The 72,089-nt window shown below is 38.3% G+C and overlaps 1 long non-coding RNA gene across 4 annotated transcripts; it reads left to right on the top strand.

Moving 5' to 3' along the window:
* The first annotated feature begins 23,520 nt into the window (after positions 1 to 23,520).
* LOC105481026 (uncharacterized) lies at positions 23,521 to 65,288 on the top strand. Of its 4 annotated transcripts, none has more exons than XR_011613084.1 (5): positions 23,521 to 23,538; positions 23,857 to 23,892; positions 24,204 to 24,324; positions 27,276 to 27,437; positions 62,746 to 62,879. It is a non-coding gene; the product is annotated as an uncharacterized lncRNA (long non-coding RNA). The 4 variants fall into 4 exon arrangements; XR_011613083.1 differs by lacking the exon at positions 62,746 to 62,879 and adding exons at positions 62,997 to 63,105; positions 64,907 to 65,288 and having other exon boundaries at positions 23,526 to 23,892; XR_011613085.1 differs by lacking the exon at positions 62,746 to 62,879 and adding an exon at positions 64,907 to 65,288 and having other exon boundaries at positions 23,527 to 23,892.
* Positions 65,289 to 72,089: the final 6,801 nt, after the last annotated feature.

The following is a 72,089-nucleotide window of genomic DNA, read 5'->3' as shown; positions in this document are numbered from 1 at the left end:
CATTTGAGTGGGTGTTGAACATACATAAAAAAATGAATAGATTATAAAAGCTTCTATGAAATAAGAGTAATCAGAGTACATGAACAAATGTTGGGAAATTAAAAATATGGTTACTGAACTTTAAAAAATTCAATGTATGGAATAGATCATCACAACAAATAAGGTTGAAGACTGGATAAAGAAAATTTCTCAGGAAAAAGAGCAAAAATGAAAAGAGATAGAAAATATGAGCTTGTGGAAGATAGAGCTAGGAAGGCAACATACATCTGAGTCCTGGAAGCAGAAAATTGCAACAATAGAGGGGGAAAAATAATCAAAGAAATAAAGGTGAGTGGGAATCCTAGGGGTAAAGAAAGATAATTCCTAAGAATGAAAAGACCAGCTTGATGCAGTGGCTCACCCCTGCAATTCCAATACTTTCAGAGTCTGTAGCAGGAGGATTGCTTGAGGCCAGGAGTTTGAGACCAGCCTGAGCAACACAGCAAGACCTTGTCTCTAAATTTTTTTTAAAACTTAGCCTGACATGATGGCCTATACCTGTAGTCCCAGCTGCTGGACAGACTGAGGCGTGAGCCCAGGAATTCAAGGTTACAGTGAGTTATGATCACATCACTGCACTCCAGCCTGGGCAATAGAACAAGACCTTGTCTCTAAAACAAATACATAATAATAATGAAAAGACCTACCAAGTTAATGTGTGAACAGAAACAATACACATCTGAACAAATCTTGGTGAAATTTCAAAAATCCTAAAAATTATCATAAAGAAGGGAGGTTCTTACAGAGTAACAAGATCAGAGTGATAGCATACTTCTCAACAGCAATAAGGGAGCAATTCCTTCAAAGTTCTGAGGAAGATGTTTGAAATTAGAAATATATACTTAGCCAAAGTGAAGTAAAAATAAAGACAGTTTTAGATATTCAAAGATTTTTAAATGTTGCTCCCTTATATTTCATATTTTTTAAAGTTCTGATGAAGGACTCCAGTAAAACAAAATTGGAATATGACAAGAAAAATGAGAGGAGATAAATATTTGAGAAAAAAGATAACATCTGAAAATGACCCAGAAGAAAGCAAGCTCCAAAGAAATGAAGAGAGAAAACTCTGGCTTCTGTGTCTTAGGGATCTGTTGAGTGATTTGGGACTACATTCCTTTCTCTTTGGATCCAATCTCTTCGCAGGGATAAGTTTTATAAATACTATTTTTCTTTGGTTAATAATTGCAATTAACCCATGGATAAAGCATTACCAAAAACAATTGTAGTGACAACAGAATGTAAATATTTTAAAACTTGACAACACAAAAATAAGTGCAACAAAAATCTAGAACAAAGGGGAAATGCAGAAATAAATGTAAATGTGCTACATAGTGGGAATTCCATAGATAATGTCTAAATACAAGTCATCAAACAGAGAATGGAGAATTTTAAAGGTATAAAGCTAACCATTAGAATATCAATAAAACCTCAAGAGATAAAGAAGGGGAGGGAAAGTGTACAATACTAAAAATAACCAAATACCTCAAATTTCCATAGCAGGATGTCAAAATATACTCTAAAATGTTGATATATAAAAAACATAAAATTCTACGACTTACAATTTTAATTGTTGCCATCAAAAATCCAAAAGCAGAAACTTGAATTTCTTAGGGATAAAATTGGGGTATGGGGGGAAATAGACAAGATAAATGTTTACTTTCCATTTTAGACTCATGAGTAGTTTAATTTTTTCTGTTTACATAGGCAGGTTGTTTAAATTAATTCAAAAAATCATAAAGAAAAAATAAGTTATATTTTCTCAGCTTATCAGTGAGTGGTGCCCCCAAAATGAGCTGGGTCCTTTTAGGTATTAGGAATTTAATATGGCAGCTGAAGCCAAGAACTGGTATGTGAGATTTGAAGGTCAAAAATTTTAGACATGTAAAATCCACAACAAGGCCAGATCAAGACTAAAAAGACGTGTAATTGATTAATAAGCATAGAAAAATCATTCATTTATACATGCATTCATTCACTCATTCACTCATTTATTCCCTCTGACTCATTTTCTAGCTTATAAATCATTAATTCTTTCATTGATTCACTTATTCAATGGTTTATCAGAAAACATAAGGCAGGCTCTCTGCCTTCAAAGAGTTTAAAAATCAAGCTGGAGGGAAGGCAATAACCTAATACACTACCCTCAGAAAGCAATGAATCATGCTAAAAGATGGGCATGGGCGAAAGTCTCATGAATGGGATAATAAGTGTACTGGGCTTTGAAGAATGAACAACCTCTGACTCGGAGGAAGAAATTTGTTTCATTTTACATCTTCATACTTTTATTTTTAAGTTTTATGCTACCCTTTGAGATATTGAAGATAACGGTAGTGAGTAAGCTTTCTATAAACTAGAGGTAAGAATCCATAGATCTACCATCTCACACTAGTCAGAATGGCAATTATTAAAAAGTCAAAAATAACAGATGCTGGCAAGGAGAAAAAGGATGCTTTTACATTGTGGGAGTGTAAATTAGTTCAACCATTGTGGAAGACAGTTTAGCAATTCCTCAAAGACCTAGAGGCAAAAATATCATTTGATCCAGCAATCTCAATACTGGGTACATACCCAAAGGAATAAAAATCATTTTATTATGAAGATACATGCATGCATATGTTCACTGCAGCACTATTCACAATAGCAAAGGCACGGAATCAACCTAAATGCCCATCAATAATAGACTAGATTAAAACTTGTGATACTTATACACCATGGAATACTGTGCAGCCATAAAGAGGAATGAGATCCTGTGCTTTGCAGGGACATGAATAAAGTCAGAAGTTATTATTGTCAGCAAACTAATGCAGGAACAGAAAACTAAATACCACACGTTCTTACTTACAAGTGCAAGCTGAATGATGACAACACATGGACACTTGACAGGGAACAACACACTGGGGTCTGTCAGAGGGCTGGGGGCAGGAGGAGGTAGGGCATCAGGAAGAATAGCTAATGGATGCTGGTCTTAATACCTAGGTGATGGGATGATCTGTGCAGCAAACCACCATAGCACCATAGTACATGTTTACCTATGTAACAAATGTGCACATCCTGCACAGGTACCCCTGAACTTAAAATAAAAGTTGGAAATCAAAAAGAAAAAGAATCCATACATAAATCCACAATAGAGCAGGCAACTAGTCCACAGAAGAAAACAAGACCTTCTTCAACCACAGAGAAAGTTCCATGACCCCTTGGGGTACTTGTTTAAGCTGTGTCTGGGTCCTCCAAAGCGGATAAGTTGCCCGGAGTAAGATGACTGACCACCCCAATTTTCCCAGGACACTTAAAGTCTTGTGTTTCTAGCAGCCTGTCACTCTCAAGCAAACTAGGACAGTTGGTCACTCTAGAGTCAGCATTCAGTTTCTAACACTTCAAGACTTACTTCATTTGATTCACACCATGAGTTTACTGTGAGTTGAGATACTCGTATCCCTACTTTTCTGATGACAAAATTGAGGCACGAAGGGGTCCACTGATTGCTAAAGAACACATACACAAAGAAAGTGGTAGAGCCAGGACTGAATCCCAGGTCTGTCTGCTTTTATCTAAAACTCTCTCTCCAACAACCTCACTCCATGCCCTGTGTTTCTTCACATAGACAGGCGTAAGAACAGAGGTAGTACATACTAAGGAATTTCAATTCTCTGTGTGCAGAAGTGACAGAGGAGCAGGAGACCTTGAGTTCACTGGCACCTTGCTCCAACCCAGTGAGCTAGGCAGCACAGTTATGAGGATAAGGCAATATCTACATTTAGCATTCAAGATCCACAGAACTGCTTGCAGGGTCTGATGAAATGCCATTTAATTAGACAGGTACTCAATAATTTTTCTGTAAATTGAGACAACATGGCTCCTTATTTTCTACAGTATACATAGTGTATCATTCCTGGATAGTCATAATAGTAATAATAATAATAATAATGCACCACTTAGGCACGGTACGATTTTTTTAACAAAACCTTTGCAATACCTTGTCAAGGATGCTGAAGATTACATATCTATCCAGTACAAAGAGGAAACTTCTGAGGCCTCTTCCAACCCTAAAAGATGACAGTTATCAGACTCAGAGACAATGTACCCATATTCCTGAATAAAATCTTTGCCTATGTGTACCCTACTAGGGATTTTTTAAAAGAAAAGATTATATAAAAGAGAAAGAGAAGAGATCTGGGAGAAAATGAGATAAGAGGGAAAGGAGAGGGTGACAGAAATAATGAAAGAGGTAGATAAAGGAAAGAATGAAAGAAAAAGAAGAGCTAGACCTGCATGATGAGAAACTAGAACAGATAAATGAAAAACGACAGTACAGAAAGTCATGGAGTGTTCAATTAATTAGTTATTGTCCATTTCCTTGAGAGACCTCTAACAAATCTGTCCTTGTCAGTGACAGGAAATCTTTTTGAATTCTTTGCAAAAGGATATTAATGGCCACTGCAAGCTTCGGCAGCCCTCCACTGTGATGCTGTGATGCAGGGAGGTTGCTGGAGTTCCTCTAGGTCATACCAGGAGCCAGCCTTGGTGCAGGAGCGACTCCTCTCATGTGGACACAAAGAGTACTCCTCCAGCCCACAGACTGTCAACCCTCTCTCCTTGACTGGTACATGGGAGGCTGACATTTAATACCCTGAGGATATAGATGTTTGAAAGCTGGTTATTGTAACAAAGGAAGCCATCCAAACTCTGCAAGACCAAATGGATCAGATAAAGCTGACACAGAGATAAATCTGTTTTACATCCATTCTTGCACAAGTTTTGCTAATCTATGTAGTTATAGCTTTCCCACTGAAGGGGAAAAAAATAGCCCACCACATGTCGGCAAGTCCACATCACATTCCTATTTTTAATCTCCAAGGTATAATGTTCTGGGCAAAGACCATTTTTATGCTGACTTTTGCATGAACTCCATTCATGTAGAATGACACAGGAAGAAAATAAAAAAGGAGGATGAGAGAGTATAGGGAGGAGAAAAAAGAGAGAGAGAAGGGGAGAGAATTTCTTCTTGAATGACTGTGTAAATGCAGATTTTGTTTTAAATGAATGAATTCTGCTCCATCAATGACACAGGATCGCTTCTCTCCCAGGCAGTCAGACATCTACTCTTCATTAGCCAGTATTTATGCTGCCAGATTGGACTTTCATATGGGAGCCTGAAGCAGGAATGGTGCAGATGGCAGGAAAGCTCTCATGAGATTGATAACGATGAAGAAAGATGCCACATTAAGTCAGAAGGTGCCACTGTTAACATCCCAGCTCGGAGGAGAATATTTCTAGCTAGCACTCCCCTCCAAGGTCTGTTTCTCTTCCAGCTTCAACTAAAATTCATCCCCCTCCCCAAAAGCTCTCTGCCCTACTCACTCTCTTTCTGGCAAGTAAGGGATACTTTGGATTTCCTGTCCTTTGTGTTTCAACACTTTTTGCCTCGGGTACTTAACCTTTGCTTTCCAAAGGTGGCTGAGATCCTAGCTGTGGAGAGGAGCTGAAGTGAGCAGGGAGGAAGGGAGAAGGCATTTTAGTCCATGTTTGCTCTAACAAAGGAACCACTATATAAGAAGTTCCGAGCAGGAAACCTGAATGGTATTTATTGTTTCGATTCAGGCCCTCATTGCATCTGCTGCCTTTCAAAGATAGACGCTGTGTTCATAAAACCAGAGCCCTGCCTCAAAACCTTTGAGAAAGGGCAATCTCCAGGGTGTAGGACTGACAGAAAGTCAACACCACTGGAGGATCTGCAGTGCTAGGCAATTGCTGCTAGGATGGAGGAGCAGAGCCTCCTAACTTCCGACTTGCAAAGGAGGGATGGAGATTCATTTATGACTTCAGTTGCTGGCTAAACTAGTTGGTTCCTCATTCAAGGAAAACACAGGTCCTCATCTGTGAAGTCTGAGTCTTTCCACTGCAGAATAAAAGAATCCACTATGTTTCAACAAAAAAATAGGGCAACATCTTCTTCTGATTTTTAATCTCCATGGTCCTCCTTACTGATTTTATCTGGTCAGTGACAAAGGCTCTCTTTTGTGACCAAACTTGACTCAGACTCCTCTGAATCCTTTCTGACTAGGGCAACAGTGGACTTCCCTCTCTCTCCTTTAGAATCTAGTTTGAGAAGGAATCCTGCTAAGTCAGTCACTGAAAATCCCTACCCTTTGTTTCTGACTACCCCCTACATCTCATCACCCTGGTCTGCCTTCAGCAAGAATTCTATTGAGCCAGTCTAGCAAGAATCCCCTTAATCCCTCATGTTTTCCTTTTAGCAATTTTCCATCTACCAACCCCCCACCCTGCTCCTTGGTTATAAATCCCCACTCCTCTTTGTTGGAGTCGGAGTCCAGCCCAATCTCTCTCCCCTACTGCAAGACCCTGTTCCAGTGGACCCTATATCCATCACCATAGCCCCACCTGAATAATGTCTGCCTTACCATCTTGAACAAGTGCCACGAAGAATGTTTTCTTTCACACCACAAAAACATCTTTGGCATTAAAGCAGGGAATGAGTTTTCTGGTTTCTTCTGACATCCCAGCCTACCTGGATGGCAATCTGACACCAGGCCAGGAAGGAGAGTAGATGAAAAGTGCTTTAGCCCTCAGTGCAATCAGATAGGGAGAGCATTTCCCTTGTTCAGAAACAGTCACCCAGAAACCAAACCAACAGACAAAATGTGATATAATGAGACTTGCGAACTTAGCAAGTTTGGAAAATTTGGCTGCTTTCACGCAACCTGAGTTATATACTATCAGAGTCCATCCTAGAAAATGTAGGCTGGAAAACAAAGGGAGGCCACATCAAGGGCCCCTGTGCAGCAATCACAAATTCATGTTGGTGTGTAAGCATTTAATTAGCTTCCCAGGTTTACAGGAGCTCCAGTCAATTTAAGACACTCTAGGTAGCTCCTCCTAGACCACGCCGGTCCTCTTGGAAGCCTGGACGTAGAATGCCTACCACCAGGGAAGGGTATTAGGAGAATCTTAATTGAAGGAAATTCCTATTTTTATGTCTATATGATGTACCATCAGCATTTCCTCCCCCACAAAAATACACAGAGGGGCAACTAGTCCAAATAACTGGTTTAAATCTGTAAATTACAGCACTGCTTCAAGGAACTTTTAAGGTCGTTTTGTGTCTATGGAAAAGTTAGATGGCATCATAAAATTTTTAGAGCTAATGTAATCTTTATACAGTGGATTCATCTCCACTGATGAGATGTGTTTGAGGCACTACCCCTCTCTCCCTTTCTTTTGACCGTCCTTGAGTCCTGAGAAAGAATTACTGCTCCAGTGATACTCATGCCATGACCACACAAAAACATCTTCCACCCTTTGGGATGCAAGATCTCAGATCCCAGGCCTTCATTTTACTTTTCTCTACCAAGGGAAGGGTTGGCTAAACATGGTTAATTTTCTGAGTTGGTTGCATTTCAGCTGTAGAGTCTAATCCTCTCTTACATCTCCTGTGTGTATTTCTTCTCGGCACTTCGGTCTTTAGTGACCTTCTCATACCATTTCATTAAATGCCCTCCGCCTCAGTAAATTACAGTACTTTGAAGCCTTGGAGTTTAGCATATAAAAAAGCAAGCGCCTCTATATACTGCCCTGGGATAAGGTGTGATGAAAATCCCATGCAAGCTGAACTGTACTTCCTAATCAAATGGGTGTAACAGATGGCTGTTGGAGCGAACCATCACAATGGAAATATCTGCAGTTCTCATGGTAACGGAATCTGCCAGGTCTGAGGGATTTGCTGTTTTTCAGGACATCTGAGCTGCAATCTCTTTCGAGCTGTCTAGCAGTCTCCGTCTCGCTCTCTCTCACTCTCTCAGCATGATGGAGATAGAGTTGAAAGGTGGAGCTCGATTTTGCATTCCAGCTGTGATTAAAGACACAGGCACACATCCTGGGAGATAATACGCTGCATATTCATTATGCTATCTAGAACCTCTTTAGCTACTGGGACACGACTGTCATACAATTACAATATGCCTTCTTCAGGAGTAAAGGGGGGTTGGGATGAAGAAGATCAGAGAATGACAGTGAGGGAAAATACGAGGAATTAAGATGCATGAGACGTACCTTGTAATAAAGATATGGAGCAATATTAAAACGAGCAGTTGTTTCCATTTCATGGCAACATGTCAAGATGACTTAACACAGCAGGATAAAACATCTGGCCTGGGGAAAAAAAAATACATGATGTCAAATTTCCAAATCACAATGTAGACTATGTGGAAGAAAAACAACAGATAAGCAACTGTGTACCTTCCCAATAAGTGAAAGCATGTGGAAGATTTCTTTATACTCCGCCATCAGAAAAGAGATCCATCTCATAAGGTGGAGGTTAGCATATAGACACTGAGCTTTTATTATAAAACTAAGGTTTGGGCTTAAACCCACAGGACTGCCTTAGAAAAGGGTTTTTTTATTATTTTTTTTCCTCATGCTATTCATAACCTTCTGATTTCACAGCAGTGCTCAGAAAGGGGAAAATAATCAGTCACAATTCTATTTTATTAAAGTCTTTTCCTCCAAATCCCTATCGATTTAAAGAAATAAGGAAAAGTATACTGTCTTCTTTGCTATAGTACCTCCTAGAAAACACACACACACACACACACACACACACACACACACACACACACACACACATGCACAGGGTTGATTCACAGCTGCCTGGTCCCTTGGGTATTTCAGCTTGAAGATCAGACAACATATAAGAATTCAGCCATGACTCAAAATGGAAACAAAGAAGACCATTCTTAGCAAACCCAGCAACGTGAAATGAAAAACTACAGGCTGTAGGCTGGAGCCCCTAGCATGCTTACTACCCCCCACCCATTGTCCTTGAGGGCACTACTGTTAAATACATATGACAGCCAAAGAGATGAGGAGAATAGTTTCCAGAAAGCAATGATTGGATCTCCCTTTTCATGAGGTAGAATAGGCAGGACTATGTAAGCCTGTAAAGTAGCTCTTGAGAACAGGCCCTGGGAGGCAGCATTGTCTCCCTCTCATACGGCGCCTGAAGAACATATTATATTATATAACCTTTCTCCAAAGCCTGCCTTGCTTTGACTGGGACCCTCTTCCTTTAGAAGCCTGCTAATAACAACTCATGGATGACAATCTCTGTCTTAACAAGCCGGATTAGTTAGTTTAAAGCAATGAACTGAGGCCATTTGTGCAGATGCTAATCAAAAAAAGAAAAAGGAAAAAATTAGAAAAGACCCATGAGCCTCCATCTCTTGTAAGTACAATATAGATAAAGAGGAGTGCGTCCCAGGGCCACATCTGTGAGTTGACCTCTAAGGCACACAAAGGTCTCCGGGGCTGTGGGGTTATAAAAGGAGGGAAGAGGGTTTGTATGGGGCCAGTAGCAGACAACAGTGGCTCTGAAAGGGCAGTTATCGGAGGACTGTCTGAAGCTTTTTTCCCCCTTGGAAATTGTTCTTTATTTGTCTCTTATGAGGACTTTGCTTTTGCTTCACAGACACTTCCCAGCTCCTAGCACAGAGCCTGGCACATAGTAGAGGCGCAGATTAAATATTTGACATATAAAAGATTAAATGGATAAGGAAAGATTCAAAAATGTTCAAATGTCAAGAACAAACATACAAATCCCACAAATATATGACTGACCTCTCCTTCCTCTCTTCACCAAGAACAAAAATAAAATTGTATTAAACACAACAGTCAGCACATTTAGAAAGACATTCTGTATCTTTGAAGATCAATGGCCAGATTGATTATTAACATTCAACCATGACTGGCACTTTAAAATATATACACAAAAGGGAAAGCTACTCAGCGGGCGGTTCAGATTTAGAATATTGCAGAAAATGTAAGTCCATTTTCAAAAAGTAATCTGTCATTTCATCGGCTTCTCTGAGAGGTCACTTTTTTTTTACACCACAACTAGGAAAACTGACTCATGAAGGAAGGAATGTTTGGTTTCCTTTCAAATATTCTGAGAATAACATAATATGCACTCTATTACATTTCAAATCTGAGTATGTAATCAGTGTGAGAGAGAAAAACAAATTACTAGAGAGAATACTAGCTGTCACATTCCAGAGGCTGAAATACACACACACACACACATACACACACACACACACACACACACAGTTTCTATTGGCTCCTTAAATTTTAACTGCCTTCAGAGTACATTTTTTTTAGGAATTCTCTAAGCCAAATGTTTGCTGGAATGCTAACCTCCTTAGAAGCTCAGGATGTCCTGCTGAGATCATTCAGTTAGAAGACATTCAACTGCCCTACAAGTTAGAGAAGGGTAAGTTTGAGAATTGGAAAGACTCTTAAAGAGCAAAACATAAAAGCTGCCTCTCTGGGTAACACTCATCTCTAACTCTCATAACAAATAATATTTTTGTACAAGAAGGTTGTAGTCAAACTCAAGAAGATACAGATATAACTTCAAAGTTCCTTCTATAATTTATAGATAGAAAATAAGCTCTTCGTATATATTCAGCTCATACTTTCAGCCACAGAGATTCTTTTGTTTTATTGTCAATAATTATCTCATTTTCTCATGCCCCTGTCACCTTGAGCTGAGGAATAGGATCTAACCATGGTGTTGCTGCTTACAATAAGTTTTAGGATCCAGTTTGTTTTAGACCTCACCTAATTCTCTGGAGTATTCAAAGCCCAGGTAGGACAATCAGATCTGTCCTTTCAAAGGAGCTCTTTTATTACCAACCTTCTCTAGAATAGATCCTCAAGAATTGAACTAGAATATTTTGTTGTAGTTGAGTTCATCAAACCTGAGTAGGAAACCCACTACACACACACACACACACACACACACACATTCAAGGTTCTGGGGGAATATAAAATAAGTTAATACCTTCTTGTCCTAAGAGTTTACAATCAAGCTGGGACAGTTAAGACAAGATTACTAATGGTTATATACAATATCAGGTAGGACAAAAGAAGTATAATTCAAGTACTCTGCAGAGGCAAAGGAGGGTTGATAAAGGGCTCTATGAAAAATTGAAAATTTGATGATATTTGAAGGACTATGTGTAAGAGTTCAACAGACTAAAACAAAGACACGAACAAAGACATCCCAAATGGAGGAAACGACATGAACACAGAGGCAGAAAAGTGTTAAGAATAGTTTGGGCACGCTGAAGAGGCATGTTTCACTAAGCAGCGGAAAGTAGAAGAAAACAAAGCTGTGGTCATATGAGAGGAAATAATATTTAATCCCAGGAGCATTTGGGAGTTGTTGACCATTATTGAGCAAAGAAACATTTTAATTGGGAACTCCAGCTTCACTAGATTCATAAAATACAATGCTTTTTGAGGTTTCCAAGGATGCCCCAGGCAAGCAACAGTCCCAAGGGTGCATTACCAGCAGAAAATCCAGGGGGGGGGTCCCAATTTACGTGGAGCACCTTTTTGTCCACTGCAAGCATGATCTTTTAAGAGTCAAAACAGCAAGATGTAAAACCTGTCCTGTTTTGCATGTCTTTGGAAATAAATAAACCTTTTCTATTTCAATACTTGGCATCGTGACAAGACCTAAGAGGAACTAGAGAGATAATTAATAAGGGCATGAGGGGAAAGTGCAATTAAAAATGGCAAAGACCACTTCGTAAATAAGTGCTTCGTACTGCGAAAGATTATTACTGCGATCTCCAGCTTCAAACTGAAATCAAATCACTCCGAATGGATAATTTGAACATTATTAGGGGGGAAAAAGCCATCATGGTTCCTAGCCTCTAAATTACAGGAGAAACAAGATTTTATTCTGACTTCACCTTTCTGTCAGTTTAAATCAACAAAATAATCACAGCTTAGTCCCAGTTGGCATAACTCTCCATAACCTCAAGTTTTAATGTTCTTTAGTTTCCTAACCAGAAGAGGAAGTTAGATTGAGAATGCCTCAAGAAGAATCTTTTCCAGGGAACTATGAAAAAAAAAAAAAAAAAAAAAAGTCTCCTAGGAAACAAGAAAGGCAAACTCCCTTTATCTGAATAAGAGCCTTTGTTGGAAATAAAATCTAGCTGGAGCGAATCTGAAAGCACAAACCCCACCAGGCTTGGAGATGTTTGAACCTCTGGCCCAGTTTACAGAGCCCACTTAAAGTACCGATGTTTCCCATCTAAAAAGCAGTCCATGTGTTTGTCACTCACAGGAGAAACTTTTGGCTTCTGCCTTTTGAATGGAATGATTCAAAACCGTATCATTTCCTGCAATTTAATTTCATAGCTAAATGCAAAGTATAGGAAGATAAGGTCACAGGGACATGGATCTATCTACAGAAAGTGATCACACTCCCTAGACTGCCGTAAGTGGAGATTTAATTGGATACAGTAGGTTTTGCTATCATTGCAACACGGAGATAAATTATTTTTAAAATGGCCAATGACCATTGGCAGCTCAGCAGGAATAGGGGTCAGAGAAGAGTATGGCTTCCAATTATGGCTTGAGATAGAAAGAATTGCTTACATCAATTTCAGATGGTTGTGAATAGCATCATTATTTTATAATCACCATCATTATTGTCGTCATTGTCATCATCCTGACTTAAATTTTTTAGTAATCTTAGAAAGGAACAATGACCAGAGGGGAATACTGTGTACTGTTCATTCTCTCTTTACCTTAGGTTGAGGAAGTCCACTAAAATAAAAGTGGAATGAATAACTCCTATCATTCCTGCTCAAAATAATTGGCCCAAATTCCTTTAAGTCAGAAGTCAACAAATTATACCTGCAGTCCAAATATAGCATTCTTCCTGTGTTTGTAAATAAGGCTTTATTGGAACACAGCCATACTTATTCATTTATGTATTGTCTATAGCTGCTTTTACAATACAATGACAAAATACAATGACAAAGTTCAGTAGTTAATGACAGAGACCATGTGGCCTGCAAATGTTGAAATATCTATTCTCTAGCTCCTCACTTTGCTAACCCCTTCTCTATGATCATCATCATTATCATAATCATCCCTTCCATTGTAGAAGTCATGGAGTATCTGAAGGTTTTAACACATCTTGTCTGATAACACCTTTCTGATAGATAAAGATGGAGAGAACTGCAGTGCCCAGAGACATCTCAGACTAGTGTCACTTCTCTATGAGAAATTCAGACTTAACATCCCCTTCATCATGGGACACTCAGGATAAGGACATCACTATGTTTATAGAGTGAGGCCTAGTGCTCCTGGTTGTCAGTAAGACTGAGAGGCATTAAGCTTGATCTATGAACTAGGGCGATTCATCAGGAAATGACAGTGAGGGCTGTTAAACTTGGAAACTGCTTATTAAACCACCTTGTGTGTAATACATTTGTAACTGCACATATTCTCATCCATCTGGAGTGGAAATATATAAATGAAGAAATATCAAAGTTGAGTATTAACCTGTTGGACTCTTATAAACTGTAGTAGCAGAATAAAATATTGGAAATAATTTAGAGCCTAGACTCACCTTAGCTAAAATCCAGATGCCCATTAGCTATGAACATTTGGACAAATTTCTTACCCTCTTGAAACTTCGATTTCTTCGTCTGCAAAATAGAAATGTTAATAGATAACATTTATTTTGCAAGGTTGTTGTAGGAATTAAATGAGGTGATTCCTGAATAATGCCCAGCACAGGGCAGTAGATGCTCAAAATGGCAATGGCAATGATTACTGTATTTGGCTTTAACTAAGAAGGCAGTAGAATTCTTTCCTAAGAAACACTGATTTTAATGCTCTTAGTAAATTGGGCTGATACGCTTAACAGTTATTTAATTTTGTATTCAACTTGTTTTTAATATTATACTTAAAATATTATAGCTTGCATTTTTACATCACTTCTACTCCCAAAGCTTTCTCAAATGAACCCAACATTTCTGTGTCTAAAGTAGGGCATAAGGGTCAGGTATTTGTCCATTTAACAGATAAAGAAAGTAAAGTTATACCTAGATTCCTACAGTAAGTGAACTAAGTTAAGGCTCTGGCTGTAGTGCCTCATGGCTCAAGCACTTAGTACTACCCTGGATGTTATGTAATAGTCTTTTAAAAGTCAACCCTAACATCCTGGGGAAGGCAGGGATCCCAGTTAGAAAGCTACACTATATGGAACGAAAGCCAGGGCAGAAGATGCTGAGAAAGAAGGCAAGACATTCAAGAAAGCAAGAATCTAACAGAAAGATGATGCTTCAGAATTCAGACAAATACAGCAGTGTGCCTTTAAAAAGGACCACGTCTATACTTCTATATTGCTTACTATCTGAAGCTAAGCCAGAGGGATGTACATAGTGAGATCTTTGTCTCATTTCAGGAAGGATACAAGATAAAGATTCTGTGCCAGTAATCTTCCTTGGATTAATGGTTTCTCTTTTATCTGCTGTATTTCTGCTCAGATGTCTTTTCTCTGAATGAGTCAGAGGAATGCAAATGCTGGGTGCAGTCCGCCTGAAATATTTAAATCTAGTTTTGCAATGTTTTGCAGGTTTGGAGGGAAAAATTACACACACACACTTACATATGATGAAGGAATGGCAGATGAGAATTACAGAGACATCAGCCAGCAATACAAAAATGTGGTATTTCAATTTGACAACAAATTCATTTTTCTTTTTCCATGTCTTTGTTTCTCCAGATCAACATTTAGATGCTTGATGTGAGTGGAAAGAATCTGCAAATTCTTTTGTGAGACTCGGAATCTCATCAAGAATGTATCTGACTACATGGGAAACTGATTTTATTTTGGCTCCTAAATGACAAGCCTTCATTAAGCAATGAGCATCTCTCTTCCTCTAAACAGCATTCTCTACATCCTTATAAAAGGTGAGACATGTTGGATTGTTGGACATGATTTGTGTTCATTTTCCTGATTCTTCCTTTTACTGATATACTCTGAACTCTTTATTCTTGCGTTCAGTCATAGACTTGCAGGCAGGGTCTCACTATTGTGACTAAGAGGGCTTCCTCTAAAAGGAAACCTGAAAGGCATTAATATTCAAATCCTCTGACTTGGTCTGCAGTGGCCTGATGGAGCTTGCACAGAGCTCCTATGCTGCAAGGGAACAAATCTTGGGAAATACAGCTGAGTAAATTGGAATTTAGCTTCTGTCCCCATGTGCAGTACTTAACATGAAACCCTTATAATGAAAGGTCTCTTCCAAAGGCTTTTATTGCTGCAAGAAAGAGTTCCTACAATGTGAACCCAAGGACAGAAGGAGGCTTTCTTATTTTCCTTTCCACCTCATGTGAAAGAATAATCTCATGCCTTTAGGACAAAGCCTTCTTTAGACAACAAAGTGAAATGCTTTCAACATCCATGTGCATCTCCCAACATCAATGAGACTTCTATTCACAGATGAAAAAGGAAGAAGAAAAGTGTTGGGCATGAACAATTGGTCAACACGGCATTACCCTCAAAAACCAGAAAGCCAGAATCTGAAATGTGAAACATCTCTCACTCCTATTAAATTAGGATTGATGAGTTCTCAGGGTTTTTCAACATCCTTTGACTTTACTTAAATGATTTATAACTCTTCTCTATGCCATGGTTTCTAAATTTTCTCCAAGCATGCACCTGAACTAAGACTGGGGAAGGCATGACACAAGTATACAAAATCATACTTCTTTTTTTCAAGGAGTTTTTGTAAATTGGTCTGTGAAATTTTATTCAGTATTAACTAAGCACCTAAAACGTGCCAGGCACTGTGCTAGATACTGGGGCACAGATATGAGTAAGACACAGTCCTGGCCCTCAGAGAGCACACACCTGGTAGAGAGAGAGACGAACCAATGTCTGCAATGTCATACAAGTGCCAGAGCAGAGATGAGTGTAAAAGAAGACCAACCAGGAGGGCAGATACACACACACACACACACACACACACACATATATATACACATATAACCTTCTGTATATATGTATTATGTATATTATGTATATATATACACATAACATATAACATATACATATATATACATATAACATGTAACCTTCTGAAATAGACCCCTGGGTCACACACACACACACACACACACACACATTTCAGAAGGTTACATGTTATAAGAAAATCAGACTTCAGTCTCTCCAAGTGAGATTTCAGTGGCATCAGCCTCTGCCTGGCAGTCATCTCTCCAACTCATTCCCCTTCTAAAAAACCATTCAAACAATAAAATACTCTGAGGTCTCCGGCAGCTGCAGACATGAATACAGGTCTTCTTTGGACCCCATTTAGTCTGTCAGCAGACTATCCGTTGTAGGCATCAAAACGAGAAGCAGCAGAACAGGGTACCCAAGTCATAGGCAGGGACAGTCTGTCTCAAAGAGGCTCAACCAAATTTCTGTCTAGCATGAAAATACATCCTGCCAGTACAGAAATGCAAAACACACTGTGAAACAACTAGCCATTTGTATTTGCATTCCCTTGGAAGGGTTCCAAGTGCTTCTGCCATCCTTTGTGTATTCTCCAGAACTGAAGAATGATCAAGGTATATGTTAGAGTCCCAATCTGAGTGGCTACAGCTTACCCACTGAGTCCTCTTAGGAAATCCAAATGTGATACACCAAAATGCCTTTGATCTCTTGACACCATAATTTAATGCATCATTTATGCTACAAAGAGAAAGATTTTACATCTCTACAAACATCCCAGCCAAAATTCATAGAGATTTTATATCTATACAAATACACCTTCCTTGGCTAGAATAGCATGTTGCTGAGAAGGATTTTTAGGATGCTGGTTTAAATGAGATGGAGGCTAATTTATTCTCTGAAATGATATTGAAGCTCTGCATCACACAATGTAAAAAATGACTAAGTCCACTCATGCATCAGCCAGAATAATTCTGGCAAAGTTGATGCTGACAGTATTTAAAAAAAAACAATGACGGAGGAGTCTGGCCTTGTTGTTGTCATTTTAATTGTCACTATGAGTGACGAAAAATGCATTTCCTTCTCCAGCATACATATCTCTCAGCTCTGCAATACCTTAACTGGGTCTGTGTCACTCAAGGGTGTGATTAAAAAATAAAAAGGAAAGGAAGTGTATATGTAAGATGTAAGAGGAAGAGGGAGTGTGGAGAGGAAGAGGGAGTGTGGAGAGGAAGAGGGAGTGTGGAGAGGAAGAGGGAGTGTGGAGAGGAAGAGGGAGTGTGGAGAGGAAGAGGGAGTGTGGAGAGGAAGAGGAAGAAAGAAGGGGAGAAGAAGGAGAGAGACAAAGAAAGAAAGAGCCAAGTGAGCAATAGAATCTGAGTGAGAGAATGCGACAAAGTTAGAGAAAAAATGATATACAAACAAGGATTGTTTTGGATGGCTCTTCCTGAATATCAAACAAAGGGTGCTGTTAGTAATCTCATGAAAAAGGCTAGTTTTTTTGCATCAAATCAAGAAACCTGCAATGTTTCCAAGATCTACTCAGAGTTTTCAGGCAAGACAGCCCAGAATTTCTTGTTAAAAGCTTAAGGGCTCAATTTATGCTAAGCATTCAAGGAAATGTCTCATCCAAACAGAATATCATTTTTCATATTAAAGAAGCAAACCAATCTCAGAGCATAAATGTTATTATTCACAGTCGCAAAGGAAAATGGCATTTACATTCTCTTCTTTCATAGGGAAGGAAGAAGGAGATGCTCCCTTCTTTGGGGCCAGAAGAGAGCTCAGAAATCCTATTTCTCCTCCTGAAAGAAATACATTTTTTTCCTCAACCCCAATAGGTGAGTCCACAAGCCTCCCCCAAGGCATTGATTGCTTTGATGGGTCAGTGTACAGTATGCGCATGTTGCTTTTAAACATATGTTTGGGGGGAAGAATCAAAGCTAATTTCAGTGTGTGAAAAGCTAGCAGATTCCATTAGTGATTGTGACTTTACTTCAAAGTGATAAGGCTGCTGGATGCAGGTTCTCAGAACTGAATGTCCAAATGGAAATTTATGATGTAGAACTTCAGTTTTATCAACTATTGGAGTCAACACACATACAAAAGAAGAAATACTCCATTTTTCCCCTAGCAGAAATTTTAAGGTTAATGCAGTGAACCTGTTGTGCTTTTTTTTTCATTTTCTCCCTAGTTTTTTCTTCTTGAAAACTTGTTACAGTGGGGATTAGGGTCACTGGAATCACCATTTCTGGTTTTCTTATTGATGGATCTGAAAGAACGCACATTACATGACACCCCTCCCATAGCCTCTTCTACAGATGACCATGGAAAACTGCCAGAAATAATTCAAATGGGATTAGACTACAGCCCTGAACTCTCCTTACAACATTGATATCTGGTAGTACTCTTAATGATCTTGGTGTCAAATCCCAGCAAGTCATCTCCCACCTTTATGGATAACAACCCCAAGTAGAAATTTGAAGAGAACATGGTCATTGATACTCAATGGATATTATTACACTCAAAACACAACAAATCCATAAATGTACATAAATAGACAACTAATATGTCCAAAAGAAAAAAAAAATATATGTACTGCTAAATCCTCAAAATAGAGCACACTTTTTAAAGAAACTTTGTTATAAAACAATATTTGCTGTTTCCCCTATAAAACTAGGTGGTCTCCATTTAATGAGATATGAATTTTTTTTTTTTACAACATTTACCTTACTCAGGATATGAAGAGTTAAAAACCGGATCCACCAGTTTCATAAGAAAAGAAGTCAGGACTCACGCCAGTTTAACATCATTTCAGGCAGCGTAATAATACCCTTCCCTGTTCTATGTCCAGGAAAGGGAAAACAGAGTCATTGAGAGTGATACTGGAGTCCTTCCTTGTTTTATTTGGACACAGTTCCTCAGCAGCTATTGTTTGCTGTGTGTTCAAGCACAAGTTGCTATAATCAGTGGAAGAAAATGTAAAGACAAAGAGTGGCATGAGATAACTAAATTCTACTGAGTGTCTACCATGTGCCAGGCACAGTTGATTATCTGTTTCAGTTCTCATAGATATCTTGTGAAGTACATTCTCATTCAAATACCCATTTTACAGATGATGAAACTGAAACTCTAACACTTGCCCAGGATGGTATAGCTGGTAGTCGGTGTAACAGCAAATAAACTCAGACCCATCCCATCTGATTCTAAATCCCATGTTCCAGAAGACAATAGAGCAATGGTATTCAAACTGTGTGCCAGTGTGTTAGGGGTTCTGTCAATGTTTCATTTACACTGTTTTCCTCAAAATACATTTTAAAATATCTTAAAACTATAATTTTTAAAAGGTAATTCAGTCAGGCACAGTGGCTCACACCTGTAATCCCAGCACTTTGGGAGGCTAAGGTGGGTGGATGACCTAAAGTCAGGAGTTCTAGACCAGCCTGGCCAACATGGAGAAACCCTGTCTTTACTAAAAAATACAAAAAATTAGCTGAGCATGATGGTGGGCGCCTGTAATTCCAGCTACTCGGAAGGTTGAGTCAGGAGAATCACTTGAACTCGAGAGGCAGAGGTTGCGGTGAGCCAAGATCGTGCCATTGCACTCCAACCTGGTCAAGAAGAGCAGGACTCCGTCTCAAAAAAAAAAAAAAGAAAGAAAGAAAGAAAAAGAAAAAAGGTATATTCGAGTGTCCTATATTCAATGTCCCTTTTGGAGACTACCAGGATATTAACTTGTTTCCTCATTGGCTGTGTAAAATACTGCTTTTACAACATTCAACATTTCATATGTTGAATTTTGCATAGAATTTGCATCAACTAGGCCGGGCGCGGTGGCTCAAGCCTGTAATCCCAGCACTTTGGGAGGCCGAGGCGGGTGGATCACGAGGTCAGGAGATCGAGACTATCCTGGCTGGCATGGTGAAACCCCGTCTCTACTAAAAATACAAAAAAAAAAAACTAGCCGGGCGTGGTGGCGGGCGCCTGTAGTCTCAGCTACTTGGGAGGCTGAGGCGGGAGAATGGCGTGAACCCGGGAGGCGGAGCTTGCAGTGAGCCGAGATCACGCCACTGCACTCCAGCCTGGGAGACACAGCGAGACTCCGTCTCAAAAAAAAAAAAAAAAAAGAATTTGCATCAACTAAAAGACAAGTTTGAAAATCATTGCTCTAGGGCATGCATTCTCAGTAGGGGCCAGTATAACTACCAAGGGGATGAAATTTGGTTCTTGAAGGCCAAAAACCTTAGATATTACCATGGTTTGCTCCCTGCTTCCCAAAGGTCATCGTACATAAAGAGGTATCCAGTATTTCTGTGGGATTAAAATTTCACAGGGCCCTCCCTGTGAAATTTAAGGTATTAAGCAAAAATATTTAAGACATTAGCAAAAAAAAGTCTTAAAAGGCTGTTTATGAGGGAGATAATGAAAAAAACGTTGAGAAACACTGCTCTAGAGTATTAAGAATTTCAGGGAATTTGAAACAGAGAAGAAGGACAGCTTGGTCCTCACTTGGCCTGGGCAGCCCACCTACTTGAATTGTAATCCTTTGGGGAGTTCTCCTTGGATGCTGTCCATTGTTAACAAGCCTGGCTTGTTTGGAACCTTAGAATTTTCTATCTGTAAAATGGTTTTACAAGTTCCAATCCCTCTGTGTCTGGGATGAGATTTAGCAACTTGAGCCAGCCCCCCTCATCATATAGAAGGAAAAAGTGAGGTCTGGAAAAGGAAAGGATTTGCCCAAGGACATAGAACTATTTGTGCCAATCAAAACTTAAACCTAGAACAGTACCTTACACAGGGAAGGTGCTCAAAAAGTCTTTTGTCAAATGAGTGAGTAAAGGGACAAATGACTTCAATTTAACCAGGAGATTTAATTGGGAAGATCGGATATAAGAATATTTTAAACCAACTGTATGCCACCAACTGACAGGGAGAAAGAAGGGAAAAGGAAAACCCCTGACTAAATAAATTTCCCCAGTGGGTAGGCCTCTAAGAGTCATGTCACACGTCATAGCCCCAGCTGAAGCAGAACAGTGTTGGGAGTCAATGCAAGTGAGTTCTTCCTCTGGCTGACCCAACCAAAGATCTTTCCTTTGTTTGTTTGTTTTCCTTTCTTTAATGCTCTTACAATACTCCTAGCGTAGTACCATCTGCTGAAGCGGGATGAACAGGTAGCTTTAAAATGATGATAGCTCTGGGAAATGATAATCACTAGGTCATAGAAAGCTGCACTGCAGTGTATAAATAAGATAAGTAAAAGTGCTGAGGACTGCATGTTTGCTTTAATAAAATGTGTTTTCCTTTTTTGTGGAGAATGCCTTTCTCAAACGCCTGGGGAGAGAAGCTGAACTATAGACCAGAAACATGCAGACGGTTCCAGAATCTGGCAATGAGGGTGGGATCAGAGGGGAGAAGGATGAAATATTACCTACTGAGACACAAAAGGAAAAGGGTTGGACCAGAGCCTTTGTGTTGAATTGCTGAAGCAATGGAATGAGATAAGAACTTCCAGGTCTAATTCCAAAGCTCCCTTTGGTAGAGGCAATATGCTGCAGTGAAAAGAGCAAGGGTTTGGGTTACAGCACAGCTCTCAACTAACTATGTGACCTTAGGAAACTCAATCTCTCTGAACCTTGATTTTCTCATACATAAAAAGGAGATAATTATCTTAAAGGGATATCGCAAGGTTTAAGTTAGAGAATATATGTAAAGCACCAACCATAATGCCTGATATACCTTGTGTTTAATAAATGGTGCTGGTGATGATGCAGTGATGAGGATGCAGATACGCAGATGATGATGACAATGAAGATGATCCACAGGCCTTCTCTAGAGAGTAGTAGCTGCATGTACATACTGAGTCCTGAAAATCATCAGTGGTTTAGAAGTTACCATGCCCTGTGAGATATGCTATTGGAAAGTGTAATTCAGAGAGCGAGAATTCCCTTTGCGAAGGGTTTCAGTGAGTAAGAACCAAACCTAAAAAGATGTGCAGCTTCTGAATTTTTGCATACTGTCTTACTTGGGCTTTCTGCAAATCCAAAATATTTTCACTGACATTTTCACATTTTATTCCCACACCAGCAATGTAAGGTTGCCAGCGTACATACTAGATGCCCATTTGACAGATGAGAAAACCTGAGGCCTCAGGAAGTTTAAACCATTTAGTTACTAGCACGGCGTCGTACAGTGAGAAATGGTACCTGGACTGAAAGCCTGGTTGTCTGCTTTCTACTCTAATGGTACAACATGCCAATTATTTAAAAATTTCTACCTGGAAAGAAATGTGGAACACACGCAGGTCTGGTGCAGGTGCAGGTGCGCCCTCTCTGCATCCCTAATGCATAGCCATCTATCCCCCCTACCTGATCATTTCCACCTGAGTCAACATAGCATTCTCATTATTGATCCACCCACTCTGTCCTCCATTCCTGACTCAAAGTAGAAAATCTAGGGGAGACTAATGAAAGAATCCTTCCTCTCGAAAACTAATAAAGTGAGATGTCTATCAAACCAGATACATAAATGGCATCATCCAACCATTGTGCAATTGCCGGGGAAGCAAGACTGAGCTCTGGAGGGCTTTGCTGTATCTCAACGGACAAAGTAGAGCTGAGTTCTGTCTGCAAAATTTCAACCCTGTTGGGGATACTGTCTCTACCCTCAAACACATTTCTGAAGGTATAAATGATGTATCTTCCTTCTCACAACAGTCCTATGAGGAAGATGGGGCTGTCCTTTTTCTTCAAGTGGGGAAACAGGAATCATAAATCAGCCACCATATGCAGGAACACAATACTAGCTCATTGGAAAGCCAGGTCCTAAACACAGATTTCCTCACTCTAGTCCTATCTTCTTTGTGCTATACTAGATTGCTGCCTCTATCAATTAGAAATCTAGCAGCAACAGAAAATCCAAAACCCAAATCCGCTTGAACAACAACAACAACAACAAAATTTGTAAATAAATAGTTCAAGGAATAAGTCTGGTTTCAGGCCCCAGGTAAAAATCTGGGGTAGCTCCAACTTCAAGCCTTACATAGCAGCTCCCTAGTGACCACAAGTTCTCCTCTCACAGAGAAGACAGTTCCATGCTACAAATCCTCTTATTACCACCTTCCATGGGGAAGAGAGCATTTATGTCCCTGCATTTCCATGACAGGTGGTGAGCTTTACTCTAGTTAGATCAGCTTAAATCATGTTCCCATCGCTACACAATCATGATAGAAAGAAGGACAGGACACTTTGATGGGCTAATCAGGACCCACCACTGGAGTTAGGGTGAGGTCAACCCCACTCAGTCTACATGAATGACTATGGTGGAGAGGTGCTCTCTCAGTGGAAATTCAAGGTGCTAATAGCAGGAAGGAAAGCTAATAGAAACTGGGCAGGGACTCCATAATGACAATCTTTTAATTCCTACCATGTGTCAATTGCACTGCCAGTCTGGAAGTCAACTTTTAAAAAGAAAACACCAATGTCTGCCTAGGCAGAGTTCAGTCTGGCATACCTTGACCCAATGGTAGAAAATAGATGTTGTCTTAGTAAGTTCAGGCTGACAGAATACATAGAATGGCATGAACAATGGACATTCACTTCTCACAGTTCTGGAGGTTGCGAATTCCAAGGTCAAGGTGCCAGCAGCAGATCTGGTGTCTGGTGAGGGGTTTATTCCTGGTTCGCAGACAGTCATCTTCTTGTTATATCTTCACATGATTAAGACAGAGAAAGCAAACTTCCTCATGTCTTTTTATAAGGGCACTAATAATAATGAGCACTCCATCCTTATTACCTGATTGCCTCCCCAAGGTCCTATTTCCAAGCACCATCCCATTAAGGGTTAGGATTTCAATATATGAATTTGAGAGGGGACGCAAACATTCAGACCACGGCAGACAGTTTCACTGCTGATGGTACTTTCAGTCACTTCCCTAATGTAGCCTCTAGCTCACCTAAATTGCTCTCCTGTCCAGACAGAGTCTGAGCCAGGCTGGTGAGAGAAACAATGGAGTGGTAAGTTCAAGTTGTTTTCTACCTACAAGGCAACTAGATTTATGTCTTATATAGTAAAAGGGGCAGTATGGTACAATGGTGAAGAGGGCAGGCTATAGAGTAAGACTGCTTAAGTTTGAATCTTGAGTCAACCACTTCCTAACTGTATGTGCTTGGGTGAGTTATTTAACCTATCTGTTCTCCAGATAGGTTAAATAGTAAAGTAGTAGCAAATACTTCATTCTGCCATTATAATGTGAAGCCAGGCATAGATGATACCTGAACAAATGAATGTGACTCTGTTCCAGTAAAACTTTCTCCTTTTGACACAGGGTCTTGTTCTGTTGCCCAGCCTGGAGTGCAGTGGCACAATCACAGCTCACTACAGCCTCGACCTCCTGGGCTCAAATGTTCTTCTTTACCACCTTGGCCTCCTAATAGCTGGGACCACAGGTATGCATACCCAACTAAGTTTTTTTGAAATTTTTTGTAAAGATGGACTCTCACTATGTTACTCAGGTAGTCTCAAATTTCTGAACTCAAGTGATCCTACTGCCTCAGCTTCCCAAAGTGTTGGGATTACAGTCATGAACCACGTGCCCAGCCCCAATAAAACTTTATTTATACAAATAGGCAGCAGGATAGATTTTCCTGACATCAAGTAACAACTTCATATGACAGCTAATGTTAAAAAGCCATAGCAAATAGCATATAACTTTATTTATTATTCTCTTCCACACAAAATTCCTCTCTCTCAATAGATTCTACTTCCACCCCTTTTTGACTATGCTGATCATAGATTTATTATTTCAGATATGTACACATGAACTGTTTGTCTTAATTTCTTAACTTGATGACATAAAAGATCAAGAAAACTCCCCACTTCTCTAATTGGATTATCTTTCACATGTTTAAATTGTCTTGTCCATATGACTTAAAGAGGAAACATTCAGCAAAAATCTTGGCATGTTGTATACAACCCGATGCTGGGGTGATGCATAGCAAGTAAAGAATAATAACGGTGGTTATTTGCTATAAATAAACTCTCAACCTCATTAGCGAATGTTCACTTGCAGACATTTACTCCCATCAAAATGATTTCCTTATGTTACAAGCCACCCCTCAAGTTTCCTTCTCTACAACTACACTCCAGGTCCAGAAATCACAACTCAAATTTTATGGTGCTCAGTCATGCTGAGATGTCTCAAGAGACACAAAAACAACGCTGGAGTTACAAGTTAATTCTTCCTGCTGGGTTAATAATTAGGTAAAACCAGTTTGAAGCAAAGGGAAATCAGTGTGTCTGGAGTTCAGAATGAATTAGTGGGGAAAGAGGCAAAATAAGGAATTACAGAGTAGGAATATAACTGCCTCTCCTCTTCTGGAGTGGTGCACTGGGCGGGAAAGGGGAGAGGACAAGGAGAGCCATTCAGGAGCCTGAACTTATAATCGGCAAAGAATCCCTGAACTCAGAATCAGATCCTTGTCTGTGAGGAGACCTTTTAGCTAATCAACATGAATAACACTTCTGTTTATTGGTGAGACAAAGACTTAAAACTTGATAAATTATAAAATGTCTCTCCCCTTAGCACTTCTGCTGGCAGCCTGGCTCATGTTAACTTTTATTTTATACCAAAGCATCCTCCCATTAACTCAGCATTTTCCCTCAAATTTGTATAGTAAAGAGAAACTTCACATCTCATGTATTCATTTTGTTAGGATGTCTGCAACACCCAGTCAATATGCACCAATCAATATGCACATTACCCAAAATGCCAAGTGACAACCCTGGGAAACACATGAATAAGGAAAAGAGAAGCTGACAATTTCTCTGCTCATTGGCACTGAAATGCACTGCCATATTTTATGTCTTTCAATAGAGAGGTACGTGGGTGAGGCCATAAATGGTCCATGACTTTGTTACTAGGAAAGAAACCAGTGGAGGTGGGAATATTCCATGTATTTGGACAAAACTGTATCAACGTTACTAGAAATAAAAATGCTCTCATCCATTGTACTCCCCTGTAGAGACCCGGACATATATCCAAAAGCACTTAGCGTAGTTAAGTCTCAAATATACCAAAGCCAAGATTAAGTTTTAAATGACTGAAATGCCACAGCTTTGTTGATCATGCTACTGGTGCCACCTACAGCCTATTAACTTGTGAGGTCAGCACTCAAGTGTTCACACAACTCTGAGCTTTTTACTCTGCTTTCTAAAAGGAGAGCTCCTGATCTCATCCAAATGCCAGCCTTTTCCATCCATCCCTTTCCCTAGGACTTGAAAATCTTAGCACAGGCTGGGCACAGTGGCTCATGCCTGTAATCCCAGCTCTTTGGGAGGCCGAGGTGAGTGGATCACTTAAGGTTAGGAGTTCAAGATCAGCCTGGCCAATATGGTGAAACCCCATCTCTACTAAAAATACAAAAATGTGCTGGGCATGGTGGTGCACACCTGTAATCCCAGCTGCTTGAGAGGCTGAGGCAGGAGAATCACTTGAACCTGGGAGGCAGAGGTTGCAGTGAGTCAAGACTGTGCCATTGCACTCCAACCTGGGCAACAAGAGCTAAACTCCTTCTCAAGAAAAAAAGAAGAAAACTAAAAAAAAGAAAATCTTAGTGCAAGGAATTAAGGAATCACAAAAATCCCAATTGCAGAGAGAAAATTAAATGGGCTTGAAGTCAGATGAACTGGTTTTGAATTTCAAAACTGCCCTTACTAACTGTGTGCTATAGTTTGGATAATGTTTGTCCCTCATACCTCACGATGAAATCTGATCCCCAGTACTGGAATGGGGCTTAATGGGAGGTGTTTGGGTCAGATACCTCATGAATGGCTTGGTGCTGTTCTCATGGTAATGAGTGAGTTCTCACTCTGTTAGTTCCCACAGAAGCTGGTTGTTAAAATGAGCCTGTCACCTCCCCTTCTCCTGCTTCCTCTCTCACCAGGTGATGTCTATACACACTGACTCCCCTTTGCCTTAGGCCATGAGAGGAAGCAGCCTGAAACCCTCACCAGAAGCAGATGCCAGTGCTATGCTTCTTGTACGGTCTGCAGAACCATAAGCCAAATAAACCTCTTTTCTTTGAATTACCCAGCCATGGATATTCCTTAATAAGAAAAAAAAAAGAAAAGAAAAAAGAGAAAGGACTGACACTGTGGGAACTTGGGCAAGTTACCAAAGTAACGAGTAAAGTTACTCTATTTTCACTTACAAAATAGGAATAATGATATCTGCTTTCTAGGGTTGCTGTAAGGATTAGAGAAATACATGTTAAGTGTCTAACATATAATAAGGCTCAATAAGTAAGTTATATTTTTCTGGAAAGACAAGTCATATGAACTTGACATATAATTTCTCCAGCCTTGCTCTCTGCTCTTCCCTATGTTTTGATCATCTCAGGACCATAGGAAAGGCCAGGATCCAGAGTGCTTAAGAAGAATAAGAGAAAGACAAGTAAAAGAAGAGGAAGAGAAGCAGCAACACCTTACTAAATAACACTAAGTACCAGGGATTGTTCTAAGGTGTTCATAAATATTGACTCAGTCTTCATAGCAACCTAAGGTTGGTACCATAATTATCCCCACTTTACAGATTAGAAAAGCACAGAGGGGGGATATATGACTTGCCCAAGATTGTACTGCTAGTAAGTGCCAAAGCAAAGATGCAAACCCAGGCAGAATGGCTCCAGAGTGTGCATTAGTGACTACTGCTATAGGACCCCAAAAAACAAATATGGAATCTACTCAAGTAAAGACATCAGAGAACTTTAGGGGATGAGTACTTTTTTGTTTGCCAAAGGTACTAGGTCATAATTTTTAATATAAAAGAGGTAACTAATGAGCTTAAGGACACTCTCTTGCATAAATAATACAGAAAAGGCTATGTTTGTACACATACTAGTGAAGAAAGGTGACAAAGTAAGTTGTGTCCATCACAATCTATGTCTCTTCAGATGAACTGACTCTAAATCACTGGAGAAACTGAGTATGCATAGAAGCACATTGGTTCCTGCCCTTCCTCCCACATCCTCTTTGCTCTTTAGCAGCCATTGGCCATATCACTGAGTGTTTTTGTTGCTTGAGTAGTACCTTCGGAAATTGAAAGATATGTATGGAAGGGAAAGGTCCAGGTATCTTCATTGCCTAGTCTTGAGGATGGAAATATAGGCAGACATCCTGGTCAAAAACAAAGAGGGAGACTTGGTTCAGATGTCAGGAAAATAGCTTAGCTAGACTGAGTGCCAAATGGAAAAGGAAACTCAAAGATACCTTAATCAGAAAACCATGGCTACACACTCCAATAGCAGGGGAAAAAAATCAGGTTACATGGGCAACGTTATGATTCTCTTTCATTTACTTTACACAAATGTGAGTGTTCCAAAGGCACTCTCACAAAGGTTTCCTTCACTTCATACTCTGGCAAAATGAGGTCTATTAGAGCCATGTTAACTATTCAAAATACCAAAAGATACCTATTTTTGGAACCATTTTCACATATAATGGGGTAATGCAATGTATAGATTCAAGGAGTTCTCTAGGTTCCCTCACAGTGACAATTTTGTTGTTGCCACTGTTGCTATTGTTACAAGTGCTGGAAGTTAAAAAGCAAGCATATTTCTGCATGTTCAACAACCTCCCAATCTGGAGAGCCCATGTAATTTAGATACACTTTAAGGTTCACAGCTACAACCAAAATGTTAGTTTCTATACTAAGTATACAGTACAAATAATATGGATCCAAAAAGTACAAAGAGATAGAGAATAGGAAACTCCAGAGGTAGAACAGAAGCAATACACTCCTGCTGGGGACAGCCAGGGAGGAGAACCTCACAAGAGCTATTAAAGTCCAACTCTTCCTCCTTGAGAATAAGAACGGAAAAAAATGGAAATGGGCTGGCTACAATGTAGGGAAAGGCCAGGATCCAAGCCTCTCCACTGTAGCACAGTGGGAATTACTCATGGAAAGGACAGAGGGAAGAGAGGGGATTCTGTTGATTGTAAGAAGTACCAGAATCAACCCAGCTATTCTCTTCTTAAACTTTCATGCAGCTATGCCCTCTGGTGTCTTCCAAAAAGTCCAAAATGAATTATTAGGATATCAGTGAGTCAAAGCATGATGTTCAGGATTCTTCCATATTGCTAGGATTTTCATAAATTCTAAGATTTTTATCTTAGAATTACAAAACTACCTCAGATTAAAGCTATAGGGAATGGTGTTGAAAGAATGCAACAGCTTTAATGTGACCATGAGCTTTGAAAGCTACAGTAAGTAAACCAGCTACCTAGTAGTTTAGATTCTAAGCAACTCAAAGGCAATTGCTAAGGATAGCATAAGAAACGAGGCTCATTTATGTGAATTAATTGCTAACATCCCCCGCCTCTCTCTCTTGCATACACACACACACACACACACACACACACACATTACTTGCTCTCTGTAAGAAGCCACGTTATAAGCCGCCCTATAGAGAGGCCCATGCGGCAAGGACACATGGCTGCTTGCCAACAGACTCCTGACAACAGTGTGTAAGCTTAGAAATAGATTTTCCAGCCTTGGTCAAGTCTTTAGCACCGCAACCTTGTCTGACAACTTGACTGCAACTTCATGAGAGGCTCTGAGACAGAATCATCCATCTAGATAGCTCCAAAATTCCTGACCCTCAAAATCCATGTGAGATAATAAATGTTTTTCATCTTAAGTGACTACATTTTCAAGTAATTTTTTATATAACAATAGATAATTAACATTAACTCTTGCTTAAGTCATATAGCTTAAATAGAGTGGTATATCCATTTCCCAAACCTATGCCATTGCCACTGCAACATTCTGCCAAGCCTATAGTAATCCTGGATTCATAATTAATGGCTTCTGTTATGGTTCTGCAAGAAACAAAAACCCAGTCAAGCTAACTCAAGTAAGCTCAAGCTAATTCAAGGCTGGGTGTCTAATAATGTATCTTTCCATAAATAATATCTATAAATGCTAGAAGAAAAAATATAAATACTTGATGGCTCCAAGAACTAAAAAAAAGCAGGCATATTTTGAAAGGCAGTCAAACTTATAGGAAGAAGTCAGCACAGAGTGATTTGTAGTTTTTGCAGGTATGCCCGAAAGGCAACCAGAATCATGACCAAAGTAGCACTGGTGAAATTCCAAGAAAAAGTCTCCTACTTTTCTGGCTGGAGGAACTAGCAAAATTCCAGGCAAAGTAGACAATCAGAAGTTGTGGGAGAAGAAAGCCAGGAAAGAATACCACCAAATTCTGTTTGTACTCAGCTCACATTTCTGGATGACCCCTGAATTATGTATGAAGGGGTCAAATAGAAAGCAGCTAGCAGTTAAGGATTATAGAATTAAACTCAGTTCTGAACTTCCACTCAGCAAAGGTATTACAGACTTCATTTTAAACCAAAGGAAATAAGATGCCTGCTAAAATGAAACATCAACACTCTTTAGAGCAATACAACAAAATTCAGAGTCTCTATAATAATGCCTCTACAGCATCCAGGATAAAATACGAAATTACTCAACATACAAAGTGCCAGAAAAATGTGACCCAGTCTCAAGAGAAAATGCAAACAATAGAAGCCCATGTCAAGATGACCTATATGTTGGAATTATCAGGAAAGAATTTTAAAATAGCTATTGTGAGTATACTCAGTGATGTCAAGGAAATATAACAAATATGAAGATTAAAAACCTCAGCAAGAAAAAAATAACATATAAAAAAGAAATGAATGGAAATTTTAGTACTGAATACTAAAACATCTCAAATGAAAAATTCAGTGGATGGTCCTAATAGCAAAATGGAGATGAAAGGAAGCAGTGAATTTGAAGACAGATCAATAAACATCATCTAATTTGAATAAGAGAGGTAAGGGAAAATTTTTTTAAAAATAAGCAGAACCTCAGGGACCTATGAAATAATTTCAATATATCTTACCAAGAAAGACACATGGGGCAGGAAAATATTTTAAAGATAAACACCAGAAAACATCTCCAAATTTTTTAAGATGTAAATGTACAGATCTAGGAAGCTCAAAAATCCTCAAAGAGAATTAATGCAAAGAAATCCACATCTAAGTACATTATAGCCAAACTGATGTTCAGGGAAGACAAAGAGAAAAATTTGAAAGCAGACAGAAAAGAACATCACATTATATATAGCAGAATAATGATAGAAATTATCACAAACTTTTCTCACAAACCTTTCCCAGAAACTAGAGAGGCTAGAAGACAGTGGAACATCTTTAACATGTTACAAGAAAATAACTGTCATCCTAGAATTCTAAATTCAGTGAAACTTGCTGCAAAAAGGAAAGTGAAATAAAGACATTTTTAGGTAATGAAAAATTAAGGGAATTGGTCTCCACCAGAACTGTACAAAAAGGTCTTCAACTTGAAGGAAATGATATCAAGGGAAATCTTGGATTTTCAGGAATGAATGAAGAGTAGAAAATATAAGTGGTAAATATATGGGTAAATAAAAACACTTTCTTCTTTTAAATTATTTAGAATACAAATGATTATTCACAGCAAAAAGTATGACATTTTCTTGTAGGATTTGCCATGTACTTAGATGTAATATATGTGACAATGATAACTTAAAGAGTGGTAAGATAGAAACCAAATAGACCTATCTATGTATTACAATAATTCTACTTTTTATCATATTAGCACTGCATAAACTGTGAAAAGAATGTATAGAGCAAACATGTTTTTGAAATGTACAGAAGTATAATTTCAAATGAATAAGTATCCTAAAATGGAAATTAAGATATTGAAATAACCCAAAAGAAGGTAAGATGAGGGTGGGGAAAATGAGAGGGATTCAAAATATATAAAAAATAAAATGGCTACCTAAATTCAACCATATCAGTAATTATATTAAATGTTAATTGAGCCGAACACTGCAATTAAAGGGCACAGGTTATCAGAACGGATTTTTTTAAATGAAGACCTTACCAAATTCTATCTAAAAGAGATATATCTTAAACATAAATTTAAAAGTTGAAAGTAAATGGACAGAAAAAGACATGCCATGTGAAGAGTAACTATAGTAAGGCTACAGTGGTTGTGATAATAGCAGATAAAATAGATCTCAAGAGTTTTAGAAAAAATAATGAAGAGTATTTTATAATAAAAGGATTAATCCATCAGAAAGGCATAGAAATTATAAATGTGTGTGTACCTAATAACAGAATTTTAAAATAAGCGAATCAAAAATTGATAAGATTAAAGGGAGAAATAGATGATTCTACAATCATAGCAGGAGAATTTAATACCCCCCTTTCAGCAAATTACTTAAAATCTAGAAAAAAGAACAAGTAAATACCTAGAATAACTGAACATGTCATTCATTTTTGCCTAATTTGTATTTATAGAGCTTTACACTCAACAACTACACAATACATGCTATTTTCAAATATACTTAATACATTCACCAATATAGAACATATGTTAGGTCATAATGCAAGTTTCAATAAATTTCAAAGGACTGAAGTTATACAAAGTATGTTCTTTGACCACTAAAAGACTAAATTATAAATCAATAACAATAATATAACATTACAATTACAAAGAATATTACAAATGTTTGGAAATTGGACAACAGATATCTCAATAATCCATGGGTCAAATAAAAATCAAAAAATTAGAAAATATTTGAAACCAAATGATAATAAAAATACAACATAGAAATAAATTTGTGGGATGCAGTTAAGGCAGTAGAGGGAAATTTATGACTTTAAATGCTCATGTTGGGAAAAAGAAAAAGGAATAATTTGTAATTAATGTCCTTAAGAAGCTAGTGAAAAAAAAGAACAAAGTAAATCCAAAGCAGATAGAAGTAAATAAAAAGCAAAAATCAATGAAATAGGAAATAAACAATAAATAAAATAAAGCCAAAAGATGACTCTTTAAAAAAATTCCTACATCTCTAGCTGAACTGAGTTGAAAATGGTGGTAGAAAGGGGAAGACACAAATTACCAATATCAGGAATAAAAAGGGGTTATAACTCTAAATAGTACAAATATTAAAAAGTTAAGAAAAATTGACAAGTTAAATGTAATAAACACACTTTTTGAAAACTAGTACAGCACAATCAAGAAGAAACAGATAACCTAATATCTACTAAAGAAATGAAATTACTTGTTTCAAAAGAAAAAAAAAAGCCTATCTATAAAAATTTTATTTAAAAGTCTTCAGGGCAAGATATCCCTGCTGGTGAATTCTACCAAATATATGAGGAAGCCAAAATAACAATTCTACAGAAACTCCTCCAGAAAACAGTAAAAAAAAGAGTGTCATTATCCTGATACTAAAATTACATAAGATATTACAATTTTTAAAACTACAGATTCATATCCTTCATAAACACAAGTACAAAAAACTTTTAACATGTTAAACCTAGCAATATATCAAAGGACTAGTTAATATATCATGACTAAGTGGTATTTATTCCAGTAGTGCAAGGTTGGTTTAACATTTAAAAACAAAACCAATGCAATTCACCATATTAACAAAATAAAGAAGAAAAAAATTCAAAGGGGGGCTGGCCAACATAGTCCACAGAAGCAGCTAGTGTGCACTGCTCTCATGGAGAGAAATAGAAGGGACAAGTAAACACAGCACCTTCAACTGAAGTACTCAGTTACACACATTGAGATTAATTTAAAAAAAAACAAAAAAAACACCTTGACCGACAGAAAACAGAACAGAAAAAAGCAAGGCAGGACTGCTCACCCAGAAGCAACAAATAACAAGGAGCCAGGGGAAATCTCCCCTGCCCAGGGAAGTGGTGAGTAAGTGAGTGACCCTGGGGACCCACACTACTCCCATAAATCTTTGCAAACCTCAGGTCAGGAGACTCCCTTGTGAACCCATTCTACCAGGGCCCACAGTCTGACATGCAGAGCTACATGGAATCTCAGCAGAGCAAACACTCAGGCATAAGTAGAGCCCTGTGGGCTTTAGATGCCCAGGTTTCCCAGCAAAGCAGCAGCAACTCCAGCAAAGCAAGAGGTTAGGCCCCTGTACATACCCCTAGAAAAAGGCTGAATCCAGGGGGTTGAGCAGCAACAGTCTTCAGGCCCTGTTTCCACAGCACCTCACAAGATAAGACCCACTGGCTTGAACTCCAGCCAGCCATGGGTAGCAGTGTTACACCTCCCTGAGATAGAGCTCCCAGAGGGAGGGGTGGGCCACCATCTTTGCTGTTTCACAGCCTTAGCCATTGATGCCTTCAGGTTCTGGGAAATCCAAGGCAACCAAGGGACTAGATTGATTACCCCACACAGTGTAGCAGCTCTGTGAAGAGTCAGCCAGACTGCTTTTTCACATGGGTCCCAGATCCCATTTCTCTCCACTGGATGTAATCTCCCAACTAAGGTCTACGACCACCCTCACCAGTGTTTTCCAGATGGCAGCAATTCCAAACCTCCCTGGGACAGAGCCCCCAGAGGGAGGGGTAAGCCACCATCTTTGTTGACTTGAAGTCCCAGCCATTGTCACCTTCAGACTTTGGAGAGTCTGAGGTGACTAGGGGCTGGAGCAGACTCCCAACACAGCACAGTTGCTCTATCAAAATGTGGCCAGATGGCTTTTTCACAGTTTCCTGACCCCATTGTTCCTCACTGGGCAGGACCTCCCAACCCAGGCCCCCAGCACCCCACTCCACCAGCATGTCTGAGCCAGCAACAGGTCCATATCTGGAGCTCCCCAAAGAAGGGGCAGGTCACCATCTTTGCTGTTTTGTAGTCTTTACTGTTGATATCTTCCGGTACTGCAGCAGCTCTGTGGAAAAGTTTCCAGACTGTTTGTTACATGGGTTTCCTATCCTGTATCTCCTCACTGGGCAGGTTCTCCTGGTGTGGACTCTAGCCACCCAAACTGGGACAATCAATCCAGTAGCAACTCTGCAACCCCTTGGAAGAGAGCTCCCAGTAGGAGGCATAGGTTGCTATCTTGACTGTATCACAGCCCTTGTCCTTGCTTTCTCCATCTCTGGAGAGTCTATGGGACCAGGCACTGGTCCGAATGTCCAGCATAGAGCACCTACCTCATGCAAAAGTGAGGTATTGGTTCTCACTTCTCCTCACAGCGTAAGGCCACCTGACCTGGGACTCCAGCACCCTGCCTCTGCCCTGACCACTTCAATCAGAGGCAGCCCTGCAGTTAAAGGGACACCTACATACAGAGATAAGAAAAAACCAATGCAAGAACTCTGGCAACTCAAATGTCCAGAGTGTCTTATGTCCTCCATATAGCGACACTAGTTCTCCAACAAGGGCTCTTAACCAGGTTGAATTCACTTATATTACAGAAGTAAAATTCAGAATATGGATAGGAATGAAGATCACTGCGATTCAGGAGAATAGTAAAACCCAATCCAAGGAAACTAAGAATCACAACAAAATAATACAGGAACTGAAAGATGAAATAGACAGTATTTTTTAAAAAAGTAACTGATCTGACAGAGCTGGAAGACACACTATTATAATTTCACAATGCAATTGCAAGTATTAACAGCAGAATAGACCAAGCTGGGGAAAGAATCTCAGAATTTGAAGACTGCCTCTCTGCATTAAGACAGTCAGAAAAAAATAAAGAAAAAATAAACATGAATGAACAACACCTCTAAGAAATATGAAATTATGTAAAAAGGCCAAATATATGAATCACTGGCATCATTGAAAGGAACAGAGAGAAAGCAAACAGTTTGGAAAACGTATTTCAGGATATAGTGCATGAAAACTTCCCTAACCTTGCTAGAGAGGCCAACAGTCAAATTCAGAGAACCCCTGCCAGATTCTACACAAGAGGATCAGCCCCAAAAAACATAATCAACAAATTTCCCAAGGTTGAAATGAAAGAAAGAATGTTAAAGGCAGCTAGAGAGAAAGGGCAGGTCACCTGCAAGGGAACCCCCCCATCAGGCTAACAACAGACCACTCAGCAGAAACTCTACAAGCCGGAGGATATTGAGGTTCTATTTACAGCATTTTTAAGAAACAAAATCTTCAACCAAGAATTGTACATCCAGCCCAACTAAGTTTCCTCAGTGAAAGAGAAATAAGATTCTTTTCAGATAAGCAAATGTGGAGGGAGTTTGTTACCACCAGACCCACCTTGCAAGAGATCTTGAAAGGAGCACTAAATATGGAAAGGAAAGACCATTACCAGCCAATACAAAAACACACTTATGTACATAGACCAATGACACTATAAAACAACCACACAAGCAAGCAGGCATAATAACCAGCTAACAACACGATGACATGATAAAACAGACACATATTAATACTAACCTTGAATGTAAGCAGGCTAAATGGCCCCATTTAAAAAGCACAGAGTGGTAAGCTAGATAAAAAAGCAAGACCCAATGGTATACTGTCTTCAAGAGACCCATCTCACATGCAGTGACACTCATGGGCTCAAAATAAAGAGATGGAGAAAAAATCTACCAAACAAATGAAAATTAGAAAAAGAAGCAGGGTTGCAATCCTAATTTCTGACAAAACAGACTTTAAACCAACAAAGATCAAAAAAGACAAGTAAGGGCATCACATAATGGTAAAGGGTTCAATTCAATAAGATCTAACTATCTTAAATATATATGCACCCAACACAAGAACACCCAGATTCATTAAGCAAGTTCTTAGAGATGTACAAAGACACTTAGAATCCCACACAGTAATAGTGGGAAACTTCAACACTCCACTGACAGTATTAGACAGATCATTGAGGCAGAAAATTCACAAAGACATTCAGGACTTAAACTCAACATTGAAACAAATGGATGTGATAGACCTCTACAGAACTCTCCAGCCAGAAAAAAACAGAAAATACATTCTTCTTGTTGCCACATGTCACATACTCTAAAATCAACCACGTAATCAAAATAGAGGGAAAAAAGTCACTCAAAACCATGGAATTGCATGGAAAGTAAGCAACCTGCTCTTAAATGACTTTTGGATAAATCATGAAATTAAGGCAGAAATCAAGAAGTTCACTGAAACTAAAGAGAACAAGGATACAACATACCAGAATCTCTGGGACACAGCTAAGGCAGTGTTAAGAGGGAAATTTATAGCACTAAACATCCACATCAAAATGCTAGAAAGAACTCAAATTAACAATCTAATATCAAAACTAAAAGAACTAGAGAAGCAAGAGGAAAGTAACCCCAAAGCTAGCAGAAGATAAGAAATAACCAAAATCAGAGTTGAACTGAAGGATATCAAACAAGCCAAAAAAAAAAAAAAAAAAAAAGTAAAGATTAATAAATCCAGGAAATGACTTTTAAAAAAAATTAATAAGACAGGCCACTAGCTAGACTAATAAAGCATAAAAGAGAAAAGATCCAAATAAACACAATCAGACTTGAAAAGGGGGATGTTATCACTAACCTCACAGAAATATGAATAATAATCAGAGATTACTATGAACATCTCTATGCACACAAGCAGAAAAACTAGAAGAGTTGGATAAATTCCTGGACACACACACCTCACCAAGACTGAACCAGGAATAAATTGAATTCCTGAACAGACAATAATGAGCTCCAAAACTGAATCAATAATAAATAGCCTACCAACCAAAACCAAAACAAAACAAAAAAAAACTCAACCCAGGGCCAGATGAATTCACAGCCGAATTCTACCAGATGTACAAACAAGAGATAGCACCATTCCTACTACAACTATTACAAAAAATTGAGGAGGAACTCCTCCACAACTCATTCTATGAGGCCAGCATCATCCTAATATCAAAACCTGACAGAGATATAACAAAAAGATAAAACTTCAGGCCAATATCCTTAACGAAGTTTGATGCAAAAATCCTTAACAAAATACTGCAAACCAAACCCATCAGCACATCAAAAATCATGATCCACCATGACCAAATAGGTTTTATTCCCTGGGATGCAAGGTTGATTCAACATATGTGAATCAATAAATGTGATTCATTACATAAACAGAACTTAAGACAAAAACCATGTGGTTACCTCAATAGATACAGAAAAGGCTTTCAATAACATTCAACATCCATTCATGTCAAAAACCCTCAATAAATTAGGTACTGAAGGAACATACTTCAAAGTAATAAGAGCCATCTATGACAAACTCACAGCCAACATCACACTAAATGGGCAGAAGTTGGAAGCATTCCCCTTGAAAACTGGCACAAGATGGCCGGGCGCGGTGGCTTACACCTGTAATTCCAGCAGGCTGGGAGGCTGAGGCAAGCGGGTCACGAGGTCAGGAAATCAAGACCATCCTGGCCAACATGGTGAAACCCTGTCTCTACCAAAATATAAAAACTTAGCCAGCCATGGTGGCATGCGCCTGTAGTCCCAGATCATCAGGAGGCTGAGGCAGGGGAATCACTTGAACCCAGGAGGCAGAGATTGCAGTAAGCTGAGATCATGCCACTGTACTCCAGGCTGGCAACAGAGTGAGACTCCCTCTCAGGAAAAAAAAAAAAGAAAACTGGCACAAGATAAGGATGCCCCCGTCACCACTCCTATTCAACTTAGTATTGGAAGTTCCGGCCAGAGCAATCAGGGAAGAGAAATAAAGGGCATCCAAATAGGAAGAGTGGAAGACAAACTTATTCCTGTTTGCAGATGATATGATCATGATTCTGTATCTAGAAAACCTCGTAGTCTTGGCCCAAAAGCTTCTTTAGCTGATAAACAACTTCAGCAAAGTTTCAAGATACAAAATCAACATACAAAAATCACTAGCATTCCTACACACTCGACAGCAGCCAAGACAAAAACCAAATCAGAAACACAAATCCCATTCACAATCACCACAAAAAGAATAAAATACCTAAGAATACAGCTAACCAGAGAGATGAAAGATCTCTACAGTGAGAACTACAAAACATTGCTCAAGGAAATCAGAGATGACACAAATGGAAAAACATTCCATGTTCATGGATATGCAGAATCAATATAACCAAATATATTTAAAATGTCCATACTGCCCAAATAAATTTACAGATTTAATGCTGTTTCTATCAAACTACCAATGAAATTATTCACAGAACTAGAAAAAACTATTTTAAAATTCATGTAGAACGAAAAAAAAAAGCCCAAATAGCCAAGGCAATCCTAAGCAAAAAGAACAAAGTTGCAGGCATCATATTGCCCAGTGTCAAACTGTTCTTGTACCAGTAGCACGCTGTTTTGGTTATAGGCCAAGAAAACAAAATAGAGAGCCAGGAAATAAGGCTACACATCTATAATCATCTGATTTTTTTTGACAAAAACAAACAATGGGGAAATGACACCCTACTTAATAAATGATGCTGGGATAACTGGCTAACCATATGCAGAAAATTGAAAATGGACCCCTTCCTTATACCATATAGAAGAATCAACTCAAGATAGACTAAAGACTTAAATGTAAAACTGAAAACTATAAAAAACCCTAGAAAGCCACTTAGGCAATGACATTCTGGACATAGGAACTGGCAAATACTTCATGATGAAATCGCCAAAACAGTTGCAACAAAAGCAAAAATTAATAAATGGGATCTAATTAAGACCTTCTGAACAGCAAAAGGAACTATCAAAAGAGTAAACAGGCAACCTACAAAATGGGAGAAAATTTTTGCAAATTATGTACCTGACCAAGGTATAATAACTAGCATCTATAAAAAATTTAAATGAATTTACAAGAAAAAAACAACCCCATTAAAATGTGGGCAAAGGACATGAAAAGATACTTTTCAAAAGAAGACATACGTGCAGCCAACAAGCATATTTTTAAAAGCTCATTATCACTGATCATTAGAGAAATGCAAATCAAAACCACAATGAGATATCATCTCACACTAGTCAGAATGACTATTACTAAAAAGTCAAAAAATAATAGATGCTGGCAAGGTTGTGGAGAAAAGGAACACTTATATGCTGTTGGTAGGAGTGTAAATTGTTCAGCCATTGTGGAAAGCAGTGTGGCAATTCTTCAAAGAGCTAAAACCAAAACTACCATTCGTCCCAGCAATTGTATTACTGGGTATATACCCAAAGGAATATAAATCATTTTACTCTAAAGACACATGTACACATATGTTCATTTCAGCACTATTCACAATAGCAAAGACATGAAATCAACCTAAATGTCCATCAATGGTAGACTGGATAAAGAAAATGTAGTACATATAAACTATGCAATACTACACAGCCATAAAAAGAACGAGATCATGTCTTTTGCAGGGACATAGATGGAGCTGGAGGTCATTATCTCCAGCAAATTAACACAGAAACAGAAAACCAAATACCACATGTTCTCACTTATAAATGGGGGCTAAAGGATGAGAACACATGGACACAAAGGGGAACAACAGACACTGGGACCTACTTGAAAGTGGAGTTTAGAAGGAGGGAGAGGAACAGAAGAAAGAACTATTGGATATTAGACTTAGTACCAGAGTGGTAAAATAATCTGTACAACAAACCTCCATGACACAAGTTTACCTATGTAACAAATCTTCACATGTACCCCTGAACCTAAAATAAGTTTTTAAAAAATCCTGTGATATTTTAACCTCTGAATAAAAGAGCACTTGACAAAATTTCACACCCATTCATGACAAAAACTCTTGGCAAATTATGGAAGTTCTTCCATGTGATAAAGAATATCTAGGAAAAAATGTATAGCTAATATTATATTTAATGATAAAATAATGAATGCTTTTCCCTTAAGATCAGAAAGAAGGCAATGATATCTGCTCTCACCAATTCTATTCAACGCTAATGGTGCTAGGAATTTAACAAATTAAGAAAAATTAAAAGGCATAATGATTAGAAGGGAATAAATAAAACTGCCTCTATTTGCAAATAACATGACTACTTACGTAGAAAACCCTCAGGATGATAACAAAAACCTACTAGAACTAACGAGGAAATTTATCAAGATCTCAGATTATAGAATTAAATTTTTAAAAATCAAGATAAAATCAATATTAATTGAATTTTTACATTTTGCCAGCAAACAATTGGAACACAAATTTCAAAACTGCATTTATAATAGCACCAAATAAATATAATATCTTTAGGAATAAATTTAACAAGTGAAACAAGATTCCTATAACAAAAAGAACAAAACACTGCTGAGTTAAACTAGCAAAGATCTAAATAAATGGAGAGGTATACCATGTTCATGGATTAGAAGACAATATAATTAAGATGTCTCTTTCCAAATATATCTATGGTTTTAACATAATGCCAAAAAATTTCAACAGAACTTTTTTGTAGAAAATTACAAGTTAATTATACATTTTATATGGAAATCAAAATGACTTAGAAAATAAAAAGCATTTTCAAAATAGAAGAAAAAAACTGGTATATTTACACTACCTGATTTCAAGTCTTACTCTTAAGACGCAGTAATCAAAACAATGTAGTAGTGCCAGAAAGATAGACAATTTGATCAATTTGCATAGAATATAGAACCAAGAAATAAATTCATATATATTTGATTAGTTTTCAATAAAAGTGCTGAGGTAATTTGAAAAAGAAAGGAAAGTTTTCTCCCCAAATTGTGCTGGAACAAGTAGATACCCTTAGGTGAGAAAATGAATATTGACCCTTATCTTATATCATAAAGAAAAATTAATCAAAATTGTCCATAGGCCTAAATGTGGTGGAACAAAAGAAAAGCAAAGAAGAAAATCCTTGCAACCTCAGAGTAGGTAATAATTTCTTAGATAGGACACAAAACCACAAACCATTTAAATAAATTGGTAAATTAGATCTCATCAAAACTTGAAACTTTTATCAAGACATCTTGAAAAAAATGAAGAGACAAGCCATATCATGAGATAAAATATTTGTAATCTGACAAACAGCTAGTATTCAGAATACATAAAGAATTCTTACAGCTCAATAAGAAAATGGACAGAATTGTGAACAAAAGAATTAAACAGACACTTCACATAATACAGATGCTCCTTGACTTAAAATAAGGTTACAGCCCACTAAAATATTATTTCAATTGTGAATGAGAGTTCTTTCATGATTTGACTGTCTGCTTGTGTATTGTTGGTATATAGGAATGTTCATGATTTTTGCACATTGATTTTGTATCCGGAGAGTTTGCTGAAGTTGCCTGTCAGCTCAAGAAGCTTCTGGGCTGAGACAATGGGGTTTTCTAGCTATAAGATCATGTTATCTGCAAACAAAGACAATTTGACTTTCTCTCTTCCTAATTGAATACACTTATTTTTTTCTCTTGCCTGCTTGTCATAGCCTGAACTTCCAATACTATGTTGAATAGGAGTGGTAAGAGAGGGTATCCTTGTCTTGTGCCAGTTTTCAAGGGGAATGCTTCCAGCTTTTGCCCATTCAGAATGATATTGGCCATTAAAAGAAGAAACCTAATGTGCTTATTCCAAAAGATAGCAGTTTCAGTTCAGGCTGAGAAATACCTCTCCTTTTTCACTCCACCTTTGATGCTTCAACAGTAACCAAAGTGGATAAAAAATATTAATTATTCCTGTGGGAAAGCTTTCTCCCACTCTACCCACCATGCTTAGTATTTCAAAAGGCAAAAGAAGGTTTTGAAAAGTAATCACCAGCAGTGCCAGGGAGCAAAGAAATCTACTCACTGTTTTTGGCAAATGCAAGCTCTGCTATATATATCCTTGTTAAAAGGAATATACTCATTTAAAAAAATGTAAAAATCAAGCTTGAGAATTTAGAAGTTTCTGAAACAGAAGGAAAAATAGCACAGCACTCAAGATACAAAGAAGAATATAATGGACCCTACTGTATTGACTGTCCATTCTTTGCTCATGTTTTCACTCTTTGTAGGCCTTGGTGGGAGACAGAGGCCACCTTCTACTACAGGTGCTAAAAAGATCAGAAACTTGCTTACCAGACTTACTTGCAGTTAGACCATGGACATGTAATCTAGGTTCAGCCAAACATGTGCATGCTTCCTGAACTATGAACCAGTGTCTAGTAATGCAAAAAGCAGAACAATGGAGAGTCCATTCGGATGGCAGAAGGGCAACCATGGCAGCAACACAGTTTCTGGAGGAAATAATGACAGAGGTGGAAGCTGTGGCACTGGGTGCTTGGCAAAAATAGCAGAGAATGCTCACCTGGCCAGTTCTGTGGTGTGATTTTGACAGGATTCCAGCCATGTCACCTCTAGGTTCAGTTATCCAGCACATGCCCTCTATTCAACAATCCAGAGACTACCCAACATCAATACACTCAACTTAAATTAGCCAAAGTCAATTTCTTCCACGTTAAACTAAGATCCCTGACTGATTCAAACAGCTGTCTTCTGAAAATTATTGATACAGAAGACTAAAGAAATGTAGAAATCATAAATTTTAGTTTTTAATTAGGTTCAAGAGAATACGGATACCATTAAGCAAATAAAAATTGGGAGTATCAGGTGTTAGACACAACTTTAAAAATAGGTGAATGAAATACAGAGACATAAAGATAAGCTTGCTGAGATGAGAAGGAAAATAGAAATGAAATAACACCACGAAAATCTGCATTAGAAGCAGAAAATATAATCATAGACACTGTAGAAAATCAAATTAATTGCCTAAAAACAAACCTAGAAAATCCTTCAAAAATGTAAAGGGCAGGGAAGAGAAGAAAATAAAATGAGAGAAGATGGATAGATGTAGAGGTGAGAACAGAAATCAAATCTGCAGATAATTGATATTCCTAAAAATGAGACCAAAACAAATGGAACAAAATTGAAATAGAGCAAAAATCAAAGATAAAGGTGGGGGAAAAAAGCCTTCCAGCATTAATGAAAAATTTATGTCTACTAAATAAAAAGATTTAAAAGTACCAGTCAACACTGATTTTAAAAGAGACCGACAGTCAGAAAAAACAATTGCCAAACATAAAATAAATTATTTTAAAAGATAAAAACATAGAGTCTTCTCAGATTTCTCCTTAAAACTAAACACCAAAAATAAATAAATAAATAAATAAATAAATAAATAAATAAATAAATAAATAAAATAGAGCAAAGTCTTCAGAGTTTTTTAAAGGAAAAACATGGTAACTGTGATGGTCAATTTTATGCGTCAAGTTAACTGAGCTAAGGGATACCCAGATACCTGGTAAAACAAGATTTCTGGGTGTATTTGTGGAGGTGTTCCCAGAAGAGATTAGCATTTAAATCAGTAGACTTGAGTAAAGAAGATCCACCCTTACCAGTGTGGGCAGTCACCATCCAACCCATTGAGGGCCTCAGTAGAACAAAAAGGCTAAAGAAGGGTGAGTTTTCCCTCTTTCTTCTTGAACTGGGACATTCATCTTCTCTGGCCCTTGGACGTCAGAGTTTCTGGTTCTCAGGCCTTTGAACTCAAACTGAATTACATCACCAGCTCTCCTGGTTCTCAGCTTGTAGACGGCAGATGGTGAAACTTCTTGGCATTCATAATAACCTGAGCCAATTTCCGTAATATCAATATAATAAATAAATATGTGTATAAATATGTTTATATACATAATGACTAAATAACGACACAGTGATTAAAAGTGACTCAATCAGAAAAACTAGGAAGATATTCTCGACAAAAACAGGACTGATAGAGATTATGACCCAGATACAACTCAGAAAAAGTACTTGAATATAGACCCTAACTCATTAAGAGTTAAATCAAAGAAGTCAAAAATGCGACTTCCATAGTATTAAAAAACTGAATATTAAATATTTAGTATTAAATATTAAAAACCTGAGTATTATATTAAATCAGTAAACACAGAATTCAGGATAACCAACTATTATAAATGTGGCTAGAAAATAGAATATTATCTTGAAAGAAAATGAATACAAAAGTAAAAAAGATAATTTAATAATAGCTCTGTGTTGATAGACGGTGTTATCAGAGTCTGAAAGTGGGTAGGGGAAAAGGTAAGAGTAGTAAAAACATGTTTACTTCATTACTATATGTAGGAAAAATAAAAATGGTTACGTTGATTTGTAGAGTAATACAGATAGAAGTAGGATTACCAAAAACAAAGAAATCAATGTCCATAGAGCAGAAAACTGGAATTCAGAACAAAGTTAAAAAAATAAATAAATGACAGACATGTCATTATCAAAATATACCTAATTTAGACTTCCTATATACCTAATTTAGAATATACCTAGTTTAGAATTTTACTTAGTGTTGAGAATCTTCTTAACACTAGGTAAGATAAGTCTAAATTAAAATATGTTAAGAAAATTCTTAACACTAGGTAAGAGATAAAATTTATATTCTCAGCAAGAATGTTTTGGAGAGATTAACAAAAAAGTTGGTCAAAAAAGAGAAAAACAAAAGAGCAGAGATGACTAATAATATCAAAAAATGAGAATTTAAGGCAGAAAATGCAATATAAGAGAAAATGCCAATTTATACTGATAATGGTCACAATACATATTGAAGGTAGAACAATCATGATTATATAAGTGGTGAATAATATCAAAATATCTAAAAATAAAACTTATACATGAGAAAGATATTTAATGTTGTAAAATTGTACAGTAATTAATAAAAGAACTGAAAAGATTCATTTAACTATTAGAAATTGGGAAAGGGAAAATAAATAGTGTAAAGATGTCAATTCTCACTGTTCATAGTGCAGAGTCAATTAATATTACCTACAATTGATAAATCAAGTAATGGCAGCATAAACACATTATAACGAGGTGTGGAAACAATCCCCAAAGAAAGTAAAAACACAAAGACAAGAGAGAGAGTAAGAATAAGAAAAGGTTGACAGATTGACTCTTGCTTTTCAGACAAACTCATTTGTGCTATTTAATTTTTTCTAGATGTATAAATTTTCTTCAAAGTTTTTTGTTTTTTCTTTTTTTCTTTTTGAAACAGAGTCTCACTCTGTCACCCAGGCTGGAGTACCATGGCACTATCTCGGCTCTCTGCAGCCTCTGCCTTGCAGATTCAAGCTATTCTTGTGCCTCAGCTTCCTGAGTAGCAGGAACTACAGGCGTTTGCCATCACGCCTGGCTAATTTTTGTATATTTAGTAGAGACAGGGTTTCACCATGTTGGCCAGGCTCCTGACCTCAAGTGATCCGCCCACCTTCCAACGTGTTGGGATTACAGGCCTAAGCTACCGTGCCCGGCCTTGGAAGTTTTTATAATTGATACATCATAATTGTATATTATGTATATACAATTGTATATATGAGGTACATAGTGATGTTTTGATACACACAATGTATAGTGATCAGATCAGGGTAATTAGCATATCCATTATCTCAAACATTTATCATATTTTTTATGTTGGGAACAAAGTTTAATCATGAAAAACCATATGAATCCCCCAAAGTGTCAATTATACGAGTCACATTTTTTGACTACAGCATAATGAAATTTAAAATTAAAAGCATGTTTATGCAAATAAAGAAAAACAACTGCTTTGAAATCTTAAAAATTATGTTGTAAATAATCATTAATGGGAAATCCAAATTACAGTGTAATTAGAAAATAGAAATAGTGGACATATTACATTACAAAATTTATGCAGTGCAGCCAAATTTATAATTGGAGCCAAATTCACAGCCTTAAAAAGTATACCAAGACAGAGTGAAAATAAAACAACTAATCATTAGCAAAAGAAGTTAGCAATGAAGAACAGCAAAGCAAATCTCATAGCAGAAGAAAAAAAAAGAAAAAGATGAATGGAATATCTCTATTTTGAAAACAAATAGCGATATTACATATGTGCAACTATTATGTATCAATTTTTAGGTGAAAAAAAGTAAATATAATAAAAGGTAACTTGCACCACCAGATATCAAGATGTACTATACAAGTATGATTGAAACCACAGAATAGACATACTAATAAATAAAAGTGAGTAGATATACTAGGTTGAAATTCACATAAGCATTGAATATTAATTACATTTCAATTCAAATAAGTGAAAATAGAGTTAAATATTTAATAATTTATTCGGGGAAGATTTTATATAGAAATAAGAAGGAAAATCTTACAAATTAACAAATGTAATATGTTCCTCGGTGGAACATTAATTGTAGTGTTGGAAACATAAAAACTCTATTCAATATACTATAAGACATTAATAAAATTCCAATCACTTAGTTGGACTTTTATTGAAGTTTGTCAAAGTAACTCAGGAGTTTATCTGAAAGAAAAAGTTGGTAGTAATAACTGAACATTTTGGAGGAGAAAAGGTGAGGAGGTAGCACCTGCCATATCAATAATAAAATATTCCATAGAGCTACAGTAATCAAAACAGTAATGTTTTTAAAACCAGAGAAATATGATAGAAATTACAGAAATAAACCTCTAGTATGTAAAAGAATTTAGGAAATGATAACATCACAAATAGAAGGAAAAAGGATTATTCAAGAAATTGACCAGATTTAGAAAAAAATTTCAGTCTGAATCTTTACATCACACTTATCCAGAAATAAAAGTCTGATGAATAAAAGAGCTAAATGTAAAAAATGAATTCAGGAAATATTTGAAAGAAAAATGTATTAGAAAACATGTTTGGGGATTGAAGAAAAATGTTACACTTTTCTTGTAAAAGTAATGGAGGACGTCTCAAAGAAAAGTGGGATAAAGTGGCCCTCATGAAAATTAAAATCTCGCATGTATATATTTTTAAAACAAAAATAGACCAGGCACAGTGGCTCTCACCTGTATTTCCAGCACTTTGGGAGGCTGAGGTGGGCGGATCAGTTGAGCCCAGGAATTTGAGACCAGCCTGGGCAACATGGTGTAATAAAACTCTGTCTCTACTGGTGAGGTGAGGTGGAGGCTGCAGTGAGCCATGATCATTCTACTGCACACTAACCTGGGCAATAGAGTGAGATCCTGTCTCAAAAAAATAGAAAACAAATATAAAACTAGGGAAAAGATTAGTACCACTAACAAATAAATAACAGCCCTTACAAATCAGTGTAAAAAACAATCACACAACAGAAACACAGACAAAAGGCACACACAATTGAAAAAAGAAGAAAACTAAGTCATTAAAAAATATATTAATACATATTCATTATCACAAGGAGTCAAAGAAATATAAATAAACAATCTTTTCTTTCTCTTTTTTTTTTGAGACGGAGTCTCGTTCTGTCACCAGACTGGAGTGCAGTGGCATGATCTCAGCTCACTGCAACCTCTGCCTCTCGGGTTCACACAATTTGCCTTCCTCAGCCTCCCAAATGGCTGGGATTACAGGCACACACTACCACGTCTGGCTAATATTTTTTGTATTTTTAATAGAGATGGGATTTCACTATGTTGGCCAGACTGGTCTCGAATTCCTGACCTCGTGATCCCCCCACCTCAGCCTCCCAAAGTGCTGGGATTACAGACATGAGTCACTGTGCCCGACCGTCTAAAGCATCTTTTTTACCGTAACTTTGGCTTGTTGTTTCTTTCCTAGCACTATTGCAATCTACAATTACTTGTTTGTTTATTGTCTGTCTCTGCCAATTAAACAGTAAACTCCTTGAGGGTAGGAGCATTATGTCTCTTTTTCACAATTGTCCTTAACACTTAACATAATGCCTGGTACACAGGGTGCTCAATAAGTAAATTAACAGATTTATTTTTTCTCACTATTAAACATTTTTATAACACTAACTGCCTCACATTGTTGTACAAATATCAACATATTTCATCCTCAGAGCAACCCACTGAAGTATTTTATCATTAGTTTACAGACTCAAAAACCAAGGTACAGATTAATGAGATAACTAACTCAAGATCATAGAGCTGGTAAATAATAGCACCAGGGTTTAAACTGAGGCATTCTGATTCCTGTCTCTATGTTCTTAAGCACCAAACTTTCAAGCCAATATGTATTATATATGATTATCTTCTGCAATTTCATGTGTGATCTCTGGTTATTTCAAGAAAACCTTAGAGATCACAAATGACTCATTATGTTAGGTATAGACTAGTAATATTAGCAAATTTCAGAAATGCATTCATAGTTATCTGTTCACATCAGTGACTTCATTTGTTACACTTTTGCTTGTGCGCATGCTTTATTTTTTAGTAAATTTAGAACACCTTTAAATTTATAGAAAAATTGTGAAGATACATCCCACACCCAGTTTCCCTATTATTAGCATCTTCCATTAGTATGATAAATTTGAGACAAATTATTAATCAATATTGATACATTATTATTTATTAACTCCATATTCAGATTTCCTTGATTTGACCTAACATTTCTGTTCCCAGATCCTATCCAGGAGACCATATTGCATGTAGTTATCATATCTCCTTAGGCTCCTCTTGGCAGTGACAGTTTTTCAGGTTTTCCTTGTTGTTGGTGACTTTGACAGTTTTGAGGAGCACTAATCAGGTATTTTGTAAAATGTCTCCCTGTTGGATGTGCCTGATGCATGATTATACTGGGCTTATGGGGTTTGGGGAACAGATTTATTTTTAATGATACAACTCAAGACTGGCATCAGTGCATTAAGATGAGTATTCTCATATATGGTGAGAGTAAAAATTGCTAAACCTTTCCTAGAAATAATTTTAGTAATAAGACTATCCTTAATGAAAGCAAGCGATTCAACTTCTAAGACTCCTAAAAAAGTTTTCAGAGATAAGAGCAAGGATTGAGCTACCGCTCTCAAATCCACACATAAGAGGAAATAGATGAATACAGCTATATAAGACACATGACTAGGAAAAATGTCTAGAGGGAGCTCTTTAAAAGGTTCACAATGTTCCTCTCTGGATGGTGTAGTTATGAATGATTTTTACCTCTGCTCTTTTCTATATTAAAAAATTTTTTTACAATTCACATGTATTACATCTATCAGAGAAAACAACGTGACTTTTTTTTTTTAAGAAAGTCACATAAATACATATTTTAGCTGTAACTACTGTTTTTCACGCCAAGGCTCATGATGGTGCCAAGGTAATCTGCAGCCATCTCCTGCATTCAAGATGCTCGAACTCTCTGCCACAGTTTAGCCCACGTATCTGGACCTGTACCCTCTTCGAGACACTCAGCTAGCAGAGTTGATGTTAAGACTGTTTTCAGTCTATTCAATAATTGAATTCCGACTCTTCAATAGTTGATGTTAAGACTGTTTTCTCCCTACACTTGTCATCTGACTTACAGAATCCTTATATTTACATATAGATTTTTTCTCTTTTATTCTTTTTGTTTTTGTTTGTGTGTGTGTTTTCTTTCTTCCTTATCTCAATAAAATCAAGCTCAAGATCCTCATCCTGACAATTCTACCACTATTTGGCTAACCAGTACTTCCTTTGCCTCAGTTCCCACCACCTTCCTTATGGTTTTTGATGTTTGTCTTGAGTTTCTCGAGGACCAGGTCAAATCTAATTCATCTTTGTTTTCACCATTGGTACTCAATAAGTCTTCATTCAATAAGTTGAACAAATTTTAAAAAGTCATTGCTCATTCATGGTTACTCTGAACGAATATCACCCACTATCCTGGTGCCATTCCCCTGCCTGGCCTACTCTTTGGTCTTCTGTTCCCATGGGCATCATTGTCAATCCTCTGAGTTTTGGCAAATTCTGTGTTCCTTCATGAATTCTCCCCTGCGAAGATCATTTGTCCTGGCCTCTGCTTCTTCTGATTTCCTAAGACTCTATTTGCATATTGTTATACACTATCTTATAGTGTCCCCTGCTAATATCAAGTGTGCCTGTGTCTCAGCCAGCATCCATTAGAAGGAAGTCTCCATAATTTGACCTAAGAGAGACCTGGACTTACAAACCAACATTGTCACGACCATCTTGGTGAAGATAGTCAAGTTTTTATACTCTTTGAGCCTCTGGTTAGCATCTGTAAAATGGAGATAATAGCTCAAAGAGGCTGTGCAAAGATTAAGAGAAATAATACATATTTAAAAAGAGGGCAAGAAAAAAGCACCTTTATTGTTATTATTACCATTATTAAATATTTTCCCCCCTGGATATTTCATAGTTTGAGACTATGCCACTCCTCTGTATCTTCCAAAGCATCTCATCCAATATTTCTGACACAACCCAGTGTCACAGAAGTTAGACAACATGTATTATTATACCATATGACCTTGAGCAAGTCACTTGGCCTCTCTGAGGTTCCTTATCGGTTAAATAAGGGTTATATTATAATATCTTCCCTACTTATCTTGAACTTAGTTAGCGGCAATAAAAAGATAAGGCCGGGCACGGTGGCTCACACCTGTAATCCCAGCACTTTGGGAGGCCGAGGAGGGCAGATCACAAGGTCAGGAGATCCAGGCCATCTTGGCTAACACGGTAAAACCCCATCTCTACTAAAAATACAAAAAATTAGCCGGGTGTGATGGCGGGCGCCTGTAGTCCCAGCTACTTGGGAGCTAAGGCAGGCGAATGGCGTGAACCCGGGAGGCAGAGCTTGCAGTGAGCCGAGATAGCGCCATTGCACTCCAGCCTCAGTGACTCCATCTCAAAAAAAAAAAAAAAAGATGATGATGCACAAGAACTTTTGAACTTGTAAAACACCTATAACCTGTAAAATGTGACTGTGAGTTTTAGTTATTATCAAATATACTCAATATATACATATTGACTTGGAGTACCCTGACTCAGCCTCTTTTCAAATTTTGCTTAGTCCATTTTACCCCATAAGTTTTCCCATGAGGCTCAAAGAAAAGCTCCCTCCCTAAGCTACACTCATACCACCTCTGACCTGTCACACCCAACACTGAACTGAGATGCTAGACTCCTTCTCTGTTATGGATACCACGGTTCACACAACTGATCATGTTCTCCTCTGTACTTTGGCTATGAGGAGCCCAGATGCAAATGTGTAGCCCACCTCTAGCAACTACACAAGAAATTGTGTATTCTCACACTAACTACGCTCCTGTATCCTAAGCCTTCTATTTTCTCTTTGACCTTGTCCTGCTACATGTATCTCTGCAAGCCACCCCATTCCTTCTGAAATGAGAAAGGACAAAAATCTGCAATGAAAGCTCCATCTATTCCTGAAGACAATGCCCTATTTTCTATTGCAGGGTGCTATTATTCTATAGCAACTGTGACATCTATATGGACATTCATCAGCTCAACATCAATAGGAATGGCTATGGTAGACTGTTCACAAAAATTGACACAACAGAGTGCTTCTTTGTATGAATTCATATTTTGTACTGTATCTTTGCAGCTCCTCCCATCAAAAGATGAAAGTTATTTCCCAACTTGTTTAATCATGGTGGGTTTTGTGAGTTGTTTCAGCAAACAGAATACAGTAAAAGTAATGTTAAGACAGTTTTGAGAGCCAAGAGAACTTGCACAGTTCTCCTCTCTCTCTCTTGAAATGCTGTCCAAACGTCAGGTAAACAAGCCCAGGTTATCCTGCTTGACGATGAAAGACATAGGGCCTGGTTTCCCCCATCTCTCCAGCCAATGGCCCACTAGTCCCCAAAAGAAAGCCACCCAGGTGACTGGTAGTAGATGCAAGACTGAGGCAATCCAAGACCAGAAGAATTTCCCGAGTCCAGCCTGAGCTGCTGATCTATAGAATCATAATCTAAATATATGTTTATTGTTTAAGCCATTACATTTGGAAAGGTCTGTAACCAGAAAAAGTTCACTGATACAGTGGTTGAGCTCATTCCCAAGGCATGATTCAGCCAAAGGAAATAATCATTTAACAGTCATGAATAGTACATAGATATGAGATATAATCAGAATCTCTTTAAGACCATCCTCTTGGAAGGCACAACTCCATTACACATAAGAAAATGGAGTTTACTTGAAAGAGAAAAGGAGCAAACATCCTCACCAACCAACATTCTTGCAGCGCTAGCTGACTATAAGCTACTAACCACAATACTCCATGTCCTCTAGGGTCCCATTCCCCAGACACTTCCACACTCTGTGTAACGGCAGAAGAGCCTTGCCTTCACTATTCTCAAAGCTTGGATTTCAAACATCCCAGATACCAGGCAGAAACCTACTTCTAGAGGATGGTTTCTAAGACCAGAAACTCCCAAGCTGCCTACATTTAATGAGACCTAGAGAGGAGGTAAGGAGAAAGAAACAGAGCCAAAGCATAGCATAGTGCTAGGAGAACAACCCTTGGATTCAGACTGACCTGAATTCCCACTCCATCCCTTATAAGTTTGCTTACTGGGCTTGGAGTTAGAAAACCTGGGTTCACTTCCAGAGTTCCTCTTTATTCACTTAGCCTCATTTTCATCATTTGCAAAATGAAGACCTTTGTTTTTTGCAGCCTTGAAAGTCAATGTTGAGATTAGAGATTTATTAATGTTCCTTCTAAACACTAGAATTTTTTGAGCAAATTATTCAGCCTATCTGAACTTCAGTATCCTCACCTTTGAAACAGGTTTAGTAAAACCTACCCCACAGTATTGATCTGTACACAAAGTACCAAACACAGTGCTGACATATAAATACTCAATAAACAGAAAGCAAGTTGGAAAAATGTTTGACTTTGCTGTTCGGATCATGATTTTTCTCCTAGGATCCTATTGACAGCTTATTATTAAGAATTTTAATTTTTCTACTACATCCTCTATGAGTCCTTTTTATTAGGAGTAACTAAAAGTCAAGACTCTTATCTTCTTTTATTACATGTAAGCAAGAGAAGTTTAAAAACCAGAGAATGTTTTAAAAAATAGAATGTACCTTAGTCGAAACTGTAGTCTCAAAATTACTAATTTTCAAGACTGCAAAGAACAAAACTTCCATTTTGAAAATAATGAAAATGAGGTCCAGCAAAGAAGTAAAATCTCCAGAAGTTAACCCAGGTTTTCTAATTCCAAGTCCACTTCTCTTTCTACAATTGAGAACAGTATCATCTTCATCCCAAGAACCCTAATAAATATTTGGCCATGGTGATAACAAAAAAAAAAAAAATTCTACAGGAAATGTTCCCAAGTCATTTCTCATTCATCCTTTTGGCTAGAAATCCAGATTAGCTTTTGTCACTGCCATATCATCAGGCAGGCTTCACTCAAGACCCACTTATTGTCTGCAAATGTTGCTATAATTAAATCCAAGTGGCCGCTGTGAGTTATCATCACATACCCTCTCCAACCATTAGTCAGATTTCCAGGGCTGCAGTTCTTTATAAAGAGGTCACTCACTCTTCTCTTTCCCCTTGGCTATCCCAGCAGGTTTTTTCTTTCCATTTCTTGGGCAAGAAACTTTTAAGCCAAACTCATTTTCGGGCAATCGGCCAACCTTCCCATTTATCCCAGTGACCTTACAGCAACCGGAACGTCTCTTGCCAGCATTGCTGATGAGGTTTGGGGAAAGTGAGAGGAAGAGCTCTGAAGCAGTGTCTCTGAGAGCAGTGAGGACCGGGGGCTGTTTCTAATAGAGTGCAGGACTGCTGTCATCATCATCACCATCAATATCAGAATCAGAAATCCCTCCAGTTTGGAACACATTACATACTTTTTCCCCCTGGATGTTTACAATAATCCTTCTAGCAAGGGTAAAGAAAATTGTAGAAGCTTTGAGCCAGATAGGATTATCAGAATCACCTCATCCAAGCTCTTCACTTTACAAATGAGGAATATGAGACCCTATGAGAGAAAGTACCCACCCATGATCATTTAGTGAAAACCACAAAATGGGTCTAGATTCAAATTTCCCACCTGAAACTCTATTCAGGAAGCATCCCACTCTTTGCTCTTAGGATCCAGAAGACTAACAAGTAATTGTAATGAAATAGGTCTTGAAGCTCTCCTGAAAGAAACACTCTGCTACCATTTTTAATCAACACTTGGAGTTGACCTTACTTCTCAGTTCCAGGGGTAAGAATATAGCCCAGACCTGGATAATTAGAACACATCCTCCTTCTGGCCACAGTTATTGGTTTGGGGATAATTAAATGACCTAAATAAGGCCAATGAGATTAATCTCCAGGATTTTTGCTGAAGCTTTTAGAAAAGAATCTATTCTGGGTTCTCTAAAATGTTAAGTTGTAAGGGCTACGAAAGCCTTGAGTTGCTAGAGGCCTTTTTTACTACAATTTAGAAAAAGCATTCCTTAGAATGACTCCAACATGGTAACGTGATTTGAGCACCTGGATTCAACTATGCCTGAAGAACTAGAATTTTCAATTACATGTGTCAATAAATGTTATCTTTTTTAAAGATAGTCTGACTTGTTTTGTTATCATTTATAACCAAATGAATCCTGACTGAAACACCAGCTTTCCTTGATTACTTTCAATCATGAATGAAATGTGAAGACTCCCTTGGTACAACATAGCTTTTACCAAAATCACTGACAACATGAGCACCCCTTTTTCAATCCACTTACAGACCTATACCCATTGGACCCCCTAAAAGTAATTGTTCCCTGAGTGTTCCATAGAACTAATCATATTAATAAATTATTGCCAGACACTGCTTTTTGCATTATCTCTGACTATACCATCAAATTCTTTAAAATCCCCACAAGGAAAAATACATGTAATAATGAAACAAGAGGGCTTTTAGGATTCTGATCTACCTAATATAAAATGCTCAATTGTGAGAAAGTAAGTATCCAGTCCATCATCCAATTGTCTTAATACACACCCACCTCCCAGCCAAGGGGTTGTATTAATGATGTGCACACACACAGGACAGCCCATTTAAAACAGAGCCGGCCAAAGAAGTCATGGCAGCATTTTTTTTTAATTCACTATAAAGTGCTCTTCTTAAGAAAACAAAATACTATTATTAAAACCATCCAGAAGGATATTGTCAAGCCACCTCAGCAGTCACATCTGCTGGGCTTTTTCCAAAAGACCTATCATCTAGGGGATGAAAAAGATTCTTGGAGAAGTTAATAAAGATGCTTCAAGAGTCATCAAATGTTTACCATATGCTGTGGTGTGGGAGGTGAAATTGCAACCAAACAAAATAATAATAATTAGATTTGCTGGCACAGATATAGAATTATGTAGTGAAAAGATAAAGCAATCCGTGCCAGCATTCCACTTTTTAATGAATGCCTTACTAATGGTTACAATTTGTGGACACTGAGAAAGCAGAAGCTTGGCTATCAGAGACAGTCAGGCAAGGAAGCCATTCTTTCCACTGTAAACACGCTCATTTCTCTGTACACAGTGAGGTATCAAATGCCAATAAACCCAAGAACTATTTTTCAAGTGTCGCATCAGAGCCTCAGAACCAAAACTATGATTGGTAGACAGATAGATGGATACATAGATGATAGATACATAGAAAGATATAGAGATGATTAGATGGATGAAGATAGATAGATAAATAGATAGATAGATAGATAGATAGATAGATAGATAGATAGATAGATAGATGATAGACAGATAGATACTGCTTCCTAATTAATTCCACAATCAAATAATGCTCACACTTCTGCCACTGGCTCCCAGAAAAAAATTGGGCATGTGATGTGTGCTAGGAAAAAGAATATATCCCTCAATCAAAACTAATAACACCCTTAGCTTCAGAATGCATCCCATGCAAACAAAGCAAAAGAGTTTTAATATCAGAACAAAGACCACATTGGAGGAAACCCAAGGAGTCTCTGAGTAGAGGATCCATACCTAGGTTTTAGGCTAACTACTCTGTCCAATTTCTGTCATAGAACTTCCATTCATTCTTTAAATAAATAGTTATTAAATTCTTACTGTGTGCCAAGAGTGGGCTAAGTGAATACACAATGGTGAACATATCAGGCATGGCCCCTGTTGTCCTCATGGTGCTTACAGTCTGAAGGAGAAAACAGATAGTAATAAGTAAATAAACATGAATGTTGTTCCAGTTGTCTGTTGCCACATAACAAACTACTCAAAAATGTAATGGCTTAAGGCATCAACCATTTTATTACATCTCACAATTTTGAGGGTGAGGAATTCAGGCAGAGTTTAGCTAGACAGTTCTGTTCCACATGATGTGGATGAAGGTCAGTATTTAACTAGCAGATATGTTGTAGTCTCGAGGGTCTAAAGCAGTTCACCAGCACATCATATGCCTCAGCAGGGATGGCTGGAAAACAGGGCTCAGCTAGGACAGTTGACCAGAAAGCCTATACAGGAACTCTTCAGTGGAGCAGTGTCAGGGTAATCAGACTTCTTGCTTAGGAGCTCCAGATTCCAGGAAGTCTTCCAAGAGATAGGAAGCAGAAGCTTCCAGTTTATTAACATCTGAGCCTGGATACTCCCACATAATAATGTCTTCCATGTTCTATTGGTCTAGCAGCCATAGAAGCCTTCCCAGACTCAAAGGAGAGTACACAGACCCCACTTCTTCCTGATGGAATGAGAATTTGCAGCCATATTTAATCTACCACAAATATATAATTCACCATTGTGATAAACACTGTGAAGTATGAAAACAGGGTGCCAGGAGATAGACTGGGGGACAGGCAGGGAAGAGAATCTAATTTACACTGGGAGGGCAGGCAGCCATGGACTCTCTCTAGCCCTGAAGGACAAGTAGTCATAAGCTGTTCAAGTTCAGCCCACCCCTATCATCACACCATGAGCATATCCCATCTTCAATGTCATCTTTTTTAAAAAAAAAGAAAAAAAAAAGGGGGAATTGCAACAAGGTGTTTTGTGTTTTTCTAACACTCTGGAAGACAGGCACATGCTTCAAAGCTTCTGAACTCCTTCAATTCTCTGAGGAATGAAATAAAATATATTCCTGAAAATTTATTTAATGACATGGAACAGCAAATTCCACTCTAAGATCAAATACAATATCTGTAATAGTACAATAAAATAATAGGCAATCAAGCAGAAAACTTTGTTACTAAATATGAATTATTTGGAAAGAACAATTTGTCATCTTAATGTACGAAGCATTAGATGCCTCAAAATCACCATAATTTGCATTCACTTTCTGTTATGAAAATAAATATTTTAACTCAAAATTCCCAGGTATATTTATTTATCATGAAAATTATATAGCTGGTGAATGTGTGTATCTCTATGTAAATATCTAATCATATGTGTAATGCAATCTATCTGTAATACCTGGCTTTTATTCAAACAGTGAGTGTCTACTTTGTGCCATTCTACCATCTTAATATAAGATTTCTACAGGTAGAATTCCTTATGCAATTGGGAACTGTCCTATTCTCTTCTTTCCTACACTGCCACTGGCCAAGTTCAAGACTGTTTCAGTCTCACCTGGACTGTTAGAACAACCTCCCTCTAGTCTGTTCCACAGTCTGAAATTCAAAGCCCTTTACAAGCAGGTTATAATCCATCTCTCCAGCCTCTTTTCCTACTTCCCCAGACACTCTGCAGTCCAGTGGTTCCACAGCTTTGCCTGTCGTAGTCCGTCCACTCTCCCGCTTTGTTGCTGACTTATCCTCTAGCCCCATCTCAAAATTCATCTCCTCTGCAGAACCTTCTCTCCCCTATTCCCACAGGCTCCTGTCCTCAGTCCTGTCATAGCCTGAACCACAGCACATTAAATTGTCCACTTACTTGTCGATCTCCGACCTCCACCCTCAGGCTGACTCTGCAAGAGCAAGGGCTGTGTCGTTTTCACCTTTTTATCTCCAGTGACCAGCAGGGCTTGGCCCAATGTTGGCACTCCAAAACATGGTTGAATATCTCCTCCCTCTGGCTCTCAGCTACCTTCTGGAAGATTGATTTGCTGGCTTGAGGAAATTTTAGCTTTCTTAAAACATCCAAAAGCCATGATGTCAACAGAGATATAAATAAAATATTTTTCTGTTTTTAAAGTTTACTTGAACATTATTGGGTTTGTTTTTTTTTTTTCCTATTAAGCAAAGGATTCTTCTCCGTACTCATTTCTTTGTCTCTATCTTGACATCTGATGCAATTTGCCTAATTTTATTTTTAAAAAAATTAAGTTGCAAAGCTCAGTTGTTGTGAATTTGGGAATTTGTCTGCCAAATATCATCCCAGCACACTCCAACCACCACACTGGCTTATCAAACAGTTTCCTGAGAATGGCTCCTTCTGAAGGGTTCAGAATCCCCTGTGATACCAGAAACTGTCCAATGAGACAAGAAAGGGGTAGGGATTGCAGTGGGAACACTCCAGAACCTTACCACTTCCTAACACTGGAACCTCAAGCAAGTTACTTAACCTCTCTATACACCTCAACTTCCTCATCTAGAAAATGGGGATAGCATGAAAATTCTAACTTCCTCACAGTGTTCAGTGATACAGTGCACATACAGCATCTAGCACAGCAAAGAACACCCACCTTTCTCTCCTCCTCCATCCCCAGACAATCCTTGCAGAAGAAAGCAGATTCCTACAGGTGGCTGACTGGGCCCTGCCACACAGTCCTGATCCAGCCCATACTCAGGAACTTGTCTTCTCTGCCTCTAGTCACCTTTTTCAGACCAGGATTCTCTGCCTCTAGTCACCTTTTTCAGACCAGGATCCCCTCCTGGGATGATGAGAATTAGAAGCTGAGGACGCTATATATTAAGTACTGGTCTCTCCTCAGTGCTGCTTTGACTGGGCTGAGGGTTGCAAGAGGCAAATGGGTTTCTCCCCACCATTACAGGTGGCTGCCAGCAATAAACCCATCTGCCTCCCTGGGCAGCACTGTAAGAGGGTCAGCACCCAGACATCAGCACCTAGCACATTCCTTTAACATCAACTAAAAGTCTCCAAACAGTAAAGAAACACTGAGACCCACCTGAATAAATTGTAGACTGCATTTCAATATAAGGACTTAGTTAAAACCAAGCTACTTCAATTGAGGTTTCTCTGGGAAGACAGTGGTAGAGAAATCAGGAAAAATCAGAAATCAGGGCTGGGAAGGAATTTAGAGAATCTCTGCGTTCCACCCCTCATTTAGCAGAACAGAAACATGAAGACCAGAGGAGAAATATGAAGACCAGAGAAGAATAATTACTTGCTCCATGTTACACAGCAAATTAATGGTGGAAATGGGAGAGGAGACAAGAGGACTTAAAGTCATCTCCAATATTTTTGCCAATGTGACACTAAAAAAGTAAATGGTCATTGAATAGACTTTATGACTTGGGATGGTGAGGGCCTTTAAGAGCAGAAAGACCACCCAAGTATGGACTAATTGATTGATCAAATCATTACTGAATCCCCTCCATGTGTCTGGCACTGAGGCATGGATTGACAGATTTCCTGCCCTCATGTGGTTTAGTTAGAGCAGGGTAAGAGGCAAGGAGGGATAACACACAAGTAAGCAAATACACCAAAAAATCAGTTTGTCACCAGTGCCACAAAGGAAGCGAACAAGGTGTTGTGATAACAAACAACACAGTGGAGAAGGTTGCTTTAAATAAGATGGTCCAGGAAGGCCTCGCAGAGGAACTGGCCTTCAAACTGAGACCATAGGGGCAAGATCCAGCCATGTAAGGAGCCAGGAGAAGAAATACTAAGGTGAGGGAGAAAAAAGCAAGAAGCAGGAAAGAGTCTGCTCTTCTCTAGAAATAATCAGATGTCAGTAAGGAGAGGAGCTTGGGAGCAAAGCAGAGACTGTCAGAGGTGTGAAGAGACAGGAGGGCCGGGGCAGACCGTGCAAGGCCTTGTGGGCCAAGGTGAGACATTCAATATTTTGTTCTAGGTACAACAGAAAGTCAGGAGAGTTCCAAGCAGGAGAGAGATGCATTTTTCCCTCATTTCTTATAAGATCATTCTGGCTACTTTGTGATGACAATGAGAGGTGAGCAAGCAAGGAAGCAGAGAGCATACGTCGGAACCATGGCAGGGGTCAGGCTAGAGAGAGATCATGATTCCTTGGACTCCAGTGATGATGCCAGTGATGATAGAAGGAAATACGTGGATTTATGATCAATGCAGAACTGAGAGAATTTGTCAATGGATTAGGGTTAACTGGAAGGAAGAATCTGTTATTTTACCTTGGTTTGTCACTTACGGGCTGGCCATGTTGAAACTTAGAGAAATTCTAAAGATCTAAAATGATTTTGGGGTGATAGATGGCAAACTCTGGTTTCCTCCAGGTAAAGTGAAGTCTAGGCAAGTTGGTAGATCTCTTTATGTCCTGGTTTTCTTAGTTGTTAAGGTGGGATAATAACACCTACATTGTCCAGTGATCAAATGGATTTAACGAAATAGTGCCCGGCACAGAGTGGCCCTTGATAAATAGTTTCACTCTTCCTAAAATAACAAAGCTCATTTGGGATTACATATGATGTGCTGAAGATTTTTTTTTTACTTAGTCCACTTTAAAGCATAAAGCTTTCCAATATTCTAAATAAGTATTTTCTAATACAAACTAGTAGAGTGCATCATTATTTTATTATTAGGAAAAACCAGATAGACTTTTCCCTAATAGATCTCTAAGTCTATTTTCATTTTTTGTAGCTGTTTCCAGCTCTCAGAGTTAATCTCAGTTCATTTTATTGTGATTTAGTCTGGAGAAAGTCTTAAAACTCTTAAAGTTATCAACTCATGAATATGCCAACATGGTTAAAAGAACTAAAAGGCAATTGTGGAGCTGTCAGCTATCCATTATAAGTTTCAGTTCTGGGTCCTCAAACAATATTTTCAAAGGTGTTCTCTCAACAGAAAGAAAAATAATGTCTCATTTGTGAATTCCTGGGGAGCAACCACTTAGGAAGAATAGTAGATCACAAAAGGGTAAACATTAACAACTTGTACCCACTCAACCCATTAAGAAATTCAGCATCTTTTTCATGCCAAACTCTGGAATTACAGCAAGCAGCTCTAGAGCTTCAGTGAGACTCTAAGATAATAGGGAAGAGTCTGGTTTCTCACTCTGTTACAAATGCTTCCAACGTTGGGGCACAGAGAATGAAGATTTAAAGCAGAATAATCATTATTAGAAGATCACCTGAGATTTTCACCAAACATATATAAACACGTATATTGAAAACGTGTTTAAAATTCTCTATAAAATCTTTGGTTTGTCAGTTTGTTCACTGCAAGATCCAACTTTATATAATCTCTGTAATTTCTGACCTAACATTCTCATTGTAGAATCATGCTTTATGCCTTAGGGAGAAAATTTTTTTTCCTCAAGGCAAGTAATTTGGAGCCTGTAATAAGAGTTTGATTCAGCTTAGCTTGGATATTAGTTTCTTATTCAATTTTCCCAAATAGAAGTAGAGATTGTACATACAATTTCTTGAATTATGAAGTGGTATATGGGGTACACCCACAAAACTACATATACACATTTGCTATATTTCTGAGCATGTCTTTGAAAAAGATGAACAATATTCAACTACTGATAATCAAAGGACTTGCTATTTTAAGAGGAGGTGGCAGTATAATATGTTTCTAAGGCTAAATATCTCCTCTCACAGTGACTGTCATTTAAATTCTTGCCTAGCAAAGGGATTTTTATGGAAGGTTAATGCCTCCTATAACATTTATCCTGGATGGTGGAGCTTTTCGCATAATTTTCTGGGCTTTATTCCTGCAGTGTTATAGAACCTTATCTTTTCTCTAATATAATAGCTTGCCAGTAAAGAGCCAGTGCATATAAAGACAGTCGTTATTTCTCAGTTCAAGACCTGATTTAATGAAATTCCAAATCTCTAGTGAAAGAGGGCTTGAGGTTAAGCCATGAAGAAAGGAGGGTAGGCCCAAGGCAAGCTGTCATGGCTCTACCTGGGACTGAGCTTTCAAAGGACATAGGACACAGAGCCCTGGCCAGTGGAGGCTGCAAGGAAGAGCATAAGGCCAGGGGACAGAGTCAAGAGTGACATCATAGCTTTCTTGAAGGGGTCTTCAGCAGGAGGAAGCCTCCCCATTTGCATTTGAACTAATTTGCCTTTCCATCATTTTCCTAATTAATTCCCTTTCACTATTTTGACATTTGCTAAAAAAGCCTGGCATTCCAATAAAACATTTTCTTCCCAGTTACCGATCTATCTTTCTTTCCTTATCCAGCAATTGGTCAACAACACTGATAATAACTGTGGCAGATTGTGTTTTCCTCACATTGGGACCAGCAATATTTCTGATCCCACATGCCCTTCTGGAATCTCACCACTTCCTATCAAGAGGCAAAGTCTATCTCACCTCCCGCTGACACTAGACAGGGCTTTGTGACCACCTTGCTGAATGTAATATATGAGTACATGGTACACGACTTCTGGGGCAAGGCAATGGTAAGTAATGTGACTCTTATCTGATTCTAGCCTTTAGAATCCAGCCACCACACTGTGAGAAAGCCAAAGCTTTCTTCCTGGAGAGATGATACAGGGAGGTTACATGGAGAACAGCCAACCTCAACCACCAGATACATGAGTGAATAAGTCTTCAAATCATTCTAGCCCTCAGCCTTTGAGTCTTCCAACTGAGGCCTGACATGACATAGAACAGAGATAAGCTAACGTCACTCTGCCCTGTCTGAATTCCTAACCCATGGAGTCATGAGCATAATAAGGGTTTGTTTTATGGTGTTTTGAAGTAATTTGTTTCATTGCAATAGCAGGTAGAACAATGATATGCTATAGTATATCCTTTGTAGGAAATTATAAATGTTTGCTGCAAACACTTCTTGCTCTCTAATGAAGTCTCATCAGGTACACTCCAAGTGATCCCTTGAGTCAATCCTTAACCGCCTAATAGTCAAAGGCAGCAATAAATCAATGAAAAGGATCTCTGGATTACCCCCCACCCCCAGACCGGGCCCTTTCTTTTTTTGGCCTTGGCTAAGTTATCTAACCTCTCTGAGTTTCACTATTTCATCTTTGAAAAAAGGATAATAATTCCTACAGCAAGAAATAAGGCATGTGAAGCTCTTGTTTTCGGTAGGACCTAGATGACCCTATTGACACTATTGAGAATTCTTCCCAGTGCATGCCTCCTCTAGGAGGTCTCTGCCAGTATGGAACTTTTTGCTCTCTGTGCCTCCATATCATTCCTTTATACTCCATCTAACATCACACGTCCTTGAGCACATCATTATTACTTACGTATCAGAAAATTTTAGCTAGGCCATTGCCTAAGGCTCAGACCCTGCTGGCTATTGCTAAGAATCATCCATTCCCCATCATATCCTTGTACAGCATTTGGGTTACAGATTCCCACATGTCACTTTGTATCCACAAATTCACATAGGAGCAAAGGAGCCTCGGAGAAATGAAGTTAATTAAGACTCTGACTCTCTTGTCCTCTATATGTTTATGTTCAAAGATTAAAAAATTGTTTCTCTAATATATCAGGGTAGGAACAATCAAAATAGGAAGAGAGACACAAGAGACCACTGAAAGGGAATTCACTGAATGGGACATATTGTCTTGATTGGTAAACTAAACACAGTAAATAATAGGTTAATGGGACAAATTCTAGACCCAGTATGTAATAAACCAAGATCCTTACAGACCCAGCCTAGCTGGAGGCAGAAGTAGGTTTTCAGGAAAAATAGTTACAAGACCTATACTCCTGGAGCATTGTATCACTTGGAGCCCAGGCAGTTTTCCTCTAGAACTGTGCTGTCTTATATAGTAGCCACTAGCCACAGGTGCCTACTTGATACTTAAAAGGTGGCTAGTCCAACTTCAAATGTGTTGCAGAGTTAAAATATACACCAGATTTAAAAACCTCTAAACAAAATCATGTCAATCATTTCATTAATAATTGTAAATAGATTTCATGTTGAAATAATATTTTAGGTATATTGGGCTAAATAACACATTATGGAAATTAATTTCATCTATGTGTATATACACTTTTTTTAGGGTATCTACTGGAAAATTCAAAGCTATGTATGTGATTCACATTATATTTCTATTGAATGATGCCATTCTAGAACATCCCTAAGAAAGGAAGCAGCAGAAAACCAGGTGGCCCTGAGTAAATGTATAGATATGTTATCTGCAATGGGATAACAGGCAAGTCCTGAGATCCTTGGGGCCCAGAGAAAGCTTCATCACATACCCCTCTAGAGAAATAATAAAGCATAAGCCCTGCTCTTATCAATAGCTGCCTTCCTCCCTGGCCATGGGGTGCTGGAGGCATCCAGAATAGCCAGAACTGCCAGGAAATCTTTGGTTGAGGAACTTCACCTCAAGGTAGTCATTTTGGTCTCTGCTCTGCTTTTCAGGCAGGGGATAAGTGAGCATCAAGGAGGACCAACGATTCATCACCCTGGGGGCTAGCACAAATATTGAGAACAGGCAAACTTCAGAAAAGGCAAGAACTCCAACTAGTGGACTGAAGCAGGTCCCAAACCACGGTGACTTTAAAAATTCACACAGTTTTATTTACAGTCTTAAATTAGTAAAGCCTCCTAATTTTGGTTACATTTATTTTTTTCCCCTTCTATTTACATATTCATCTCAAATAAGAAGAAGAAGAACTGTTGAATGGTTCTGCTAGACATCTGAAATATAGGTTGAATCATCACCAAACCCCTAAGACTTAGGTATTATTATCCACGTTTTACAGATAACAAAATTGAGCCTTAGAGATGTTAAGTCTTGCTCACATTCTAGTAAATGACAGAACCTGAATTCAAATCCAGATCTGTCTCACTCTAAATTTTAGTCTTTAATTTTTAAGAGCTAAAGAATTCTAACCAGCAAAACAAATGTATGTTATAATGTATTTATATTGGTTAAATATGTACTTAAGCTTATGTATGTGAATTCCTCTTCAAAGATTATATGATGCAAAATAGTTAGATGATACCACAGATAGAAAGCTATAAGTTTCCACTTTAAGCACTGAACTCTCTGACCCCCAGTTTTCTGTTCCATAATATACTTACATATTGAAAACATGTAACAACATGTTAATTGAAAAAAACATGAAAATGACGGAAATTCAGGTTTCCATCAGGAAAATATGAAAACTGCATTCTGAACCTACCCAGTCTTGTCTCCTACTAGCTTCTATAACCCTTGAATATAGGGTCTTATCAAGCTAAAATAGTCTTTTAGCTATTCAAAAATCATGCGGTAGATATAGTTTTGTCTTACATAGTTTAGTCTTTATTGTGAAGGCAACAGAGCCCAGTTTTTAAACCAGGCATGAGACAAACAGATTTGCATTGTAGAAGGATCCCTGTGGGGTACTGCTGGGAGGGTAAATTGATACAATCCTTTTGGAAAGCGATTTGGCGAAGTGTACTAAGAGCTCTAAAAATCTTTAACACAGTAATATCACTTTTGTGACTACTTTAAGGAAATAATCCTAAAACCAGAAAAACCTTTGTGACAAAGCATCCATTGTAGCATTGCTCATAATGGCAGAAAAAAATGGCAATTTTCTCACTACCTGACAATAAGGGAATGGTCATGCAACCTTCAGTACATCCACTAGGTAACATATTACTTAGCCATCTAAATTATATTTATGAAAAGTTACCAATAACATCAAAAATGATGACCTACTAATGTTAAGATTAGTAATACTTTTGTAGAAGAGTTTAAGAATGGCCACAAATTTTTTTCCACCCTACACCCATGCCCTTGCAATTGACGTGTGACATCCTTTAAGAAGTGGAATCTATTTCTCAATTATTTGAGGGTAGATTGACCCTGTGACTTGCTTTGGTCAATAAAATATTAGTAAATGAGATGCAAGCAAACACTTGAAAAGTATTTGTGCATTGATACTTGCCCTCTCACTATACTTGGAATCTTTCCATCACAGCATGAAGAAGTCCAAAGATAGCCTGTGGATGGTGAGAGATATGAGGACTTAGCTCTTCCTGTCACCCCGACATCAGCCAGCAATCCCAGAAGGACAGTCATCTAGCTAAGTGGCAGCAAAACAGAGATGTACACGGATACATGAGTGAGGTCAACCAAGACTAACAAAAGAACCACACAGGTGAGCCCAGCCCAAATTGCTGCTCCAGAGAATTATGAACTAAATCCATAGTTGTTATTTTAAGCCACTAAATTTTGAGGCCACTTGTTACACATCAAAAGCTCACTGATAAAAGTTTGATAATTTCTGAAGGTAAATGTTGGGTATGTGGGGGAGGGGATCATTATAATAATGTCTTTGTTTTTGTTTATGTTTAAAACTTTCCATAGGCTGGCTGTGGTAGCTCACACCTGTAATCCCTGCACTTTGAGAGGCCAAGGTGGGTGGATCACCTGAGGTCAGGAGTTCGAGCAGCCTGGCCAACAGAGTAAAACCCTGTCTCTACTGAAAATACAAACAATTAGCTGGGCTTGGTGGTGGGCACCTGTAATCCCAGCTCAGGAGGTTGAGGCAGAAGAATCACTTGAACCCAGGAGGCAGAGGTTGCAGTGAGCCAAGATCGTGCCATTGCACTCCAGCCTGGGCAACAAGAGCAAAACTCTGTCAAAAAAAAAAAAAAAAAAAAACCTTTCCATAATAAAAAAATTTTTTAAATACGTGCATTTGAGTTAACGAAAAAATAAATGTCAAGTAAAACATTTCAATGTAAAACTACACAGGCATATAGCTTGATCACAATGACTAAAAAGAAATTTTCCATAGAAAACCACTGAAAGAAAAATTTATCATTGGTTGTTTCTGGGTGCTGAGACTATGAATTTTTTTAAACTTACATGTATCTTCCAAAGTATCTATAATAAACCTTATTGCTTTAGCCTAAAAATAAATGTTTATAATTGTATTAACTTTCATCTCACATACACCATTTCAATATAATTTCCTTCTATAGATTATCTAGAGAATGAATTTGGAGGGGGAGAAACTAAATGCAGAGAGACAAATCCAGAGGAAATTAAAATAGCTGAGGGGTATAGTGATGAGGGTCCAAAAACAAGGCAACAACAGTAGAAAAGGAAAGGACGGGACAGACCAGAGAGCAGGGAGACAGAGAAAGAGGATTCATAGCCTTCAATGCCGGACATTGCCTTGCAATATGCTGTGGTTTGCATATGGCTTGTTTGTCCCCAACAAACTTCATTTTAAAATTTGATCCCAAAATGGCGGTGTTGGGAGGCGGGGCCTCACGAGAAATGTTTGGGTCTAGGGAGTGGATCCCTCATAAATGGCTTGGTGCTGTTCTCAGGGGAGTGAGTTCTTGCTCTGGTGAGACTGGATTGGCTCTTAGGGGAATGAATTAGTTCCCATGAGAGAGCGGGCTGTTATAAAACCAGGATACCCCTTGGGTTTGATCCCCCTGTGCAGATGCCTTCTCCCCTTTCAACACAACACAAAAGCCCTCAGCAGGAGCTGAGCAGATGTCAGCATGACACTTCTTGAACAGCCTGCAGAACCATGAGCCAAATAAACCTCTTTCCTTTATAAACTACTCAGCCTCCGACATTTCTTTATAGCAACACTAAATACACTAAGACACAATGAAAGGATACATAACCTGGGACCATGAATGAGTTTCATGGGGACCTACAAACCCAACCTAAAAATGCACTCAAATTTGGGTTCGAGCATGTAGATGCATCTCTCTAGATAGATAATCCACAGGTTTCTTCAGATTCTTAAATAATGAATGTGATCCCAATAGCTGAAGACCCATTAAGACTTGTCTCCCTATAGACAGGGAAAAATTCAGTTTGGCCTTTCAACTCTATCCAGATCTGACCAGTCATAGGATGTTGAAGAGGGCACTGAAATGATGAGACCACAGTCTGGGTTGGTCCCTGAAGCATGACCTAAGTACATGATGGTCCAGGTGATAACAACCCTTCCGAACCATCATTCATCACATGCACTGTCCCTCAGAAGCTGGTTCCTCCTAGATTCTACCCTAAAGGAAGCCAAATCCCTGTCAAACAGCACTTCAGGGTATCCGAGACATGGCTGCAACTGGAACCCTGACCTCCAGTAAGCAAATGAAAAATAGTTTTCTAACATCTTAGGCTCAAATGGTCCCTGTTCTCCTTTCTAAATGCCTTTCTTGCCATGTTTCTCCTTGTTTTTCTTTGTTCTGGCCTATTTTAAGTTCCCAGAAGTCTGGGCTTCTGCCCCCTATAGGTGTTTTGCTATGTTGTTCCACCTGCCTAGGACTCTATTCCACTCTCCCTTCAACTAATGAATTTATCCTTCAGAGCTTAACCTCAATCACTACTTCCCAGGCTAAGGAAATCCTTCAGATATATGCTCTTAGAACATTTAGGAAATTGATTTTGTTATGCTTATATGTGATTATTTGATTAGCAGCTGCCTCCCTGCTCCAATTTTAATTCTAATAAAAGCCAACATTATTTAAATGTTAACTAAGTGTCAGGCACCATGGAAATCTCTTGACATGTATTCACTTATTAGCACAACAATCTCATGAGGAAAATGGAACACAAAAGGAAAACAACGGAACTGTGATTCCCTAGCTAGCGAGAGGCAGTGGTGGGATATAATCCCACACAGTGGTAGGATATAATCCCATTTATAACTACACTGGCCTGAAGTTCCGTGTCTTTGTTTTCACTGTTTGTATACCCACACCCAGCACAAGGTCTGATGCTTAATGGGAACTCCAATGGTGTTGATTGACTAAACTGACTCGCCTTGCCTTGCCTTGACCCACTTTGACAAGTGGCATTCAGACTTAGACAACTTTAAAAATCACTTTCACCAACCCCAACAGATGAGGAATAGAAGACCCAGAGAAGGAATGTGGTTCCCTCAAGGTCACATCACACAGAACCAGGACTGGAAGCCAAATCTCTAACACAACCCAGTGTTCTTTCCACTGCATTTAAATGAAAATTCAAGTTTCCCACAGCGTAAAAACACTTAAGTATTTTTAAACCAATAAAGGACCATCACTTCCTTTCCCTATTCTAACTTTGCACTGAAATCAGAAAAGAAAAAGATGGGTAGGTAAGGAAACAAAACTATTTCGTTAGTGATGTGTATTTGGAGAAAATCACAGGGATTAGAGAAAATTGTGACTCATATAAATGCCTCCTTAAAAAATTATTTTTTTCAATTTCTTACTAGTGATGAACATTTTTTAACTCAAAATAGCTTTGCTTTAGCAAGTCTGTGTCTTTAACTTACAATCCTTTCAATGTAATTCTGTCATCAATTTCTTTTTGTTAGTTCAACGGAAGTCTCACTTGTGCTGATCTTGATTTATGCAGAGCTGCACCACAATGGGGGTCTCCATGGGCCTGCAATGATCGAGCTTGACCATCAAAAAGACCCTCCTCACGGCTGGGGAGACACTATGCATGTAACTCCTAACAGGCATTGTTCTCCAGGGACTGGGAAGGAAGCAGCCTGTCTCTAGCACAAGCTCATCAGTACTCAGATTCTTCAGAGTAAAATGATACTCATTTAAAGAATACATTTATCAGCAGCATGGAGGCAGTACCTGACAGCCTGAGTTCAAACCTCAGCTCCACCACTTACTAATCCCAGGACCTTGAGCAAGATACTTACCTTTTCTGTACCTTAGTTTCCTCGTTGGGTTGTAAAAGTAAACATCTCACTCATATGAAACTCATATAAAAAATGAACAAGATAATATAACTCTGAAGCTAGCATGTAGGAAATGCTCATTTAAAGATAGCTGTTTCTACTATCAATAAAAAGAGTCAAACTCTGTAAAATATTTTGAAGGGATTTATCCTGAGTCAAATATAAGTGACCACAGTCCATGACACAGCCCCAGGACATCCTGAGAACATGTGCCCAAGGTAGTCAAGATATGGCTTAGATTTATAAATCTTAGGGAGACATAAGACATCAGTCAATAAATGTAAGATGTTCATTGCTTCGGTCTGGAAAGGCAGGACAGCTGGAAGTGGGGGCTTCCAAGTCACAGGCAGATTCAAAGATTTTCTGATTAGCAATTGGTTGAAATACTTAAATTACTATCTACTGACTCAGAATCAATAGAAAGCAATGTCTGAATTAAAAGAAGGGTTTGTGGAGACCAGTAGTTCCCATTAAGCAGAGGAAGTCTCCAGGTAGCAGGCTTCAGAGAGAACAGATTGAAAATGTTTCTTCTCAAAGTTGACTCTCTCCTGGATTAGGAAAAAGGAAAGAAAAGGAAGGGGATTCTCTTCAGATTGTAGATTTTCCCCAGAAGAGTCAGCTTTGCAGGAGTATTTCAAGATAGGGCAAAGAAAACATATTTGGGGTTAAAATATTCTTATTTCCTTCTTTATCTGTCATGTAATGTTATGCCAGAGTCAGACTGGAAAGTAATTCACCTTATGTAGGGGTAAATAAAACCCTTCTGATGAGACTTTATGGTTTGTAGGGCGTGACTCCCTAGGCCCCTTCAATAAGAATTTGGGCAAGAGAAGAAAAAGGTCAGTTTAGTCCTCACTACTCTGATGAACTGCAATTTTACATGAGCCGTAGTCTTAAACCCTGCAAGACCTACAGAAGGTTTATTATACACCAATTCAACTACCTTTTACGAAGCTTGGTGCTCTCACAAACATAACTTCATTTAACTTTTTCCACACCTGGTTATAAAGACTTACTTATCTTCACTTTACAGCTGAGGACACTAAAGCCCAGAAAGGAATAGTGAATTCGCCCAAGGGTGTGCAACAAGCCCCAGGTTGCCTGATTCTGAGTCAGAACTCACTCCACGAGAAATATAACACCAGAGTGTCAACAACATGATCACCTTTCACAAGCCGGGAAGCAAAATGCAGAGGGGCTTGGTGACCTGCCAGTAAGCTTCAGAGAATCCAGGTCAGAGGCTGAATTAGATCTGTCTTTGCAACCAAGAGCAGTTCTCCCATAGGACCCTGAAGGACCACCACTAAAGCTTTGTAAGAAAGCTTCCTATTCTTTATTCTGACATTGCCTTTTCTACCAGCGATGACATAGAAGCTCAATCCTGGCTTATTTTAATGCTTTGGATTTTACTAATGCCTTCTCCCTATAAAGGGTTGTGGAAAAAGTTCATCATGTGCTTTGGAAGTCTCCCTGGGCACCCAAAATAGATGCCTTAATGGTTAGATGTCACCAACAAGGCCCACTGTCTCCTAATAAAAGAAAGCAAAAAGTATGAGGTTTCTGTAAAATGTTCAATAAATAAATGAAATGTTTTGAGAAGAGCACTGGTAAACAGATATGTTTCTAGAGGAACTCATCAAACTGAGCCAAAGGAGAAAGTTTTGCTTGGAATTAAAAAGAAAGAAAAAGAACTGAGAAACCAGAAGAGGAAAAGGAAAGCTGCCTCAAATGTTTGAAGAGCTATCATGTAAAAAAAGGAACAAGGTGTGTTCCAAGTGTCTCCAAAGGACAGAAGAGTAATGATCAGTACTACCAATGTTGGAACAGGCTGGGCAGAGGAGTCTAGGGGTTAAGGACATAAGACTGGAGCTTCGTGGGCTTAAATCCTTTTC

This window comes from Macaca nemestrina, chromosome 14 (assembly GCF_043159975.1).
Source record: "Macaca nemestrina isolate mMacNem1 chromosome 14, mMacNem.hap1, whole genome shotgun sequence".
In the NCBI taxonomy this organism is placed as follows: domain Eukaryota; kingdom Metazoa; phylum Chordata; class Mammalia; order Primates; family Cercopithecidae; genus Macaca; species Macaca nemestrina.
The sequence above is the reverse complement of the archived record's forward strand: the minus strand, read 5'-3'. Positions and strand labels throughout refer to the sequence as shown.